The following is a 67,524-nucleotide window of genomic DNA, read 5'->3' on the forward strand; positions in this document are numbered from 1 at the left end:
ACACCAAATTGGCATACTTTTATACAATGTACATAATTGTATGTATGCACTAAATGCCGATTGATATACATATCCTAATATTGGAAAGAAAATATTTCTGTTAATAAATTTGTTTTAATATAAATATTCTGAACTGTTGAATCAAACAAAAGGAAGAAAAATCCTGAGAATACATTACTTTTACGTTCACTGATGCAAGCTTTGTATCATAATAATAACGATATTCATACCAAGTGAATTCTATAGGATGTCAAACATGATGACACAATTATTATTTCATTACCATTTTACGAAGGTTTATAAAAAGCCTCAGTCAGCAGTGAGGATGACAGCGCCTGAGGGGATTTGAACTCATAAACGAGTTGTCTTTGATACAATTTCTGTTCACAAGGAAATACAGTGTTTATTAATTTCTTATAAATAGAGGTAAATAATTGTTGTGGACATTAGGACATACTATCTCTTGTTAGATGATTGTCTGCATCATTCTAATCACAGCATATGTAGATGTTATCATAAAATAAAACAATTCATTATATAAACAAATGTTACTGGGAAATCACCAATGTTCTATAAATAGATATTTTGGAATTCACCACTGTTCTAAAAATAAACAAATTTTGAAAGTCACCACTATCACAAATACAGATATATGGTAAGTTACTAGTTTCAATTTTTGACGTCTACTCATTTAGTAAATTTTCAGTGAAAAACATTCAATGTGACTTTTTGACGTGATTTTGCATCTAACATTTATGATTTTTTTACAATGCCCAGTTCACAGAAATCCTTATTGTGGGACCTTTTCTTTAACAATTCTTAACTTAAACAATGTCCAAGTATATAGTGACTTATCAGCAATAGGATATACTTTTAAAATGTTGTCAATATATTCTATTGGGAATTTGCAGGCATCTCCATGTGACATTCATTGCCTGATAAATGCAAATGATCCTCTATCTTTACACACCTTATCGTGATCTACACCAGGATCAACTTTAGTCAAGACTTATCAAACTTAACACAATTTAACGTTGTAATGTACTGGAAACCAACCCAGACATGCAGGCCTTTGATATTGTTTATCCCATTGTTCTTGCGTTGACAATTAAATTTTATTTATTAAGAAGTTCAGGAGAAACTATGAAGCCCATTAAACAGTATGGAAGACATATTTTTATATTGGACAACATTCAATAGTGATGGCAATGTTGTACAATGTATTGCTTTTGAAAAACAGCTTAAATACAATAATTTCATATTCAAGGATAGAAAAATCATATCCAAGTATTGTTTTAACTGATTTCTTCTAATAGATAAGACTTTCATTATTAATAATAGGAAAGTAAAGCACAATAAACAGAGGTTTCAAAAGTTCTCAGGCAAATAAATCCAGACTTACCAAAAACAATAATTATTAGTAGTTTTTCTTTCAACCAAAAAGTCAGAATTTTTTTTTCAAATCTTGCCACTGTTGATGTAAGAGATAAGTTAATCATTTCCCATGATGCAAGGACTTAACGCTTGATATTAAAGTTATTGTCTTAACTCCAAGAGCATCATTTTCATGAAGAAAATAACTTCACAAAAATAAAGCTATTTATATACAGATATCAATAAAAATATTATGCATTTTTATGTGGAAAAGGATATTATAGATAATGCAGGGTATTGAATAATTGATTTTATTGTTTGAGTTTGTGATCGTTACACTTTTATTGGAATTTTTTAAATACAAATTGAATATCTTAACTACATTGGTTGATATTGAAAAATATGTTAGGAGAATTAAAATACATGAAATTTGAGAATTCATTCCCTCACAGTACAAAATAAAACGAAGTTGTGGGACAGTTTCAAATACTGCATATAGCATGTTCCTCATCTCTACCCGTAGAAATAATGACTTGTTCATTAGTGGTCGTCAAATCTTCCTGAAATGCTGTTTTCTTTGACATTGGTCATATGAAGCAAATGTGTTTTTATATTAAGTGTACATTATCAGGCAGTGTTTCGACAAGGATGGACGGCCAACTACCCAGTCCCCCCACTCCGCCCCTCTCCCGGTAGCTAAGATGGAATAAAATATAAGAACAGCTATCAATTCTTATTTAATCCATGTTTTTTCTGTTCAAGTAGCCATCATTGAAAAAAAAAATCATCTGTCCAAACAGCCAGCATTTAAAAAAAAAAAACAAAAAAAATTGGGCAATAATGGTTGAACTGAATTTTAGATTGACTAGAGAATTTCTTAACATGGATATATTGTCTGTAGATATTGTAAATATATATACTTACCATTGTGATAGCTGAAAATATCATATCTACCTATACTGTATTCAAATTTGAATGGTCTAGTTGATAAAGTTTATTGTTAAAAAGTAACTTAATGTCATTATCAGCATACATATTCAGGACAAATAAGGATTGTCTCAGGTGACCTAAAAATTTAAAGACGTAATTTGAAAGAAACAAATTTTGGTCACAGTTTTCCATTTTATCTTCCACTGAAAATATAAAGTAACAGCATCTTTCTACCTTCAAGTTGGTACAAACGTTTACTGAATCAAAATATCTCAGCCACTGAATTAAGCAGCAAAAGATACGAGCAACCTTTAACACTACCAAGTTTTCTTCCTTTAAATGTGATCTACTCAAAAACTGATTGTCAGAAAGAGAAGCAATTCTAAGCAACACACTACCTGAAAAGCCTTAAGAGTAAATAAGACTGAAGCACTTTAAAAAAAAAAATTACACAAATATTTTCCACACAGCATTAATTTGTGGTTTGAATTTAAATTGAATAATTTTCTAGAAAACAAATAATTTTGGAAATGATTATATTTCTACAACACTGCACTGGTATCGATTGATTTACAATCACAGACAATTATTATCACACAAAATGGAATGGTTTCTAATTCTCCTCTTCCTTACTCATTAAGTGACCACTCGCAACATTTCTTCGATGACCATTTAGAAAGTCATCTGAAAGTGACCATCTACATACAAAATCCTTAAGATCTGACCATTAGTGTGGTATAAAATTTTTAAGATCTGACCATTAGTGTGGTATAAAATTTTTAAGATCTGACCATTAGTGTGGTATAAAATCCTTAAGATATGACCATTGGTTTGGTATAAAACCTTAAGGTCTGACCATTAGTGTGGTATAAAATCCTTACGATTTGACCATTAGTGTTGTATAAAATCCTTAAGATCTGACCATTAGTGTGGTATGAAATTTTTAAGATCTGACCATTAGTGTGGTATAAAACCTACCTTAAGATCTGACCATTGGTTTGGTATAAAACCTTTTCATAGCAGATTAATGAAACCAGTAACCGATTTCAAACTTTACCTAGACCCTGACAATGTAATATTCACATTAACATTATATGTACTTAAATACTGTATAGAAAGTAATTTCCATTGATTTCTTTTAAAATGATCTTATTATATTTTAACATATTAAAATTTAATAGTTTGAACGTAAAATGACACACAATACATATGTCTCAATATTTCACAGATTAAATCTTCGTCGTGATCGTAAAAAAACGAAAAATATCCTTTCTGCATAAATAACTGTCTAGTTGGTATTAGAAGCATATGTGAAAACACCATTTCGATAAATTCTTTCCTCGATTGAAACAAACAGAACCTTCAGCCAATCCCAGGCTGTCCTAACACATCATGTGATCTGTGTTATTACACTGATAACAGGGAAATTATAGCCATTCTTCAAATTTCTGTTATGACCTTCATCTAAAAACAAATGACCAGCAATACATGTTTTTATAATTGTTCTAAATCTAACCTGTGTGTATTTTGAAAAGACTGCTAACAATTTATGCTTCTGTTTGTTCTTGATGGTATAGTTTTTTTCAGTTACAACATGGTTTAACCACTTCTCTGTAACTGTCTCTGGTCACACAGTATGGTTGTGTCAATAATTACTATGGTCTAAGAATGTCTGTTCAATCTGTAGTCAGTTCAGATGGTCATTCTCTGGGAATGGTCACTACATAATCAGTTGTGTCTTGAGATGGTCACTTTTGATCATTCAGAATGGACAGTTCAGATGGTCACCTCTGGTCACTCATTTACTGTGGACAGTTCAGATGTCACCTCTGGTCACTCTCTCACTGTGGACAGTTCAAATGTCACCTCTGGTCACTCTCTCACTGTGGACAGTCCAGATGGTCACCTTTGGTCACTCTCTCACTGTGGACAGTCTAGATGGTCACCTCTGGTCACTCATTATGGACAGTCCAGATGGTCACTCACACAGACAATAGAGGCTGAATAGATAATCTAAACTCACCCGTGGTCAGTCATTACCTCTGGCCCTAGAGGTGTGGTCACTCATTGAGATCAAACACTAACTACAACACCAGTTTCTGTAGATTGTTCCCTATGGTCATCTCACGGTCACTCACTGGTCAATCCCACTGACCAGTCTGATCATTCATCATACTCATTGGTGAGGAAGTGATACACAAATGCTGCTCTCTTCATGTCTTCTTCACCTTGACCAACAGGCGAATCTTCCCTAACTGATCTCTTCTTCTGTAACGTCGCTGGAGCAGGGGGTGGCCGCAGAAAAATCTTTCCAAAGGTTGTTGCTACAAAATATTGATAACGATAGAATGATAAGATCAATGATAAAACTTTATTAGATGAGAATCATTGAATACCAGTTAATAAAGTTGATTTTTCTTCACAAGAGGCATATAGGGCAGGATATACTCAATGGTTCCTTAGTTGGAAGTAGAAATGCTACAGATCTGCTATTTTCTGTAGACCACATTTAATTAAAATATTACAACATTTATAAGGTAATGACAGGAAAAAACTGAATATGACCAGTTTTAGGAAAAGCTAAGATTTTTCTTTAACTTTCAAGATCTAGAAAAAATGAAATATATAGAACAAGTAAGCATGTTGCAAACAGACAAAATCTATCTGTTTATGAATCAAGTGAAAATTACAGAAATGGAAGGGAATAAAAGGATTTTTGTTGAATTTTCTCACACGTTTACTGGGCTTCCATTTTTTTTCCTTTCATTTTTATTTTAAGTATTCATCTGGCAATATTAGCTAAGGGTATAATATCAAATCCATGAGGTGGTCTTACTACTGGACAGTTATGTAGATTTTGTTGACACTACAATAGATGCAGGCGGGCTTATTACCGGGCATGGGCTTATTGTTGGAACAGTATTATAAAAACTGTCTATACATAGGTATCTAAGGTGTTTTAGCTGTCTCTGAAATAGTACACCTTTGGTATGATTACCAAGAAAGACCACCACCACATATTTATTAACAGCACAGAAATCTGAGAGCAATTTAGGTAACTAAGCATTAACGACGACTTGGGGAGAAATGGTAAAATCTGTACAATCGCTGTGGATCCTGAGAGAGTTCTAGCAGTATGAGGGTTAACTAAATCTTGTACTTTCCCTAAGCTTTCATACAATTAGGATGTTCTTTGAACGACAATAATTCCTTCCTTTTCAAGAGTATTCTAGACTGCATCGCTTTCCTTCGGTACACGAACAATGTCAATATCGGATTAGGCATAGCTCACACTTTTTTAGTGAATTGTCAAATGCGGGTATAGCATATAGCTTTAGATTTACCACAAGTGTTAAAATAACATCTGAAATAAACAGAGCAATATAACTGATAAAGTGTAATTATCCTTTTTTGATCATTGTAATGTTAATTATGTTTAGTAAACTAGAATGTGTGGAGAACCACTTGACACAGAAATATTATATTGATGCTAGTAACGATTGAGATTTAAGAATCACAAACTTAATCTTTGATACATGAGCATGCAACCTTACACTGTAAGTGGCAATACCAACAAGCATACTTAGTATTACTGTGTCCTCTCATGGCCCATACAAGCAAGAGTGCTGACAGTGTTTTTCTAAAAAATAACTGCAGTGATCTTGACCTTAAACCAATAGCTCGCAAACTAGGTCATGTCTACGACAATCAGATTTATAAGCCTGTGAATTTTGAAGAGGACCTGTCAAGGAATGAAACTGCTGGAGTGCTGACAAAGTCACAAATGAAGGGACAGACGGACGTAGGGACAGACGGACCTATGGACCGAGAGGAAAATACAGTCCCCTCAATCTGGTTCGTTGCACAGGTAGAGGAGCAAATAAGTGCTTCAATAGCCTTCTTTTCTTAATCTAATCCGCAAAATAAGTCCATTGCTGATTCTGACACAGAAATTCGAACTCAAAGAGGAAATACAGGAAAGCGGAACAATATTTGTTTGATAGAAGTGGGCTTATTAATTAGCATGACCTAATTAGCTTTTAAAGCTACACAGTGAACTACAGTTTACAAGAAACATGCAAATTTCAAACCTTACAGTGAATCAGGGAATTTGTCTTCAAATTTATTTTTCAAAAAAAAAAAATGTTTCAAAGAGTTTTTAAAGTCAATTCAGACTGAAGCTCTTTTTAAATGGAGATACATTTGCTGTGATACCATAAATATATCATTAAACAGATTATATATATCAATAATTCTATAAAGACCCCGAGAAAGTGATGGGAATGTGACAGATAAGATAGGACTAAAGTAGCTCTGTGTTTATTTAAATATTTTTTCATCATGATCTCAAAAATCAAGCATTCTAGAACAGTTTCAAACAATTTAATTTCATTTGTTTCAACAACGCAACATTCACGGCCACAGAGCTTACCTCTCATCGCTGAGAAGATACACAAATGTGATTATGAAGTTAACTAATTAAATCAATTTCAAGGTTAAAAGTTTTTATTTTGAAAATTTATCTGATAACAAGGTTTCTTAAATTATGGGGGCATGCTGCTTTCCTAACAACAACCACAATGAGAATCACTGAAATCTAGTTAAACTGCTTTGATGCACAATGTGATTAACATGTAATTGGTCTGAAATGACAGCTGCTTATCATATAAGACATGAAAAATTACACAGAATTTAGTGGAATTGTAAAGACGGTGAGGACTATCAAAACATTTTTAATTATCAAAAATTTTGACAAGATTAATTCAATTTGACGCAAAATCTTCAGCTGGCGTGAAAATGTAACAGAGTGTAGAAGACCTTAACAGAGCGTAATGAAGGATGTCAGACCTTGATGTGTTATCATTCGGAAACTTGGTGAACATGGAAACATGATCCCTCAAGTTTCAATCTGATCCTGTTTAACACACTTTTATAATGCTTTATTACTCTCTAATATGATTTGTCACAGAACACGGGAGTAATATGAGCCAATTCTATCAAGGTGCGACATATTCTGCTACAATCGTACCGACTGGCTACCTATCATGCCCTGAATAAGCATCCACATAGTTCACACAAAGTAGGTCATTTTCAACACTCTACAAGAATATATCTCAGATTTAGTTTTCAGATGTCAGAAGATTGAAGATGCCCACCAAAAGAGAATGAGAGGATAGTCCCCGCCTTCTTTTTTTATCACGCTTCAAGGAAAACAAATTCCCTCCAATTAATCTTCACACATGACACTGTTTGCCAGTGTTTGTTTGTCAGGTTAATTATCCTGTGAACAAGCTGGGGGCCAATTGGAGGAGGATCTTCATGATAGCTGGTTCTTACCTTACTGAACAACATACTGGAGGCAGTCGCATGCCATCCACAGAGAAATGGGAACTAAGGGTAAGGTGTCTCACCAAAGGGTGCAACTATTTAAAAGAAAGCAAAGCCCCGTCTGCTTTTCTGCTTCTTGAAAACACAGAATCTATCAAATCTCATTGTAAATCAAGACAATAATCAATCTATCAATCTGCATTCTATTAATATTATAAGTCTATCTGCATTCTATTAATAGTATAAGTAAGTCTATCTGCATTCTATTAATAGTATAAGTAAGTCTATCTGCATTCTATTAATAGTATAAGTAAGTCTATCTGCATTCTATTAATAGTATAAGTAAGTCAATCTGTCTATCTGCATTCTATTAATAGTATAAGTAAGTCTATCTGCATTCTATTAATAGTATAAGTAAGTCTATCTGCATTCTATTAATAGTATAAGTAAGTCTATCTGCATTCTATTAATAGTATAAGTAAGTCTATCTGCATTCTATTAATAGCATAAGTAAGTCTATCTGCATTCTATTAATAGTATAAGTAAGTCTATCTGCATTCTATTAATAGTATAAGTAAGTCTATCTGCATTCTATTAATATCATAAGTCTATCTGCATTCTATTAATAGTATAAGTAAGTCTATCTGCAGTCTATTGATAGTATGAGTAAGTCTATCTGCATTCTATTAATAGTATGTATAAGTAAGTCTATCTGCAGTCTATTAATAGTATGTATAAGTAAGTCTATCTGCATTCTATCAATAGTATAAGTAAGTCTATCTGCATTCTATCAATAGTATAAGTAAGTCTATCTGCAGTCTAATGATAGTATAAGTAAGTCTATCTGCATTCTATCAATAGTATAAGTAAGTCTATCTGCAGTCTATTAATAGTATGTATAAGTAAGTCTATCTGCAGTCTATAAGTAAGTCTATCTGCAGTCTATTAATAGTATAAGTAAGTCTATCTGCAGTCTATTAATAGTATAAGTATGTCTATCTGCAGTCTAATGATAGTATGAGTAAGTCTATCTGCAGTCTATTAATAGTATGTATAAGTAAGTCTATCTGCAGTCTATTAATAGTATGTATAAGTAAGTCTATCTGCAGTCTATTAATATATGTATAAGTAAGTCTATCTGCAGTCTATTAAATAGTATAAGTAAGTCTATCTGCAGTCTATTAATAGTATGTATAAGTAAGTCTATCTGCAATCTATTAATAGTATAAGTAAGTCTATCTGCAGTCTATTAATAGTATAAGTAAGTCTATCTGTATAAGTAAGTCTATCTGCATTCTATCAATAGTATAAGTAAGTCTATCTGCAGTCTATTATATAAGTAAGTCTATCTGCAGTCTATTGATAGTATGAGTAAGTCTATCTGCATTCTATTAATAATATGTATAAGTAAGTCTATCTGCAGTCTATTAATAGTATAAGTAAGTCTATCTGCAGTCTATCAATAGTATAAGTAAGTCTATCTGCAGTCTATTAATAGTATAAGTAAGTCTATCTGCAGTCTAATGATAGTATGAGTAAGTCTATCTGCATTCTATTAATAGTATGTATAAGTAAGTCTATCTGCAGTCTATTGATAGTATAAGTAAGTCTATCTGCATTCTATCAATAGTATAAGTAAGTCTATCTGCAGTCTATTAATAGTATGTATAAGTAAGTCTATCTGCAGTCTATTGATAGTATGAGTAAGTCTATCTGCATTCTATTAATAGTATGTATAAGTAAGTCTATCTGCAGTCTATAAGTAAGTCTATCTGCAGTCTATTAATAGTATAAGTAAGTCTATCTGCATTCTATCAATAGTATAAGTAAGTCTATCTGCAGTCTATCAATAGTATAAGTAAGTCTATCTGCAGTCTATTAATAGTATGTATAAGTAAGTCTATCTGCATTCTATTAATATAGTATGCAAGTAAGTCTATCTGCAGTCTATTAATAGTATAAGTAAGTTTGCATCTAATAGTTCTATTAATATATGTATAAGTAAGTCTATCTGCAGTCTATTGAATAGTATAAGTAAGTCTATCTGCATTCTATAATAGTATAAGTAAGTCTATCTGCATCTCTATTAAGTCTATCTAGTAAATTAAGTCTATCTGCATTCTATTAATAGTATAAGTAAGTCTATCTGCTCTAAAGTAATAAGTAAGTCTATCTGCATTCTATTACAAGTAGTATAAGTAAGTCTATCTGCATTCAAAGTCTTAATAGTATAAGTAAGTCTATCTGCATTCTAGAGATAGTATAAGTAAGTCTATCTGCAGTCTATTAATAGCTGTATAAGTAAGTCTATCTGCAGTCAATATTAATAGTCTATCTGCATTCTATCAGTGAAAAGTCTATCTGCAGTCTATTAATATGAAAATCAACTGTAAGTCTATTTTTCATGGTTACATCTATCTGCAGTCTAATAGTATACATAAGTCTATCTGCAGTCTATTAATAGCCTATCTGCAGTCTATAATATAAGTCCGTCAGTCTATTAATATGTATAAGTATCTGCAGTCTATTAATAGTAGAATCTATCTGCAGTCTAAATAGTATGTATAAGTAAGTAAGTAAGTCTATCTGCAGTCTATTAATTATCTGCAGTCTATTAATAATAGTATAAGTAAGTCTATCTGCAGTCTATTAATAGTTTGTATAAGTAAGTCTAACCGAGGCTGAGTCGGAAATGCTATATGACAGCAACGGATCAATTATTTATCATAAAAGTTTATAATTTTTTTCACACATTCATAAGAATCAATCTTTTTCACACATTGATAAGAATCAATAGACAAGGGCATTGAATATAAACTTATTTATTTTACAACAACTGTGAAACCAGCTGTACATGGAAATGTATGAACTAATGATAGTTCATGGGGGTTGTACAAGTCCAGGGAAACAAGAGTACTTTAAGGATAAAACTTTGTGATCATGATATTGACCCAAGCCCATTTCACAAGCAAGCAGAGAATCAAACTATCGGTCGTCTCTGAAAATACAATATGTAAGTTGGCACTGGTATTTTCATTGCTTTTATCCTGTAAAATACCAAAAGGCCAACACATATTACTTACATTTTAGTGTATCGTTGTTTTATGTCCTATTAACAGTCTGGGCCATTTAAGTATGTGCCATGTTCGGGCAGTGTAGGAAAGCTGGAGTTCCAGGAGATATACCACCAGTTATCACAGCAGTGACATCGCATTAGGAAAATTCAGCAATATTACTCAGTGTTGTATACTTTTCATTTGCACATCTTATATAAACAATGTAAATTTAGCTCAAAGGTCAATATCAAGTTCACCAAAGGTCGTAGGTCAAGTATAAGACATCAATTGCAATCAGTTTCTGATACTACTGACATTACAAGATTGAACCATATTGTTCATTTCTCAATATACAATACCAAGTCAAGTTATAGATCTTCCAGTTAAGCTGACAATATGCAACACAAATATTTAATGTTCTGGTCTGAAAAGTTACATGCCTAGTATATTTAGAAAAGCTACAAATAGAGATGAATTTTCATTTGTGTAGCTCCTCACAGCTAATTCTGACATCGAACATTAATCCTTATCAACAGAATACCCCTTGTTATGGCCCCTTACAGCAAATCAATAGAGAGACAACGAGAGACCCAGAGGGCCTGTATGGCTTACCTGGATATTTAAGTCAATAATACAATCTTTGCATTTCTTTGAAAAGAAAGCATTCCCCCTGATGAGACTCGCCCTACAGGTACAGCTTTAGATTCCCTAGGGATGGGGACAGAGATCAGTTGTTTATCTCTTGATGACCAGCAATGTTATCAAGTTATGGGATGGTAATCTCAATGGCTTCAAACATATAATCTGTCCTAAGGTGGGACCAGACTCCAGGACAAATTGTGAGTTATAATTGTGTTTATCTCCTGGTACTCAGCAATACTATAGTTATTCAACGGGGATCACAACTGTTTCAAAGAACCAAAGATCCAAAAGAATTGTTGATGGTGCAAAGGAATGACATGAAAATGTACTTAATCTACCTGTGGGTTAGATTTTCCCTGTTGGGCCCCGTACCTCTGGCCCCAGTGGGCAGAAACCAATACTTTATACAAAACTAATTTCACTTCACCCAAGCTTGCTTCAAACCAAATATGGAGTATATCCTGTAATTCCTGAAGAAGAAGATACATTTTACAGAAATTGAGAGATTTTACCTATTAGGCACTTTCCCCAAGGATGTTTCAGACTAAATTTGATTAAATTCTGCTACGTTGTTCAGTATACTTGCAATATATAGTAGAAGTTGTCAGACAGCGGACAACAGACGCGGACGACAGACAACCAACAGGCGACAGATACCGCTGTATCCCTTTGGGCCAGGTGAGCTAAAAATTACTATTAAATCAATCAATATTCAACTGCTCATTATAATGTTCCTAAAGTTTATCTATCTCTATAATGTGAACATTCTGCCGAAAAATCAATGCCAAATGATTTTCTAGTCTCAAGTTATCTAGTACACAAACAGATATTGGACTGATAATTCACGACGCATTTAACTATCATTACTCTGGTGGCCATACTTTCCGTCTAATGAACATCAATATCATTCCAATTGTATTTGATTTATTAGAATAGAAACTAAAAATGGCGATAATGGTAGCCATCTTGAATTTCGTTTTCACTTCAAACATGATAAATATTAATCAGTACCCTTTACTGATCATTTTAATCAAATTTCATCAAAACCTGGCGAGGAAAGTTTACGGATAATTGACACCGTATGACATGGATCAGGTGAGCTAGTAGAAAGTACATTTATTTGTGTTATCGTGACTTCATGTTTATTGCCTTATAGGATTTCAAACATTTGAAAATGCCTTCTGTGGGCTATCTGATGAAGCAGGCAATCTGGCAAAATGTTTTCCAAGCGACAGGGAAACTGCGGGCTTACACAACTCTTGTCAAATCCTTTGTCACACTTGTTTCTCACAAGAATATCTAGAAATTAATTTATTAAAACTGTTCATGTGTCAAGATAATACAAGTAACTGTGAGATCTTTCTGGCATCCGACAACAGCAATGTAAAAAAAAAAAAAATAAATGAAAATATGGTAGGGGATTTCCCTGATGTGTCAATGTACTTGAAATTCATTACATTGCAGAAAGCCCACAGGCAATGTACAAAAGCAGGCTATCTGTGGATCTAAATTCATAAAACGACTATTTTTGCTTTTGCAGGCAATCTAAAGAAATGGGCAATATGCAGGATATTACAGTAATTATTGTGAACAGAATTAAATATGGACTTATTTCCAGATTAAAAAAAATATCAAAGAGATGAATTTTGATAATAAGAAATTGGCATATTCAAGATGATTTTAACATATCTGTCAATTCATTTCATTTTTGAGGAAGGTTTGCTCTAATGTTTTCACTAATACGTCATTCAAAAACTTGACTCCCTTTCTGGAACAAAATTGCAGTATTTGTATAAAATTTCAAATAATAATTATATTTGACTACAACCCTATTCTTAAATTAGGGACACTATATATAGGATGTTTTTTTTTTGCATGGTGTCAGATTCTTTCGCATTTCAATTTTGAAAAATTGACAGGTATATGAACAGATCCCTTCTAAGATAACTTGTAGAATCTCATTAAATAACATTTAAAAACTTTAAAACAATCAATTGTTTTTTGTATCAAGAGACATGTTTGTAATGATGGAAATTATAGAAGATGTATCTAAATATCTCAATCTCAAGGTCACTCAAGGTCTTTCAAGGTCATTTCGTTGTAATCGCTGCTAACTGTTATACAAATTTTTTAACCAAGATAATCCGTCACATTTGAAGATTTCAAGGAGACAGCCCTTAAACTGGCATAAATATAACACTTCTCTATCATGTGTTTCAGTCCAGAATTTATTTTAAACTTTTACTAAACAAGGTTTCATAGATACTCAAGTAATAGAGGCAAAATATTCATCATATTTGTTCAGTTATATAATTTGAAAGGTTGGCAATATACATTTAGCCTGTAACTGACATATAGTACTGACCTAGCAGTGATTGCTTTTGACAGAAAAGGTATTTGACCTTTAAGGAAATCTGATCCATGTGACCTTGAAATTGAAGCAATTCATTCCAGTTTTTTGCTTTTAACCCAAAATATCAGAACCTTATGGAATTTTAAAAGAAGATTCATCAATTTGAAATTTGAAAACAGGTGAAGGTCAAAATTGAACAAACTCAAACATCATTATCCTGAGTAATATAACACGTAAAATTCTTACAAATACAAGATTGAATCATATCTGAACATAAAAGACAGATCAAGGTCATTTATTTGCGGAAAATGAAATATCAGTATGCTAGCAAATGAACAGAACTAAAGGCGTTCTCGAACATTGGAACGACATTCTTAAAAGATGACTTAGTATATTTAAGCTCTATGATCTTGAATATAAAGTCAAGGTCATTTATCGTAATTCATAATACATACTGACCAAATAGCAGTTAGGCAGGACATATTAGATACAAATTCTAGATTGTCGACATATTTGTAAACTTGAAAATAGATCAATGTTTCTTATAAGAAAGAAAAATTCAGCACTACGTCCCTGGTCAAATATTAGCTTATTAGGTCTTATAGGAAACTTAAAAGAGACTTTTTAAAAAATTTAAACTTATTAGTCCCAAAAGTGGCCTTAATTCAACATCTTTTATATTAGCCAAATATCAGTATCCTAGATTTTCTAAAACTTAAGAAGAATTTTTTTGGAAGTTTTAAACAAATTTGATCCCTCTGACCTTGAAAATATACACAGAAAGGACAAATTTTGAAATTCTTCACAGCAATATCCAACAATTTATCAGAGTTTTGAAAAAGATCTCAGCCACTTAATCAGTGAGCAGAAAAAATTTGTACCGTCTTTTTCCTACTCGGGAGTAACTTGTTTAAAATCTTCAATGAAGTAAATTTTGTTTTGCTATCAAAAAACATCGGGAGGAAATTTTGTATTGTTAAGTCTGTCCAAGTATCTCCTAAGAACAATTTAATTCAACTGGAAAGACAGCAACATCCATCACGATATTACTTCTCCATTTGATCTTTCAATAGAAGCAAATTGATAATTTCATTTGGGAGATTTGATGCGTGTAGCATTCACTGAATCCTTTCCACTGCCATTAAATCTACAATGTCTTGATTAAAGCACTCTCTCCGACACTGATTGCAATTCACTTTTTAGAGACATTTCAGAGTAAAATTTAACAGGAAATCTCTGTGAGAAACTGAGGAAAAAATTCAGCAAATTAGATTCTTAAAATTCTTAATGTTATTTTTTCACTACAACAACATTTGTTCATCAATGTGTGACCTATTTTGTTCTATTTTTACTGAAGTTCTTTATAAAGCTGAACATTTTAAAAGCAACAATGAATTAAACCCAGATGAATCTATTCTTCTGCCCAGAAACAAGACCCAGAAAATTTATTAACATGCAAAAACTTTCTCAGGTAGAGAAACACAGTTTAAGATGACGGGGCATGATTTACTACTAAATCAATGTGATAACATGTTTACGGCAGAAACAGCAGCCTGACAAGACCTCGCCAAATTTGGTTAAATCAATTTGCACCAAGAAAATTACTCGTAAGATATTTGTGCTTCAGATCATGCAATGCATTCAGAATCATTCAAAGAAACAGCTGATGACTTTTTCTCTCAATATTTATCATTCATTTATGCCATTTTGACATTAATTGTATTTTTTTTTCTGTCTAAATTTTTCAATTCTCTAACTATGCATATCTGTCTTTCACTTGCGTGTTCAAATCTTTCAGTTGTCTGTCCAAATCATTCACTTGTCTGTCCATATCTTTCAGTTGTCTGTCCAAATATTGCATTTGTCTGTCTACATATTTCAGATGCCTGTCTATATAATTATCAGTCTTTTCACATTTTTCAGATGATTATTATTTCCGTTGTCTGTCCACATCTTTCAGTTGTCTGTCTTTTCCATTGTCTGTCCACATCTTTCAGTTGTCTGTCTTTTCCATTGTCTGTCCACATCTTTCAGTTGTCTGTCTTTTCCATTGTCTGTCCACATCTTTCAGTTGTCTGTCTTTTCCATTGTCTGTCCACATCTTTCAGTTGTCTGTCTTTTCCATTGTCTGTCCACATCTTTCAGTTGTCTGTCTTTTCCATTGTCTGTCCATATATTTAAAGTGTTTAATTGTTGACATCTTTCAGTCTACCTTTATCTCTTGGGTTCAATAACTGAATATAATAAGCCATAAAAACTTCAGCAATGTAATCTCATATGAGGCAAACCTCTATACATTTGAAATCTAATCATTCTTCTTGACTGCAAAAACATACAGTAAAAAATTTCAATAGTCAATTGATTTTGTAAAAAAGATTAAAAAAAACATGCAACCTCAAAATTCAATTCTGAAGTACCACTGTATGTCACCTTTATGGTTAACTGTATGGGCAAGTTAATTACTTTCAAATCTGAATTTAAGTTTTAGTTGCAGCAGAGTGCTAAATGAAATATTACACAAAAGGACCAGTTCCATCCTGTTTTTCAGGCTCTTTCTAAATAGTATGGTTCACATGTGAAGTTAAAATGTCATAGATGATTTAGATTTCAGCTCCAACTGAGGTATAATAAAGGGTTTAAATAAAGTCTAGAAGACAAGTTTTGGAATAGGGAATATTATTATGTGAAATATTTAATACATGAAGCTGACTCCTGTTCTCCCACATGATGGCCCCATGACCTCATATAAATACAAATTCTAACCATAACTTCATTCAGCCAGTGGGAAAATAAAATTCCAACAAGTCAGAAGGTTGAAATTATCAAAAATCTTTTCACGGAATTTCCTTTTCAGTTTCTTTGACCCAAAAGGATACTCTGCCTAAATCATAAATCAAAGTTGACAATTACATCCAACAAAAAGACTTGAAATTTTAAGGAAATGTATTTTAGTATTTTTTGACAGATTTGAGTTGATCAGATCTGACAACTGTATAGTTAGGACTTTGTTATATAATAAAAAGTATCTTCATTTCATATGAGATTTTAAGAAACTTGTCGCCAACTTTTGCTCAACAAGGCTTGAAAAAACAACTGAGCAAAGAAATTTTGAAGACTTTAACGAACAAGAGGCCTAGAGGACCTGTATTGTCAACCTGCCCTTTTTTAACAGCTGAAATTGCTTGATCAAAACTAAAGAAAAAGGAATTCTAAAGGCTTGTATAATTCTAAAGGCTTGTATATAGTTCCCCCTTCTGCTGCAAGGGCATCAATCAAACCATTTATGAAGAGAAAAAGCCTAATTCAAAATATGGACAGAATCCTGCCATTCTTATAAATGAAGAATGATATTAATGAATTGGCTCTGTTTTGCCTTGTGGGCTCTGCCATCCTATCCCAGAGGGGTTTATACCATATTCATTTCCCTTCAACCTAGTCCATAGACATAATCCACACATTCCTATATAAAATGTAGGATTTTATATAATTTATTCTCTTTCTACTATTGGGCCTCGCCCCCTCTCGCCCCAGGGGGGTCAGACCCATCACCCATATCAAATTGAATCCTCCATCACCAAAGAATATAAATAGGACAGAACCCACTCCCATTCTAACACAGAAAGAAGGATTTCAAGGAATTTACCCTATTTCCTCTATTGGGCTTTGCCCTTCCTTCCCCAGGAGGCCGAGTCCCAACATTTGTACAAAACTTTATTCTTCTTTACACAGGAATTCTTCAAACAAAATATGGATAAAATCTAAATATTCCTACAAAGGAAGAAATATTTCAAACATTTAGCTCTGTTTCTCCTATTGGGCCCATTGAGGCAAAGGGTGGGGGTATTTAGGCTCTTCACTGAAAAATGCTATACACCAAAATGACCCCTTTTAGACCCAACCACTTGGCCTCCTCTGCGGTCATACCCACCATTTCATTCATACGAAATTGAGTCTCCTTCCTCTAAGAAGGATGGACAGAGGTCGCACGATGTCATAGGTAATTTTTCTCCCTGGGCAAGGTGAGTTACAAATCTCGCATGAAAAAAAACTTCTTTATGATTCTAGATTCAATTATATTGATACAAACTAATTAATGTTCGAGGTTAATTAGGTACTCATTTATGATGGAGAAAAGACCTGGTCACACTGGTAAAACCATAAATTTAAAACTTTTTCATAAACAGTATCCATGCCATATTATACTTGATTTAGATGCAGCAACTCAATTCTTTTCTGTGAACATATGTATTGCAGTGGCAGTCCTACCAGCAGGTGAGGACATTATACAAAGCGAGCCGTTCTACCAGAGTACTACCCAGATCAGTTAAATATCATTAAATGCGTTTAAAAGAAATATCTGCAGTATTTGTAGTGTACTTTTGTAGCAGAGTACTTCAGATTTTCAAGCTTTTGGGATATAATTACGTAAATCTCCATGTATAAATGATTGTATCAGCGTGTTTCTCTTTCGTATATATATGGCAATAAAACGAGTGTAATGAAAAATATGGAAGTGAACTTTCACCCGATTTTAATTGGAAGCCCGTCCTGGAAAATCTAATGTATCTTGGTAATATTTTGTGATATATGGAGACTTTAGCACTGATTTATAGGTGGTAATTTGGGCCCAGCATGACAGAGAATTGCTTCTCAAATTCAATTTGTTTCATGTTCTGTTGGTGCATAAATCAATGATTCCGTAGAATCAGTTTAGTGATGTGTGTGGACGGCCCCGGACCTGACACTATATATACTGGAGAGTAAATTAATGGACAGAAACCAACGTCCTAAAGACAAGCACATCCACCAGATACACAAATATATCTACTGGCCACAAGAAATTGGAGAAAATTTCAATTAGCATATACATTGTCACATTTAGCTTGACGTCTGCGGTCAAATTATGACCATCGTAGCCTGATGAAAGTGACAACAAATATTTCTTCACACAGCGGAAGCATTAATGTTCTGATATTCTGATGTTTGATATAATGGAGATTGAGAAAGCGATAGAGTTTAAAAAAAGAGGAAAAAACACTTGTCATATAAGCAAAACTTATTTTAAAGAAGAATGACCTATCCTTAGATGTAATACTCAGGATGCCTGAACTTGCAAAGAATCATTGCCAGAGATTTACTGCTGACATGACAAGAAAAAATCATCAGTTCTGGTTTTTGCTCAGTCGACATTTACAAATGATTAAGACAGTGTATCGGTGATGAAGACACTCTCAATACACCTGGGAAAACCTGGGGTTTATGTGTGGTTATAACATATTGCCTGTAAAGCAACACTGAAACAAGAGGCCCATAGAGCCTGTAACTGGCTTTGGCTGAAATTGTTTCATCCAAACTACAGGGATGCTCAATATCCAAGCACACAACACACACTTATATATCTTCTTCCCATGGGGCTCATCCCTCTGTCCTTAGGGGATCAGCCAAACTATTCTTGCGTTAGACCAAATTTAGACAGAATCCTGCCATACCTAAGAAAATTTTAAGATTTTATATACTTTTCCAATAATGGGTCTTGTCCCTCCCATCCCATAGGGCCAAGACCTACAATTTATACTAAATTTATTTCTCTTCACCCAAGGATGCTTTATGCCAAATTGGGACAGAATCCAGACAATTATACAGAAGAAGTAGGGTTGCAAATAATTTGCTCTATTTCCCCTATTGAATCCACTGTGGGGGCCAGACCCACCATTCATACAAAATTGCAACCCTTTCACACTCAGATGCTTGAGACCAGATTGGGAGGGAATCCTGAAATTTCTTTAGTGGAAGTATGATTTTTTCCCAAAAGGCCCCTCAAGAAGGGGCCCGAGACCCACCATTTATACATAACTCACACCTAAGGATACTTAAGACCAAATTTGGACAAAATCCAATCATTCCAGGAGAAGTAGGATTTAAAAGAAATTATTCTATTCCCCTATAAGGCCTTGCCCCTCTGCCTCAGGGTTCTCTATACAAAATGGAATTTTCTTTCCCCTTAAAGCTTCACACCAGATTTTGGCAAAATTCAATCATTCCTTCAAGAGAAGTTGGGTTTAAAGAATATGTGCTATTTGGTCAAAATTCACACAGTTGTTCATGACTAATAACACTTTGTAGAAAAAAGTTGATGAACAGATAGATGGAAGAAAACACTCTTTCATGTTGAGGTTTTCAAGCCAAACAAGTTTCAAACAAATTTGAACAACATAGAAAATGTTGAAAAGACCAAAGGGCAATAACCCTTCATAGAATAGCAAAATCACAATCCGTTGAGGAATAAACAACTTTATGTAATGCTTATAATGTCTACAAATTTACAGAGAAATTGGTAAAAACTGAGAAAGGAGATCACCTTAAAAAAATTTCGATCAAATGGCTGTGTAGGAAAACACAACTTCATGTCTTGGTGATATTGCTGACAAAGTTTGAAGGAAATTGGCTGAAAACTTAAGGAGATCTTCAGACAAAATTAATATTAGGAACACAACAAAGGGCAGTAACTCTTCCAAATATTGTCAAATCAACCTGTCATTCAGGAAAAAATAATTTCATGTCATGATGAGTAAGCCAACCAAGTCTGAATAAAGAATTCAACAGTATATGTACACAATGCCCATATCTGACAATAAAAGGGGCATAACTCTAGAAATACTGAGTCACATGAGCATGAAAAAACCTGTAACATTTCCCCAATTCCTTCACTTCTTTTATCACCCTATCAAATTTGAAAGGAATTGAACAAAGAATTAATAAGATTCTTGCAGTTTAAAAACTGTGCCTATATTTGCCAAAAAAAGGGACAAAACTCTGCTAAAAAAATAATCACAAAATTCTGTAATGTGAACTTATTTGACCTTTTTTGTGTAACCCTGGTAAAATACTAGCCGCAATATACCACTCAGCTAGAGAGAACTTCTGATTTTAGCTCTATTCGTTGAGCATCAGACTAGTAAGCCAGGAGTCTCGTGTTCGATTCCTAGCAGAGGCATTAAAATAAATAATGACCTTTGTTGCATTGGCGCCCATGTAGGGACCTGGGAAAAGTACTGAGCCATGCCCCACCAGCATCGTTGTAAACCCTGGAAACTCAAGGACGAGTTATTTCCTGGAGGGGAAGTATGTAACCCTGGTAAAATACTAGCCGCAATATACCACTCTGCTAGAGAGAACTTCTGGTTTTGGGCTCGAACTGGAAAGACATGTTTTTTTCTCATCTTACATTACTTTGATGTTCGTCGTGCCATACACGGGGGATTTCGAAAGCTACGAGTGTACGATGAATAAATATGGAATGACACCGTCTCGTTCGGTTGGTTATTGAAGAAAAGAAACCCCTAAATTCCGACTATGCTACATTTGTATGGAATATTTGCAGTAAGATTCATTAAAATCAGTCTATATATAAAGGTAAGGGAGTGCTAATACAGAAAAGGAAGGATGAAAAGACAGATAGCCCAGGGTATATTACATCACTGTTGTTGACATGCATGTGAAAAATACATACTCATGAAAGTGTTCTTATCAGCTGATATGTGATTCGTCTATAAATATGATATATGATTAGTTGCCTATGAGCTTTAACAGTCATCTGACTATAAAGTCATGTTTATGATAATAGTCCATTAGCCATGTGAAGATTTTAGTATGTAAGACCACTGTGACCTTCAAAGATGGCCAAGGTGATTCATTTGAACAAATTCAGTAGCATTCTATCCCAGCACACTGCAGGCCAAATATCAGTGGTCTCTAGGTTATTAAGAACAAGTTGTTTAAAGATTTTAACACATCGTAATAATATGACCTTGAAAGTCAGGCCAAGGTCATTCATTTTTAAGATTCGGTAGCCCTTCATCATGCTACCAGTCCTATGTAACATCCATATATAGGCCTTTCAGTTATTGAAGAAGTCATTCTAATGGAAAGTTCAAGTATGGCAGACAGCAGATGGAGGACAGAGGATAGCAGACAGTTCACAGTGTAAGATGACAGAGAAAACACAATGGCTGTAAGTGACCCTGATTCCTTCGGTCAGTTAGATGACCAAAAAATACAAAGTCAGCAAAAATTCTTTACCATTGGCATTTTTACATCATAAAAAAAAAAGATTGACAACCCCTGCATGGGTTAAGAAGAGCACTTCAATATCATTAACAGTAAAATCCAATGTAAATTTTAGATGTAAGAATATGATTTATTGAATTTCTTTGTCCCAAGTGTGAAACATTTGATGTTGGACAAACTTAAAAACAACATAAACTTGTTTGAGTGTATCAGAAACAGATCTCCCAAGTGTGGCATATATACAGGCATTTTATTAATGACTTGATGTATTGTTAATGGACTCGGGCTGCAAAGTTTTATGACGACTTTTCAAATATTGATATCTACTAAACTGTTCTAATAGTAAGCATTCTTGTTGATATTTACCTAACAACACACACAAATATTACTGAAGGGATCATACCAGCTTTCAAAAATTCTGACATCAAAAATTTCACCAAACTTGAAACTTTTTGTCAAATTATAAATTTGGGAGCCAAATGAAGTGTTGGAAAGAATTAAATACAAAATTCCTATATAGTGATATGTGTATCATTTTCCAAATAACTGTCCCTTTCATAATGAGCTTATCGAATGATTGAGACCGTATTGCACATACAAAAAAATGTACACAAACAAACATTACATAACAAAAATTATTTATGGTTTTACAGGATCATGAATGGACATATTTCTTATTTGTGAAAGCATAAATGTGGAAAGTGTGACAATGCATGATAAACAGTTGGAATATCTTAATTAGTGTAATGAGTGACAGCTGCCCCGAATGCCAATACCACAATTTTCATACATGGGCATCAAGCTGTAACCAAAGCTCTGTTGCTTTTACTTGGTAAATTTGTTGGGAATTTTTTGGTAAAGTTTTCAGAACCAGTGCAACATAAATCTGCCGAGCTGTTTTAACAAAAGGCAATTTCAACAAAATCATTTTTTTTTTTTTTTGCTTTTAATTTATAACCAACTTCAATTAAAACTATTATATACTGGGCAACTTTTGTCTGTTTGAACACCCATTCATCAGTAGGACAAAAATAAAAGATTGAAAAAAAGGTTGAAATTTAAGTCTTGAAGGTACAAACAATTAGGGAAAAAAATTGGAAAATGAACAGGTATATGAGTATATTTTCCAAAAGAAAAGTCATAATGTTCGGAAAAATGGAACATATTTATAAAAAAATTTTATGCCATGTTTATAATTTAATTCTACAATTTCCATAATTTCTGTTAACAACATATCATGTTTATCTTGCAATAAGTTGATAGCTGGTAATAGGCAAACATTTATCTGTCATTATTTCAAATTTCCAAACAATACTATTTTTATGTCCTATAATAAGCCCACCTCCTGACTTAGAGTCAGATGTTATGAATTCGCCCCCAAATATCACTGTCAAATAATAAATCCATCCCATGACTTTCAGATGGATTTAATATGTATTGCCAGCCCCCCCCCCCCCCCCATCCCCTGATTTTGAGTCAGATGTTATGTGTTGGCCCCTCAAATAACATTGTCCTGTAATAAGCCCAGTCCCTGATATTGAGTCAGATGTTATATGTTTTGGCCCCTTGATATCAATGTCCTGTAATAAGCCCACCCCCTGACTTTGAGTTAGATATAATATGTGTTGTCCCCTTGATATCAATGATCGGTAATATGCCTGACTTGGACAGAGGTAATATAAAATTAGTCCCTAATGGGTTTTATTCAATATAAATACTGTAAGTTATCCAAATCATAACAATGTCAAACAAACAAATTTCATTCCTAATATGTAGATTGATTTTATATCAAATAACAGACCAACAAAATAACCCGGAAAGACAATAAAAATTCCAATAAGAAGGCAAAACTGACACTTGGTGTGTTAGCATATTGATCTCAATTGAGCCTCTCGGACTCTGACAGCATTGACCGCTGGAATGACCATTAAAATGACCGCTGACCAGTTGCAGCAGTTTGGTGACCAGTAGGGGGTGCTGACGATGACAAAGTTGATTGATCCGCAGGATTAAGTGAGATCGTATGGAAATTCTGACCGACAGCCCAGCATGACAGCTCTCAGTGTTATTATGATGGGAGCAAAAAAACACAACACTTGATTAATTCCCAATCAACAAATGTTCACTACCGCGCATATAAAACGACAGTCAAACACGTATCCTACATCATCAAAACAAATAAGGTCGTAACAAATGATTGTCTACTGGACAAAGAAAAACAATAAGTCTGTGTAATTTGCAATCAATTTTTGCTGCAATAGTATCTATTGGTGTTTTATGGAAACTAATACACACACTCTAGATCTACCCCCGTCTTTTCCTCATTAAACCCTATGTAGTTGAAAAATGAGATTTTTTTTTTAAATATATAAAGACATGTTAAAACATGTTTAACAACATCTCCCTGTAGATTTTGTCCCCAATTAAATGCTTTTAGAGACGGGTTATGTTTCCCCAATGGGACAAAATCAAAGTATGAAAAATAACAAAGGGGAATAACACCTTAAATAACAAAGGAGAGTTACACTGCACTTCTCCTTATCAAGATCTATCTACCTATGAACGTTTATGTTGACACCTTTTATAGTTGTTGTTCTGAGATACAGACAAAATCTGTGTATGAAAAATAACAAAGGGCAATAACTCCTAAATCATGAAGAAGAGAGTTATTGTACTTTTATACTGCACGTCTCCTTATAAAGATCTTTTAAAGAAATTTTTGCAATGCTCCGTAGAAAATTATGATGAACGGACAAAATTATAATGAACGGACAAACAATTGAACAAACAGATGGACAGGCGGGTAAAGGGACATAAAAATCCAATGCAATTTTAAGTCTGATAAAGTGAATGACAATGTGTAGTGAGTTTTATATACTTAACAGTTGCCAAAGATTTTATGACTTTTATTTACATATTTTGGGCATAAAACATGTTAATCAGAATGTAAAATGATGCAGTTAAACAATTTAAGATGGGAGATAACTCTCATAAAAAATATTTTAATCATAAAAAAATGAGAGGCAATTACTGTGATTTATATCAAATTTAAGAACGTATACCGATGTAGATTATTTCACAGAAATTTTACAACATTTGAATTAAACCTGAAATTATAAGTTTTAAACTTTAAATTAGAAACAGCATAACGCAGGGAAAAACAATTTACACTGTTACCATGCAGATTAGGGATTTATGAATTTGAAATGCAAATATATATTGCTTACAAAAATGCCCATGGGAAAACATGATTTCATATCTTTTATAAGTAAACCTACCTAGAAGGAAAAAGACAGCTAAAACATGTCAAATAGTGCTATGTGATGAATGAAAAAAAACATGCATTTTTAAAGAGAAAGGACAAATATTGATTGAATAATCTCTGTTCAAGATTAAAATGTTTTAAAAAAGTAACAAAACAACAAAAAAACCTTAAAACTTAATAAGCTGCTGAATCCTAATGTTGTTACGGAAATTATAACTTCTTGTCATGATGATTAAGTGAAAAACAAGAGTAATCTGAGACAGGACAATATACGCCATTACCATGCCAAAGAGAAATGATTTAAGGCATCAAAATACAAATAAATATTGCTCAATTAAAATGCATAATTTCCTGTTTGAATGAAATCTGTTTATGACAGCCAAACGTAATTATGTACAACGTCATACCGTACCATGTCCTGTCAAAATTATTGACAAAATAAAGTGTGAAATAGATTGTGTAGAAGTTTTGCGTAAAAGGTAATTAGTAATTATGGAGAATTTAAGCAATCTGTAGTGTAATAAGGAATCCGATGTCATTTATGTGGGTTGATGACAAACAGTCTAGGCTGTACCAGTGAGCTTAGTTCCAAGTAATATCAGGATGTACATATGAAATAACTATATTTGATCTAACATAATAAAGTAATCAAATTGGTCACCTAGCCAAATGTATTTCAACATCGACAATTTTTTCCCATATTTATTAAATTGTCTTAGACCAAGACATTATTTTTAATTCATTATATTTTCTATTACATTAGGGTGTGATCTGTCAGTAGACGAGACATGAAGGTCATTCCCTGAGCCCAGATGTAACATAGCATCATAATTTAAGCTACCGGCACTTGTAGGTGTTTCACTAACACAATTCCCATCTGATGACAACCCCTGTGACAATGATGGACCATTGCCTGGTCGTACAGACAATGTCCGAGAAAGAAAACAGACCAAACATGACCTTTTATTTCCTATCTGTACAGAAGAAATACAAGGAAGGTATCTTCCCGCTGCGACTCTGTGAGGCGATCAATTCAAAATCGCCACAACTATTGACATAGAAATTACTAATATATAAACAAAACTGACAACTATTTATATGCTGACTATGATTAAGTTAGCCAAAAAGGATGTATGCCAGCGTTAATTGTGGGTTAGTCCATGGCTGTCAGTACCAGCCATTTACTGGCTACATTCCTTGTCAAAGAGATATGCTGTCAGGAATAATTTATCATATGACAGAAAGGGCCCTGCAGAGTCTCCTTAACAGATCACTATATACCATACACTCTGGGCTGTGCAAGGAACTTTCTGAAAGAACTCTAGCATTTTAAAAGTTGTAAAAAAATATAAAAACAATTACCGACCATTAATTTGTCATAAAAACTCAACCTATTCAAATTTTCATTTCATTTTCACAACATTTTCATTTGGAGTTTTTCTTTCTGAAAAGCAAATTTGAACTAGCAGAAAAATTAATTTCAAATAGCATTAATGTGAACTTCCAACTGATTTCAGTGTATGTGCCACATTCCTTCTATTCTGTATGTTCTTTTCTCCGAGAATATTTATTTGAGACCATTAACATATATCTTTTATGTAGCATAACAAAAGGCACAAATGGCCTATTTAGCATACCTAGATATTTCAGTTATCTCAGCGAAATAAAAAAATCAAACAGCGGTTCTGTTTACATCACTGATTTCCAATTCTTCTGTCTCTGTGTTGCAGAACCATAGCATAATTTACACAGCAAACTTGACCCAATTAATCTGAGCAATTTCCAAGGAATACCAGAGAGTATTTTGACAAGAATACTACAGATCATATTTGTTCAAAATAAATTTTCCAAACATAATTTACTACAACCGTTTTAGTCAATGAAGGACTATAAAAAATTTAACTCGAGGCCTCTGCACTGAGAGCTGCTCCTGGCTAAATTTACAAAGTATTCCAAAGTTTTACCTCTACTTCATTTAACGGACACAACCCCCTTTTTTTTTCTAATCAAAAGTTACCTCTGCTCCTTGGTGTGTTTTTTTTAATGGTCTATGTTGGTGCAAAATAAAGTCCTTTTCGAGGCAAAGAATGCCTTGTTACAAAATACAACCAAAATCCCTTCATCAGAACATAATGCAAGGTTTTTAAATACTTATATTTATCTATACCAACACTCCTGCCTAAATTTGGTTAAGATCTGTGCAGTCAGTTCTGAAGAGTAGCAATTTCAAGAAAAAAAGGTTGACAGATCACATGTTTAGATACATAAGCTCAAATTTCCTCCGTACTAGGTGAGCTGAAAATCAATATTTCCCTTCAAAACAGATAAATCGAATACAATAAAAAAATGTCTTCTCAAAGTCAGCAAGGGAAATATTGAAAGTCCACAAAATTACATGCTTAATGTTCCAGCAAAGACACGATGATGTATACTTTTCTTAGTTTCCAATAATAGCCTTAGTTCTCATTCAGGGATTTTTATAATTACTTTCAAAATCTATAGTTTTCTCTCAAAGTCTTCCCTAGAGTCATAATACATTTCCTCTCCAAAATCTGATAATATCTTTGCTTTACTGAGTACAATAAATAAATCTAAACGCAAATCTTGGAATATCATTGTATAATTTTAATCCTCATCGGAATTCTGTGGAATATAGCTAGGTTTCTCTTGACAGTATACCTTGTTCAAGTTCTGTCACTTTTTTTCTTCCCGACTATAAAATGATTGCTAAATCTTTACGACAGTCAAGAACCTATCATACATACCAAGAAGCTTCACATCTAAACTGTTATGGCTGGAGTGGGAGAGCAGCTCTCGTAGAAATGCACATAAATACCGAAACACATTTCTGTGGCACTCTGGGATTTGTGCTATCACCTAAAACACAGAAAACGAGGTAGAGACATTTTAACACATTGGATATGATAAACCTCGGCCATAATCGGCAAGGACATGTGGCCTTTACGATCGGAGACAAATGGCAGCACAAACACTGACAGGTGTTAGATGTCTCCAAGACTCGACCAGATAAACAGGACTAAAGAAATTTGTTACAGCATGCAAGAATATCGACAAATGTCTTCAAAGCTAATACTGATATTACCATGTGACCATGTTAGACTGCATGTGTGCACCAAAAAAATGTTTTTGCTTTTGAATGTTTCATTGGTTTAATTTTCTCTGACAGATAATTATAAAAACAAAATGTTTGCTTTATGGTCCCATTTGCTTGAAAAATAAACATAAAAATCTTTATCATATAATAAATGAGATATCCAGTTAATTTGCCCATGTTATATTTTTACATAAATATGTCTCTAGAGTGATATACACAAGAGTATTTTTCATTGGCTGTGCCAGTTTGAAATTTATTGAAATGTCGTAAGATAGACAATGAACTGAAATGGTGCAACAAAATGGCTGCCTTTGTTTGATTTCGTCCTACAAATTTTCTCTTTAAAACCTGTCAAATTGTAAAAAGTATATTAAATTTGTTTTTATTTCCTATGAGACTTCATGAATACAAGGGCCATTAGCGACAGATTGTGCTTCCCGAATGGGACAAAATTCAACTATGAAAAATAACAAAGGGCAATAGAAAAGTTATTAATCTTGTACACTGCCCTCCTTCTTGTTGAGATCTATCTACCTATGAAGTTTCATGTTGATACCTCTTCTAGTTTTAGTGTAATTCTCTAGACAAAATTTAAGTAAATAACAAAGGGCAATAACTCCTAAATCCTGCAAAAGAGAAAGATGGTTCTTGTACACTGTACTTCTTCTTGCTGAGATCTATCTACCTATAAAGTTTGATGTTGATACTCTTATAGCTTTTCTGTTATGCCCAGGACAAATTTACGACAGAATGACGGACAAACAGATGGATGGACAGACAAAACAGAGATTACATCCTCACCATTTGGGGAGCATAAAAATCTCGTATGAACTAAAATGGAAAGTAACATAAAAGATGTTGTATTTGAACACACAAAACCATAAAGCACACATTTTGCTTTTAGCCCTTTGAGAAGAAAAAACTAAAGAAATATTTACAGCAATATTGCTATGTCGTAGCCTTACCAAAGCCAGTTTTATTTTACCAGAACATAAACTGTTAACGCTGCAGGAATATTGCAAGTAATGGAAACATATTTAAGAGTTGTCTTCCCTCAGAACATAATATAAATAAACATGATCAATACAAGAGGCCACCATGGCCTGTATCACTCATCACCTTCAGCTGACTCATAGACAAAATAATAATCATGTATCTCTGTGTTTTCTTGTTAGAAAAAACTCTAGAAAATGACATTTAAATGAATTAAAACATCTGCTATATTTATCAGTTTGATAATATAAGAAAAATACTTTGACATTATCATATTAGTTTTTTGATAACTGCTACTAATGTAGGAGTAGAGAAGAAGATTTTTAAAAATGACTCCATTTTTTACCGCCTTGGCCCCACTCCCCAGGCCCCACTCCCCAGGCCCCACTCTCCAGGCCCCACTCTCCAGGCCCCACTCCCCAGGCCCCACTCTCCAGGCCCCATTCTTCAGGCCCCTGGGGGCAAAACAACAAACATTTCATATTCAAGACCCCTTAATAAATTCCTACATCATGATTGTGCTTATCTTGTGATGCCTTACAATGCTAGATATTGCTATGAGGTAGGGATGTCAACTGTTTCAAAGATATGACCCAGAAACTAAGTCCCTCTGGGTGGGGAAAGACCTATAGGACTACTTTAATATCATGACTGTCTTAATTTCATGATGACTAGCAGTTCTTTATCTGGTTATGGGGTGGGAATCGCAACTGTTTTGAAGACATAATCCATTATTTACGTCCCTGGGGGTGGGGTCAGGCCCAAGGGCCATTTAATACACCAAGATTATGTTAATTACTTGATGCCCAGCAATACTAATTATGGTTATGGGGTGTTTATCTAAAATAAGATTTAATGAATCACACTACATACAATATCGTCCTTGTCCTACCTAATGACCTCTTGACCCCAAGTCTATAAATTACATAAATCCAAAAGAGGCCTTGTTGATGATTATAATTAAATGTGGTATAAATCTGTCTACTTGTAGGATTAGAGAGGATTTTTAAAGATGATTCTGTTTCTACAACACAGATAGGTATGTTTCCTAGCTTCATGAGAAACACAAACTGCCCACCACAAATTTTCACCTTGTTTTGTCTGAGTTGCTCTATCAACTGAGCTAACAAGGCCCCAATATTGAATTAAATTAAAATGTTTAACAAACCCTGAGATGACCAAGTGTCATTTGAAATTATTAGACACAAATGTAAGATTCTATTTAATACATAATCATATATATATATAAGGCTATAATGACCTATATCAAATAGAACAGATGTGGCACTAGTAAGGATTGTATTTAGATGATAGAAGAGCAGTTTACCGGTAAAAATAATAACAATTATAAATAAACAAATAAAACAAAATATTCTTCGTATCAGTTTCACAACATTTTTATAAAATGCTACCTCAACGACACCATTGGAACTTAATGAAAGATATTTCATTAAGATTTGTTTTCGAAGATGGGGGTCATTACGACAATAAAATGTTTCAGAACGACCCAAATAACATTTGATCAGGAACATCTCAGGATAATTTCCGAAATATCAAAACTAAACACACAGTCGAAACTTGAGAAGTTTAGAGAAAAAAACCATGATACACAACTCATATTCATCAGCAAATAATTGAAAAAATTAATCCACCAATCCTAGATACATGATACACATGTACTTGAAGTGCCTTCAATTTTTTCTGCATTCCTGAAAAACATTTTCTCAAATATAAATTTATCTACAGCCTTTCTGGTATGCTTAAAGATTTTCAAAACATTTCAGACCCAAGATCAATACCTGTTGATGTCTTTCTCATTAATCATTCAGACACAATTTACTTGTAACAGGCATCAAATATACACAAGACATTGAGGGAAATGTCGGCATTGAGTTTGAGCTCAGCTGTGTTCTCATATCTCATCCTTCAATGTCTTAGCTTTATGGCTATCCTTGGGTTAAAAGTTCAATATATAATTACATAAATGATATTTTTTCACTTCTCTATGTCTGAAAAATGAAATCTTAATCAAATGTTTATCAATCTTTCTGAAAGGGAAAATGAAATCAATATGAAAATACATTGACCAGTTTTAAGATTAAATAGATTTCTCAACTGAAAGCATAGTACTGGTAACTGAAGGGCAAGCAAGTTAACAATCATAGATCTGAAAAGTCATTTCCTATCAACAATAGAGCTAGTCAACAAAGTATAGAATTCATAACTATGGCCCAAGACAACAGTGTGATGAATGTTTGTATATATCAAGTAAGAGTTTTGTTCCTTCCCAAGATGCTAGCTAGTATCCATCTCCATGAAACGTGGTCAACACTTAGCTTTTACACAGTTTTGTCCTTTTTGACACTTTTATACAAATGTTTTGTCTTTTTTTTCCCCGACAATTTTTGAAGCCAATAAATCCGTAGCCCTAGCAACTTTCTATAATTTTTCTTATAACTGTTATTTGTCTTTGAATGATGTCATTCAGTTGGTGGATGACTTCCTATAAATAGCGATAGTGGCTTTGACCTTTGACCTTTGAAATGTGACTTCCTCAGAGATACTTCTTTGCTTCAGGACATAAACAATATTATCAAAATCAATTCTTTTATTTCAAAATCGTAAGAAACCAAATAAGGTTACTTGTCTGGTAACATATATGCTTGAAAATTACTCAAAAAAAATAATAGAAAACAATGATTAACCTTATCTTGAGAATGGCATCTCTTTGTTTCTACTGGAAACAGACTTAAAGAACTGTGGGTGGTGATGTAGTGTGATGATATTAATGTCACCTTGGTAGACACTAGCCACAATTTGCCCCTTGGCTAGAGAGAACATCTGTTTAGCCTGATCAGTTTAGTGTAAGACTATAGAGCCAGATGTCAGGTGTTTGATTTGTAGCAGAAATAATGATCACTGTTACATCACTGCCGATGTTTAACATAGAAACTAAAGAATAACACTTAGCACTGCCTTACAGATATCATTGTAACCCTCGAAAACTTGAGGAAGAGCTATTTTTTGCAATATATTGTATGGCCCGAGAGATGTATCACTTAACTTGATCAGTTGTGATTAAGACTACAACCAGAGGTCTATAGTACCATCTCTTGCAGAGGCGATAAAAGATATGATGACCCCTGCTACACTGATCAAAACAAGTTTAAGTACCCGGTACATCAAATTACCGTCACTTTATGACATTCCTTCACCAGTGACAAACAGAAACATCATTACAACAAGACTTTCCCTCAAGCAGCTGGTAAATAATTGACCAAAGGCTGACTATTCTAGAGAGATAAAAAGAAGACACTAATGTTTTCCTATAAGAAGTATAACAAAGCCCACCCTACCCCACCCCTTCCCCCAAACCACCCCCCTCCCATTCCCCTTTGGCTTTGTTTACATATATTATATTATTTATGCATTGATATCTTCTTTCAATAGATAAAATCCTCTGCAAAATCTAAAATCCATATGAACAAACAAACATAACTGCCATTGAGGTCACAGAAACTGCAGTTGTCTTTCTTACAACATCATAGTTTTCCCTGGTAAAAATATTTCTAATCCGTCAGACTTCTCTCCCCTTAATCCACTGTCTGCAATTGACACAGAACAACTCAATACTTGTAGTCTATTTTACAACTTTAACAAGTGCTTGTCAATATTGGACATATTTTTATAGAAAAATTCATCTGAAATGGACACTCGTTTTTGAAGAGTATCTAATGAAAAAATCTGCCATTTTGGTTGAGCTCAAATTAAGTGGTTTTACAAACGTATCCCGTTGATTTCCTGAATAAATCTGGGTCACAAAATCCTCTGGTACTTTAATCAATAACAATTTTCATTTCTTTATCATTTCTTGAGCATACCAATTAGCGGATTGAGAGAAACCGTGAACTTAATAAAAATACAAACACCACAAAAATTAATGATCTAACAGTAGCAGCTATTCAAGGAAATATTTTTTGACGTCTAACAAAACTAGAATTATCTGTTTGAATAATGATACCAACAGACAACACCCACAGATACATAGCAATAAGTAGTGTTGTTTATCAGTGAAAGCTTGGATGATCAGCTTTTGGCTTTGTGTTGTGTAACAGGAAAGAATTACATTGTCTGTACCAAGGATCAAACGAGCAACCCTTAGCTGCCGCTCTGCTGATCAAGCTAAAGAGAAAATCCCATCAGTGCAAAGCTAGAAAGCAACCACATCTTTGTACAATTAAAAAATGCAACATTACTCTTCCTACTAACATTTTCATAATCAAACACAATATCAACCCAGGTTCTCAGTCTCCTCTGGCTTGCACTTGGAGTAGTGTATAGTTAAAGTGTAACAAGAAAGGAGCAGTGTTTCCACTGGGGATCATAACTGTGACAACCAGTTAAACAAGACTGCTGCTCTACAGATTAATCCTAACAGTGACTTCCTCTCGTGTGAATCGAGGTGATTGTATTCCAAGATAAAAAACCTGTGTAAACAAAACATGTGAATACTGACCTGTTTACATAACATGTAGTTTCGGGAACACTCGAGACAGCGTTGGTACACACTACATGGTATAACTGGGTCTGGGAGGCACTTGAGAAACAATAACAAAGTAGCAGCCACGGAGTGGATACTGCCCGCTAATCAAAGGTCAAGGTCAAATTTTGTTGAAATTAAAGAGCCGTTTCCTATTTTGAGTTTAAATTACATTATGCTTAGCCAAGATTACAATTTGTATTAGATTACTGTCGTATGTTTACATATGTAGTTTCAAAGGGTAGTTAGTTACAGGCAGTAAGCCCATAACAGATATGTCTACCCATATCTATCATTGTGTATATTTTAAACAACTACTATTTCGCTGTCCAGTATTTAGCTAACCCTTTGACCCTGGGTCATAGGTAATTCATTATCAGCACTAGGCTTATTAAATGATATAAGCTTTAAACTTTCAACGTTTTTTTCTCAAAAGGCACACAGAACAATAACCAGTTGTACAAGGATACGTATGCTGTCTGGAACTCCAGTATCCAGACAATCTCGAATTTTGGAAACTTCAGTCTGTAAACCAGACCTCTCAAATAGTCCCGTCTGAAGAAATCAAAACAAAGTAATGTTAATTGACAATAACAGCCTGCAAATAACAGTATTAAGATGTTGTTGTAACCAACCATATTTTACAATAAAATTCTTTTAGTTTTTTTCTTTATTCAGAATTCATTCTGCCTTTATGGCAATTGGAAAAGACTTTCCATAAAGACAGAAGAAGGCTATGATTAAAGTTGTACTGTATGTGTAGGACTTGACTATGCCATTTATCATTGAGGAAATGCTCTACAGAATTCTAAACGTGTTGAATATTCAAAGGAAATACCAACATATCAAAAACTGTGAATTTGAAAAAAAAAATATTAAAATTTTGGACATATGTATCTCCTCATCTTCATTATATCATCCATTTTGGTGAATTTTTCTGAACTCATCATAGGGCATTAAAACACCTCTTAACATGTTCCAGAGGGACAAAACATCATGGATGTGTTCCAGAAGGAAAAAACAGCTTTGACGCAGTTCCTACACTGTTGAACTCTTTGTCCCGTCAAAGCCAGTCACCTTGAGGTAGGATTTACCTTGATACTGAACTGCAGGAGGCCTACCACATGCATATTCAATATGTATTGTAACTATTTCTAGATACGTATTGAAAAGTGCTGTTTCTCTCGCGTCTTTTTTTTACAATCTATTGACACATTTATTGACACATAATGTGACATACTGACCTCCAGTTTACCAACTTTCCATATATGATCTACCAGTCTCCATATTTCTTTTGGAATGGCATACAACCTTCCCCCTGATGATGTAAGGTCACGTTTCTCTAAACTTCCAGGCTGTTCCTGAAAAAAGTGCAAACAAACAATAAATAACAATCATACGAAAAACACAATAAATAGTCTGAATTAATTGACAAATCCCAGTTTTGTTGATGTTCCTAAATTTCACATACATCAAAGCACACTACCCCCACCCCTCCCCTCCCCCTCCACTTTATTCCAATAATAATCCTATGGCCAAATTGAAATTGAGCAGTTTAGGAATATCCATGAAAATGGAGTAAGGCTAATTCAACAACACCCATACCTAAATTGTAGGAGTAGGACAGGTTGACATATTGAACTGTTGCATTTTACTTACAATTTCTATAAGCTGAGCGACAGACACCTCCCTTACACCTGAATTGTGGGAGCAGGACAGGTTGACATATTGAACTGTTGCATTTTACTTACAATTTCTATAAGCTGAGCGACAGGCACCTCCATTTTACTTACTATTTCTATAAGCTGAGTGACAGGCACCTCCATTTTACTTACTATTTCTATAAGCTGAGTGACAAGCACCTCCATTTTACTTACTATTTCTATAAGCTGAGCGACAGGCACCTCCATTTTACTTACTATTTCTATAAGCTGAGCGACAGGCACCTCCATTTTACTTACTATTTCTATAAGCTGAGCGACAGGCACCTCCATTTTACTTACAATTTCTATAAGCTGAGCGACAGGCACCTCCCTTATTGGTCCGTGCATCTGTATGAGTGCCTGGATGGATGAGCCAAATGAACTCGGAATGTAGCTACCTCCAACAGTTATGTAGATAGTGTTAAGGATATAAAATGATCAGGGGTGTTTATCTCTACAAACCACCGCATGAAGATTTGTCCCTTCAGTTAGAAAAAAATTTGAAGTGTCCAACATACAAATGTGCATAGACAGAAAAATAAAAAACCTTTTTGTCCTTTAAAGACAAAATATTACATCTTTTTTTGTTTTGTTTTTTTTTCCCTTTGGAAAGTTAGTTAAGATAAATATCCCTGTAGAACAGCGCCCTCTACAGTCAGATAAAAAGGATATGAAGAAGTCCTTGCCGCCATGGAGATGAAGGACAAGGATATCCTCTACCTTATCCTCACCACTGCTCAGCTTTCCAACAGAGTTTTCATCTACGTATGCCTTCAATTGGATCTCACATCCCTCGCCTTCAATGAGATAATCACACCATAATATCATCCAATAGATATATTTTTTGAGCTCATCTTTTCTAGACAGATGTAGCAGAAAATCTCTTTTTCAAAAGTATCTCCAAAATTAAATTTCAAATATTATTATAATTCATGTTAAGACACTATAAGCAAATTTTATCTTTCTTTTATAGTATAGAATATCATTCAAAATCAATCAGAAAATTTGTCAGACCCAAATTTAAACAATTTTTTAAGTCTTCTTTTTCAACATGACTTTAACATATAAAAGAACACTTTTACTTAGCTGTAAAATACATGTATATGGGGACATATTCATTGCAGTTAAACTTCAACCCATTTTGCCCTTCAGCTTAGGTGAAAATGAAATTAAATGCTAAGCTAAAATAGATAATTTTAGGATGTTGGAGTTAATTTAAAACTAGAATGAAGAGTTTTAAGTGAGGATGTTGTGAGGTGTTATAGTCATGATTATTTGTAAAATATAAATAACGAAATAAACGTTCCAACTGTAATAAGCTTAGGGAGGCAGAATACAATCTCTGGTAGCCAGCAGGTTGATTACAATTCGACAAAACACTAACTGTGCGATAGATATGGATGATTATTATCAGACATGGGTTTGATGCTGAAAATAAAGACAGAAAAAAGTATACCTGGAACAACAACAGACTGTGAAGGTGTGACCTCCATCCAATTCCTACAGTGACTTGTTTCATCCAGCTTCTTGATAAACTCAAAAGTCACAGGTACCTAAAATATGTAATAGACAGGAAAGGAATGATCACAGATGTAATATGTATAGATATAGTCAACACAGAATGAAGGGATTGGCCCGTCTAGTGGCAGATAACTTCATCACTTGTTAATAATCATGAGAAACCCTGAAAGTTTACAACCTGTTATCAATACACATATAGTGAACCTTATCAATCTACTTTAAATTCACTACAGACAATGCAACCATTCATATACCAGGTACATAGTATAACATTATTGTGTTATTGTATGGCATTGTATTGTATCATATTGTATAGAACTACATCATATCGTATAGAACTACATCAAATCATATTGTATCACATTGTATTGTATCACATTGTATTGTATCATATGGTATAGAATTACATCAAATCATATTGTATCACATTGTATTGTATCACATTGTATTGTATTGTATCACATTGTATTGTATATGGTATAGAACTACATCAAATCGTATTGTATCACATTGTATTGTATTGTATCAAAAATATATAATATATTGTATCATGTCATATCATATCATATGGACTACTTCTTACATCAATAATGTATCTATTCAACCCAATAGAAGTATGTTACTTTATATGTCACTGCAGAGTTCAGACAATAACAGAAATCTAATCTTGATGATCTTAAAACTTGACAGCATATCTTAATACCTTTAATGTATTGATTCTGAATATTTTTGTCATCTTGAAATCACAGCACTGTTTTTCCGCCGTTACATGTTAACCTCACAGAATGCATTTTATTGGATATAAACACAAAATCGTACCTGTCCCGTATTCTCTACTATCAAACTCTGTACTTGAGGTTCCATGAACTTCAAATCTGAGAAGTTAAACTGAAATATAGAGGAATGATCTTAGTTAAAACAATTTACTTCATGTTATGAGTAGTGATCAGTTTCACTTTCATCATGTGATGGATTATCATTACACTGAATGCCAAACTGGAGTTACTTAATAATAACCAAGTTCAACATCATCAGATGTTATTTGGTATTTAAGTTGCATATGGATTCATTATATATTTATATATGTATTTGATACGTTCATATCAACAGGGCTGTGAAATTCTATTTATCCCCGAAATATCTCAAATTCATTTCACAAACAGACTGAAATTTTATCTTTTGAAATTAACTTCTGAATCAATCTTAATCAAATATTTATACAAAGCCACAAATGTATGGAGGGGATCTACTGGGTGGTCAGTGCAATGGAATAAAGATTAAGTTTAAGTTTAATTTATTTTTTCATCAAAATGTCTGGGTTTGAGTGGACACTAAATTAAAGACTCAAAATTTCTTTCTCTACAATATCACTACTCCTGCATATTTACTCATTTGCACTTCTCATATTTAAAAACTTTCTATCGTGAAAAAACATTTCACAGTTAAACTCACATCTGTTTTGCTCAATTTCACTTGGGGCAGGTACTCATTTTCAAGTCGATCTAACTGTTTCATAATGTCCTCGTAAACCCTCTTTGATTTCTCGTCATCAATGACTTTAATCTGAAAAGAACATCAACATATTAGTATATCTCTTGTCAAAGTCTGTGAAACATTATCTTATCCACAACTTAGAGGGAATTGCACATGAGAATGTTGAAGAAAAAGAGTTTAGAATTTGTACGAGATCAAGACTTCAAGGACTGGTTATAAACGTAGACTTTACTGCTTTGTTAAGTGTTTAAACATCCAATCAAAAATCAATTAAAGTTCCCTTTAACAATGTAGTGACATGCATTTTGATACCATCTTAGGTCTAATAATAAAATGATGAAATACGGTCACTCTGATATAAATATGTGTAGTATACGTACATCCACGTCAAATAGAGCAGAGACGGGTTTGTGATCACTGACTTTCAACGACTGATGACAGCGATAAGCTTTCAGTCTGATATCTGGACCCTTGAACAGGACCCTGTCACACCAGGCTGGGGCTCGTCCTTTCTCACTGAATTAAATCACATTGTAGTACAGTAGAGGACACCAATGTGGCACCTGACACTGCTCAATGAATAAAACTAGAATGCAAGTCAATGGCTGACTAATACCCCCCTCTCTCCCTGTCATTTGTCCTGACAAAATTTTCAAACAAAATCCAATTTATATTGACTAGGGGTTAGATTTATATATTGTCATGTAGAAAAAAAAATTTAGACTGGCATATGACACTTTTGAAACAGATATCACTTATTATCAAATCTTTGAAAGGGAACACTTTTGTGAAATCAAATTATCATTATATATCTTGTAATAAGTCTCAGAAACCAGCACATCACTTCCGACTCCGAGTAGACTAGTGGGCTTATTACAGAACAATGTTAGTATTCTTTGGCATTTCTTCTAAAACTCCTATCAATATGGATGGGCTTATCAACCAATAAACACCATAACCTACATGTAGTCCATTGTTCTTACACTAACACCAGTAAATAAAACTTTCAATACAATACACTTTTGTCATAAGGACTGATATGATACGTCCACATTATATATTCAGATGAAAACAGTAAACATCATTAATTTTGCACCTTGTGTCCCAGGTGTCTGTACCGGGGTCATATTTATAGGTAGGCTGGAAATCTAAATCTCCCTCCTGGTACCCCTCAAAAACATCCGTCCTCCCCAACTGTCGGTGAAGCTGTAACATACACAAACACCATAAAGGTTTATGTTATTTCTGAGGGAGGTGTTCAATCATGAAACAAAATTATGAAAAACAGACATCTTGACAATAAAAATTGATAAAAAAAAAATTTGAGAAAAAAATTATATACCGTTTGATCTTTAGATTCCAACTTTTGATTGAGACTGCCAAATGTTGAATAACCTTTAAGGTAACTGTAATATCATTATCAGTCCCATCTTCAGATAATAAATGTATATTATCTTCATTCATATATTCATTATGTTAATGAAAGTGCCCATAATACAATAACCACATGAGAGTAAAATCATTAGTCTTCCATCTGTTTTTTAAATTTTTGGGGGGAACTTGGCGGAGGTTACAGGATATTTATTTGTTTGAGAACAAGGAAACATATTCAATATTACATTTGATACATTTTAAACTAATTCAGTACTAAAATACTTGTAGTTTGCACAAATTGCAAAACATGTGAATTCATAAGATACTGAAACTACAAAATTCAATTCAAGATTTAGGTTCAAGCAAAAATAAAAGGGTTTTTACCTTCTGGAGAAATATTGCCCTACCTGATCATAGGATCAGGAATATTGCCTTACCTGATCATAGGATCAGAAATATTGCCTTACCTGATCATAGGATCAGGAATATTGCCTTACCTGATCATAGGATCAGGAATATTGCCTTACCTGATCAAAGGATCAGAAATATTGCCTTACCTGATCATAGGATCAGGAATATTGCCTTACCTGATCAAAGGATCAGAAATATTGCCTTACCTGATAATAGGATCAGGAATACTGCCTTACCTGGTCATAGGATCAGGAATATTGCCTTACCTGGTCATAGGATCAGGAATATTGCCTTACCTGATCATAGGATCAGGAATATTGCCTTACCTGATCATAGGATCAGGAATATTGCCTTACCTGATCAAAGGATCAGGAATATTGCCTTACCTGATCATTGGATCAAGAATATTGCCTTACCTGATCAAAGGATCAGAAATATTGCCTTACCTGATCATAGGATCAGGAATATTGCCTTACCTGATCATAGGATCAGGAATATTGCCTTACCTGATCATAGGATCAGGAACATTGCCTTACCTGATCGTAGGATCAAGAATATTGCCTTACCTGATCATAGGCTCGAAGGTCCCTAAGTTGTTTTTGTTCTGTAAGGGTTTTCACCTTCTGAGGGAATATCGCCTTACCTGATCATAGGATCAGGAATATTGCCTTACCTGATCATAGGCTCGAAGGTCCCTAAGTTGTTTTTGTTCTATAAGGGTTTTCACCATTCCAATATCTAGATCAGTTATTCTGTAGTTTAAATCTCCGATCCAAAATATGACACTACAATGATTAAACAATACATAGCACATTTCATTAACTGTGAAACAAATTCACTAGAATTCAAATTTCTGCAAAGTACATTGTGATTACAAAAAAAGGAAAATGAAACCCATTAAAAAATTTGTAATTTTTTCAAAATTCATATAAAACTAGAAAATATCTATTTTAATGAATAATCTTGCTTAAGTATCAAAGTTTGACAAATTTCTAAAAATAGTAACGGTGACCTTGATCATAGTTTTACATGAGGTTTCGTGAAATATCAACTATCCTTAAGCTATCCATCAATTATCCTTCAGACATACATCAAACATACTTACTCATGCTCTCTAATATTTAGGGGTGGAACAAACTGTTTAAATTTCATCTTGGAGCTGATATCTCGGTAGTCCTGTAACAACACATCAATGTTACATCTCAATAATCATGCTGAAAGCATTAGACAAGGCATATTCCATATTTCAACCTATCTTGTACACAGAGAACAATCTATCTTGTAGTTCAGTCAACATTTTCACAAGGATAAGAGTCTTTTATAGAGGAATATGTCATCCGAGATCAATCCTTACATTAGCAAAGTAGAAAAAAAATTGTGAGATCTCCTTTTCCGGAATGTGCTGAGAGAGCTACTCAATTTTTTTTTTTTTTTTTGAAATTTTCTTAGAGACCATCTCATCAATCAGAAAAAACTTTGAGATGTTTTTGCGCTGCCAAATACATTTAATACATTAAAATTTTTATATATTTTACCTGATTTCTTCTTTCAAACTCTTCTTGGTGTGCTGCTAAATGTGAATTGATAAAACAAATGGATGTGCCTTGAATGGTGAACCTTACTCCAACTCCTCCTTTATTTCCCTGTAACAAGTTACAGTTACCATGGAAACTTGTCAAACAAATCTTGTTTTCTTATGCAATAGTAGCACACTCACATTGCACTGTAGCAACTAGGAATTCACTCTCTGATAGGACATGAAGAGTTAAAAGGCCATATGTCTAAAAACTTAATTTTTCATAGTTGAGGAAAACTTTTGAGTATCAACATTGTTAATATAAAACTTTTTAATAAGGATCATGCTCAGAATTAGGAAATGTATTGTATGAGTCAACTGAAGTTGCACACTAGAGATAAAAAAAAACCTATGCCTGAATCACTTTTTTAAAATGGCACCAATTGTATGGAGGTCGAATATTGGTTTGTTTTATTTCCTTAATATGTTCGGGTCTTTCAATGAGTAAGATTGTACAAACAAAAAAGTCATCGAAAATGATGACAAAAGAAAGAAAGGAATAGAAATGGGGATTAACAAAAGCATATTGATAAGTGTGTTTTTTAAACATTTTCTTCAGGTTGGTATGTCAATAGAATAAAAAATTTTATAACACAACCAGTACAAGATTAGAGTGTGACATTCTGATGACTACATGGTAACGTCACACTCAAATCTTCTACTGGTTGTGTTATAAGCAAATTGGAAAGACTTGAGATACAAAGAAGAGACAGAGATATAAATATAGTTTAGCAGTTTTCAATTTTGAGGGATGAAACAAGCTAAAGAGAATCTGGTCCCAATAGGCAGTGTACCTCTGGTAACAGTATTGGAGAATTCTTCGGAAATAGCAGAGAGGTGGATCAAGTTTAAACAAAGTTGGGATAAAATGGTGTGTTACAAGGAATCATACATACCATAATACCCATAATTCCAGTGGCAACGTAGTCTGCTTCACCTGAAAGTATAAGGTGACTAAGTACACCAGTAAGTATAGGGTGACTAACTACACCTGAAAGTATAGGGTGACTAAGGACCTCAGTAAGTATAGGGTGACTAAGTACACCTGTAAGTATAGGGTGACTAAGTACACCTGAAAGTATAGCGTGACTAAGTACAACTGAAAGTATAGGGTGACTAACTACACCTGAAAGTATAGGGTGACTAAGTACACCTGAACGTTTAGGGTGACTAAGTACACCAGTAAGTATAGGGTGACTAACTACACCTGAAAGTATAGGGTGACTAAGTACACCAGTAAGTATAGGGTGACTAAGTACACCAGTAAGTATAGGGTGACTAACTACACCTGAAAGTATAGGGTGACTAAGTACATCAGTAAGTATAGGGTGACTAAGTACATAAGTAAGTATAGGGTGACTAAGTACACCTGTAAATATAGGGTGACTAAGTACACCTAAAAGTATAGGGTGACTAACTACACCTGAAAGTATAACTACACCTGAAAGTATAGGGTGACTAACTACACCTGAAAGTATATTGTGACTAAGTACATCAGTAAGTATAGGGTGACTAAGTACATAAGTAAGTATAGGGTGACTAAGTACACCTGTAAATATAGGGTGACTAAGTACACCTAAAAGTATAGGGTGACTAACTACACCTGAAAGTACAGGGTGACTAACTACACCTGAAAGTACCGGGTGACTAACTACACCTGAAAGTACAGGGTGACTAACTACACCTGAAAGTACAGGGTGACTAACTACACCTGAAAGTACAAGGTGACTAACTACATCTGAAAGTACAGGGTGACTAACTACACCTGAAAGTATAGGGTGACTAAGTACACCAGTAAGTATAGGGTGACTAACTACACCTGAAAGTATAGGGTGACTAAGTACCTCAGTAAGTATAGGGTGACTAAGTACATCAGTAAGTATAGGGTGACTAAGTACACCTAAAAGTATAGGGTGACTAAGTACACCTGAAAGTACAGAGTGACTAACTACACCTGAAAGTACAGGGTGACTAACTACACCTTAAAGTACAGGGTGACTAACTACACCTGAAAGTACAGGGTGACTAACTACACCTGAAAGTACAGGGTGACTAACTACACCTGAAAGTACAGGGTGACTAACTACACCTGAAAGTATAGGGTGACTAAGTACACCTAAAAGTATAGGGTGACTAAGTACACCAGTAAGTATAGGTTGACTAACTACACTTGAAAGTATAGGGTGACTAAGTACATTAGTAAGTATAGGGTGACTAAGTACATTAGTAAGTATAGGGTGACTGAGTACACTAAAAGTATAGGGTGACTGTACACCTGAAAGTATAGGGTGACTAACTACACCTGAAAGTATAGGGTGACTAACTAACTACACCTGAAAGTATAGGGTGACTAAGTACACCTGAAAGTATAGGGTGACTAAGTACACCAGTAAGTATAGGGTGACTAACTACACCTGAAAGTATATTGTGACTAACTACACCTGAAAGTATGGGGCAACTAAGTACATCTGAAAGTATAGGGTGACTAAGTACACCTAAAAGTATAGGGTGACTAAGTACACCAGTAAGTATAGGGTGACTAACTACACCTGAAAGTATAGGGTGACTAAGTACCTCAGTAAGTATAGGGTGACTAAGTACATCTGTAAGTATAGGGTGACTAAGTACAGTATAGGGTGACTAAGTACACACTACACCTGTAAGTATAGGGTGACTAAGTACATAAGTAAGTACAGGGTGACTAACTACACCTGTAAATATAGGGTGACTAAGTACACCTAAGTATATGTTGACTATCTACACCTGAAATTATAGGGTGTCTAAGTACATCAGTAAGTATAGGGTGACTAACTACACCTGAAAGTATAGGGTACAGGGTGACTAAGTACACCTGAAAGTATAGGGTGACTAACTACACCTGAAAGTATAGGGTGACTAACTACACCTGAAAGTATAGGGTGACTAACTACACCTGAAAGTATAGGGTGACTAAGTACACTAAGTATAGGGAAAGTACACCTGAAAGACTGAAAGTAAGTACACCTGAAAGTACAGGGTGACTAACTACACCTTAAAGTACAGGGTGACTAACTACACCTGAAAGTACAGGGTGACTAACTACACCTGAAAGTATACAGTGACTAAGTACACCTGAATGTACAGGGTGACTAAGTACACCTGAAAGTATAGGGTGACTAACTACACCTGAAAGTATACGGTGACTAAGTACACCTGAAAGTATAGGGTGACTAACTACACCTGAAAGTACAGGGTGACTAACTACACCTGAAAGTACAGGGTGACTAACTACACCTGAAAGTACAGGGTGACTAAGTACACCTGAAAGTATAGGGTGACTAAGTACACCTGAAAGTATAGGGTGACTAAGTACACCTAAAAGTATAGGGTGACTAAGTACACCTGAAAGTATAGGGTGACTAAGTACACCCTGAAAGTATAGGGTGACTAAGTACACCTGTAAATATAGGGTGACTAAGTACACCCGAAAGTATAGGGTGACTAAGTACACCTGTAAAGTATAGGGTGACTAGTACACCTGAAAGTACACCTGAAAGTATAGGGTGACTAACTACACCTGAAAGTATAGGGTGACTAACTACACCTGAAAGTACAGGGTGACTAACTACACCTGAACGTACAGGGCGACTAACTACACCTGAAAGTATAGGGTGACTATCTACAACTAAAGTGTAGGGTGACTAACTACACCTGAAAGTACAGGGTGAATAACTACACCTGAAAGTACAGGGTGACTAACTACACCTGAACGTACAGGGCGACTAACTACACCTAAAAGTATAGGGTGACTAAGTACACCAGTAAGTATAGGGTGACTAACTACACCTGAAAGTATAGGGTGACTAAGTACCTCAGTAAGTATAGGGTGACTAAGTACATCAGTAAGTATAGGGTGACTATGTACACCTGAAAGTATTGGGTGACTAACTACACCTGAAAGTATAGGGTGACTAAGTACACCTAAAAGTATAGGGTGACTAACTACACCTGAAAGTACAGGGTGACTAACTACACCTGAAAGTACAGGGTGACTAACTACACCTGAAAGTACAGGGTGACTAACTACACCTGAACGTACAGGGCGACTAACTACACCTGAAAGTATAGGGTGACTATCTACAACTAAAGTGTAGGGTGACTAACTACACCTGAAAGTACAGTGTGACTTAGTACACATGAATGTACAGGGTGACTAAGTACACCTGAAAGTATAGGGTGACTAACTACACCTGAAAGTATAGGGTGACTAAGTACACCTGAAAGTACAGTGTGACTAACTACACCTGAAAGTATAGGGTGACTATGTACACCTGAAAGTATTGGGTGACTAAGTACACCTGAAAGTACAGTGTGACTAACTACACCTGAATGTACAGGGTGACTAAGTACACCTGAAAGTATAGGGTGACTAACTACACCTGAAAGTATAGGGTGACTAAATAAACCTGAAAGTATAGGGTGACTAAGTACACCTGAAAGTATAGGGTGACTATGTACACCTGAAAGTATTGGGTGACTAACTAACTTCTGCTGTTCTGAACTATATGAAAAAGCAAATAGCTATTTTTACTAGAATCAGAACAGAAACTCTAAATTACAAAATAAGAAAATCTGCTATAAAGGCCACAGGTCGAACCTCATTAACTCAAAGACCCCATTTAATTTGAAGTATTTCCTCAGTTCCATGCCTAACTTTACACGAAAACATTCCAACCCACATAAATTGAATATTTTATCTTGAAGTTTTTCCATGGTCCCAAAGAGTTTGGGATAACGAGGTTCGACTGTATATAAAAAGTTCCTGCTTAAACAACACTGTTACATAAGTTATACCTGTATCTGAGGGTCAAATGAACATAGGACACACAGAGACCACTGGCATATAACTAAAAACCTACTTACAAGACCAGTGTATGTTTGAAAATATCCTTATCTGTTCTCTTAAGGCATGCGGTTATAGAAATTTAATGATAATGTTTTGTGACATCCTCTTCTTGAAATTTTATTTCTAGGTGTGCGTAAACCTATGAAAATCAACAATTGCTACAACGTGACAATCTTACAATTTCCTTTGATATTAATGACTCTTTGTTTAATGATTTCCTTGTTCATCTTACCTTTTTGTACAGAGTTTTTGCTGGTAAACTTTTTCGTACCGCAGTTAGCCATTCTGTCTCTTTGGCAGAATCACTGAATATATATGCTTGGTTACTCAGGTCCAATTCTTGAAAACTAGGAAACAAGGTATATTTATCAAAATAAAAAATGGAAAAGTTCATAAATCAAAACTAAATTGTGTTACACAAACTTTATTACTCTATAAGCGGAGGGGGTATAACACATTCCTACTTACTTAATATCAGGGGATGGGCTTATCAATGGACATACCATTAAGATGAGTAATAAGTTTACAATATATAGCACCATTAAAAGCTGGTCTTAATACCAGGCCCAGGCTTATTGCCAGATAAGGTTGTTCACAAATACTTATTCATCAAATATCATACAAGATTATTCGAGGTGACATCAGATGTTGCAAAATTCATATTTTCATCTCACACAATAAATTACCCAATAGCAAATATATCTGGACATTCCTTGTCCACATCAAGCCATTTTCTCAGTGATGGACCGGTGACAGGTGACTGACCATTCACATTCCATGTCCCACAAAACACTCTGTAAATTAATGAAACCTTCTCTTAATATCAAGTAATATCTTATGGGAAGAACTTTATTCAGCTGCCTAAACAAGTATTTCAATTTTCTCTGAGAAAAAAAAAGGAAAAACCCTTAAAACATTCACTTGAACAATAGATATTTTAACCAAGGACCATCTGGACATTTTTTTTTCTCAAATTTTCGCAATAGTCAAATATCAACATCCTTATTAAGCCTACATTTGTAAAATGACCATTAATCATCCACCGTAAACAACAAATTGAAATAAAAGTACTGTAAAAATTGTAATTTTTTGCTACTGTTTGATAATGGAATAAAACTGTGACAAGAAGAGGCCCATAGGGCCTGTAAAATTGTAAAAAGATTTTAACTAAAGGAAAAGTACCTAAAACACTTGACCTAATTTGCCCTGCCCCTCCTCCCAAAGAGAGGATTAGATGCACTGTTTGTACAAAACTAAGTTTTCTTCACCAAAAATGCTTCAGATCAATTCTGGACAAAACTGAAGCATTACAACAGCAGAAGGATTTTAAAGAATTTGCTCTATTTCCACTATTAGGCCCCATCCCATCACGTCCTTCCCAGAGGGCCAAATCTATTGTTCTTACAAAGATCCCCTTCACTCAAGCATGTTGTTTACCATATTGAGACAGAATCAAAGTACTCCTACATAAGAAGAAGAATTTTTTAAAATTTGTCCTAATTTCTCTCCTGGACCCCGCCCCTCTATCTGAGAAAGATGAGACCAAACGTTTATACAAAACTGATTCCACTTCATCAAAAATGCTTCACACCAAATATGGGCAAAACTCAATCATCCTACAGAAGGAGTAGGATTTGAAAGAATTTCCTCAATTTCTTCTATTAAGTCCCACCCCTCCAGCCCCAGGGGCTGAGATCCACTGTTTACATAAAACTGATTTAATTTCATCAAAGCATGCTTCATATAAAATTAGGACCATAGCCTGCAATTCCTGAAGAACAAGATAGAATTAACAGAAATTGATAGATTTTTTCCATTGGGCCCCATCCCTCAGTAAATAGCTTCTGAATATGGCATGACAGATAAACGACAATAAGCAAATCTCCAGGATATTTTTTGACAATCTTTTTCTTTGTTATTACTTGAGAGTTTCCTTGTGGGTAAATTCTTCCTCTCGTTGGTTCATCAAGTGTCGCACAATGTTCTCTCGTCCAGTGGCTGGTTTGATTCCCTCCACCAGTTCTACTCCTGACCCGCCCAGGCCTAGCTGGTTAGTGATCCTCGACAAAGAGTCTGTCATGTCAGATCTGTTACAATACAAAACAAAACAAAACACAATTATCTACACTGCAACTTCTAAACTCTAGATTAGCACCGTCAACTGAGAGACAGATCATTTGTAATGATCACAGGAAATGAAAATAAGCTTTTCTTTCACAATATAGAATTATTTGATAATATTTCTTATCCAGAACAATACATACATTCCTACATTCCAACCAGTTTTTGAGGAGGGTACATATATGCCAACAGTTCAGTTACTTTCAAATTAAAGCAGTATACTCAGTTACTATATCTATTCTCCAGAAGACAAATGCTGAAATCATTCACCATTTTGTTCATTTTTGTCCAAGTACAAGATCTTTGTTACATGTTTTTTCCTTCTTTTTATTTTCTATATTTTGAGTTTATTTTTAATGAGTTATTGGAAAGAAATCCGATTTTTCAGTTCCTTTGACTTACTGATCTAGATTGTCGAGTGAATCTTTGCTGAGAGATTTTCTTAGATTACTTGGAGTGTCATCCACTACAATCGAGTCTGTGAAGTTGTTGTCAAAACCAAATGGAGTTGTCTCCCCTGAAGTAGTTCCCTCCCCAGAGCTTCCAGAATCTCTATCTGCATTAAAGGTAGGTGCCTCAATTTTCTTGGCTGAAATACAAATTCACAACTTATATATCAGAAAATGATTCAGACAGAAGCAAAAGAAGATCACTTATGTAATATGGTAATAAATAATCAGAGAACCAAATCTTTTATATAATCATGACTCCCCCCACCCCACCCCACCAAATCCTTACACCAATCTGTAAAAGTAAAAATCAGTATCCTTTTATGACTATCTACAATTACTTATTAAATGAATTTAACCCTAGCGTGAACAAAATGACCACAAGTTATTTTTAACCCCCATATACTAGTTTACTATAAATTTTCTTTCAATGAAATACATTACCCAATTTCACGATCTCATCTAAAATGTATGTATAATGAAATTGTAACATGTAAAATATAGAATTTGTCTTTTTTATTATAATAATTAATCTATGGATGGTAGAAAACTACTTACCATCAAAATATACACATGAACTCAAAGATGACAAAACATCTGATGTATAGTAATGGTTAAATTTGGATGTACATTTATATCATTTGCTGTCACGTACGCAAAATCACAGATATTAAACTAATAATTTCTGGTTGAAATTTTATAAAGAAATAGTGTTTACTATTTATTGACTTTATTCATTGTCTTTTGCTACAACAATCAATGGTGCTCTTATCACATCAACATTAAAACAACAGGATACCGTACAGTGGGTTATTTTCGCGGGGATAATATTTTATGCTATTTTGTGATGTGTTGACGAGATAGCAAAAATTGAATTTGTGAAATGATGAGACACATTTCACCTCCATATTGTGAAATTCTCATTTCTCAAAAGATAATTTGATAATTTTTTAATGATCAGCTCCAGATCGAAATATTCTAATTCCTTATACAATGATTTAATCATTTTTGAAAGAATTCATGAAAATGTTGACCCTTGAAAATGACCAGCAGTACGGTATTTAGGTGTAATGCACTCATCATGCTAATCACAACAAGTTTAAACATAACTCAATTGAGGAAAGAATATAGAATATGATTTATTTACTGGAATTCAAATTATTTTGCATTTTGTCTAAGATTCATTAAACCTTCCAACACAAATTATCATATATTCTAGACATTAAGTCGATAATTATTTGCTGATTTATCATTTTTTTCTTTATTTTATGTTTTCAAGATGATAGCATACTGAACAATACTATTAAACATAAAAGTCTCCAGACATGTAGAAATGTGGTTATGCAAAAAAATACATTTCAGTGCATGGTCTATTTGTATATTTGCAAACTAGCCTTGTAGCTACAATATATATAGGTCTCTTTGTGTCACACTCGCACTTCTCATTTTTCATGTGTACTTTCAAAACAGTCTATTCTAAATATTAGAGTGTGTAAAGTAAGACTAGTTTTTTTAAAGGGTTCCTACACAATTCACGCAAAACAAAACTGACAATACAAGGGAGGTCACTCTCATATGTTAAAAATACACACACACAAAAAAAACATGCCTGGGAAATATGATATATAAGTTATACATTAAACAGTCCAAGGTTCAACATAAACAATGCTACAGAATAGATATTAATTATTGACCAAACAAAACAAACCAATTCCATAAAACTGTCTAATCATAACCATTCTGATTGGACATAATGTCAGGACATGCAAGTATCATTTGGTAGATTTAAAAAAAAAAAAAACAGTCAAAGCATTATAATAGTAATTTTGGTTTTCGAAGAGCATGGAGCAAGTTATATCCAACATATTTTGTCAACAATAATTTCAATTAATCAATAATAATACTTTTCAAATCATGTCTCTGATTCAAGGAAATTGGAATATTCAGGAGTCACATATAGACAAATATTAATCCAGTCAATGACCTTGTTAATGTTTAAGATTCAAGAAAACATATTTAAAATTTGTTTCTCTCACGCATATTTGTATACTGAAATATCCATTAGATTTCAGAGTGAAAGTATTCATTCTAATTTTATTAAAAAAAGGAATTGAAATTTTCAAATATTTTTGTCTTGAAATTCTTCATTTTTCTCAAACTGAAACATATTCTGCTAAGATTATAAGCAAATTTTAATGGAGATACACTCATAAGTAGATTAGTGTTCTGACTTCTGTCTATGTAAGTGAATATTCTGTTAATTCCATTTCTGATTAAACTTCAAAGAAGAAATCTTAGTAAATTTGCATGCATAATATTTTCATGATTCATTACAAAGAGTGAAAAAAGGAATACTAGTAATTAGATAAATAAATAATATGAAAAAATTCATATCTATTTTTGGAAATGTATTTATGAAAATACAGAGGTCTCCACAACAGTTACAAAAGAAGACACAAGATTGATCAGCACCTATATTTCAAATAATTATGGAAAAAACTTCCTTCAAAACCCGAATTCTTCGCTTTTGCAAAATTATGGCTTTGTTAAAACAAAAAAACTACAACATTCAAATTTAAAGAATTCACACAAGGAAGGATACAGAATTGAGGTAAAGAGATGTATTACATAGTTACTGAGGAGAAGGTCTCACAAAGCATGCAGGGCTACACAGAGATACACAAAGCCACACCATGAAAGATCTTTTTGTGTGTGCACCAACCTGGCACGGCTTCAGGGGGAGCCGGGTCAACATTCATGTATCTTAAGGGGTCAAACACATCATTAGCAAAAGGGTTATCATTTGGTTGAGGGGATGGAGGTGACCCTTGTATAAGGGTTTGGTATTTCTCTAGCCAGCTGAAGGAAGATGGGAGTCCCATGGATGACGTCACTGAATACGCTGAAATAGGTTTTTTTTTTTAATTATATGACAAGATCTGTATGTGTATTATATATCAACAAAATTTCTCTTTAGTGTCCTCAAAATCCGTATCATATATAAAATTTCTCACTAAAAATCAATTTTATGCTTTCATTACTTGTAAATAAGACGTGATATTAAATTTTGCCTGTAAGGTTCTCAGCTGCATCAAAAGAATTATTGAAATCAAAATAAGGATATGTATATAACATAACATTAAGCAGAAAAAAAAACCTACAGGGTTAAGCTTTAAATTATTAAATCGTTTTGGTTGGTTCAGAGACTGGCAACAGAAAACAACAAAAACACTTTTTAAAATGCTTGCTTCAAACTTATACCATTTTACATCCTCACCTGTGCAAACCATGTGATTTTTGTAAATGTGGATATATAATGTAATAAGTACACCAATAAATCTATGTATAATTGCCATGCAAAGTGGGGTACCAGAGAGGGACAGAGAAAAAGAGAGACACAAAAAGATAGAACCTTGGAACATCAATCTTTATATAATTATCTTTATATGTATACATTTCATAACATAACTGTTAAATACATAGTATAAACATACAGATAGACATCGCAATTCTTGTGTTATTTCAATAAAGAAATCAAGCATCATTGGAGAATTTTATCTGTTTTTATTGCTTCTTTAACCTTTATTCATGAGTGAGCAAAAAAAAAAAAAAAACACTAAAATTTACCCTTCCTTTCAAATATATAGTTTTAATTTTATTAAAATTAATCCCAATTCTTGATTATATATATGAAGAATATTGCCAAAAAAGGATGGTAAATTCCCTAACCATGATTTTTTTTCATTATATGTAGTGTAATCTTAATAAAAAAAATTTATTTTGGCCTTAAAAGTGAATTTAAATAAAACATCACACAACTACCAGTCTATGAAATATTTTGAAGCCTTTCTTGGTCATCTTTTCCAGTTACCTCCCTTTTCAGACAGGTGTATATATAAACAGTACAATATATAGACATACCACTTGATGTTCTTTTTAATTCTAAGAACAATTTCTGGCTTGATCCATCATTGTTCAGTTCTATATGAATGTTTTTGTCAACAGTTCGCAGTCCAAGTAGGCATTTCACTGAAAATTAATCAATATGTCTTAGTGTTGATGAGGTTCATTTGCCTATAAGATGTTGATAAAATCTCAATGTTCAAAGAAATAAAATTGAAGTCAAATATTTTTATCAAACATAATTTCTAAGAATTTAATTGAATGAGGTATAGATAATTCTAGGGCTTTTTCGCAAACAAAGAAAACTGCTTATGAATTTCAATACCTTGCTAATACTTTTTCATACATATTCGGAGTTAAAGCAATACTGAAAACATCATTTCAATCCCAATGAAGTGTTCTTAATATGATGTTATCTTAAAAATTAAAACCAACATAAACATCTAGAACACTCTCATAGAAAAAACAAGTAAACCAACAAACCGGTAAAAAGTATCCATATACAAATAGCGAAGTCAGAAATTACTATTTGAATTTCAAGTTTGATAATCATCCAATGTAAGATTTTCGATTGATGATCATGTTGAGAGCGACAGAGTTTATTACGTAGTACTAGAACTGTAGAAAAATCCAATCTTACCTCCTTGTCCTTTCTTCGGCACATCTGAAAATAAAATCATTCAAAATCAAATAAAATTTTCAAGCTTCTATAATTCACAATATCAATTCTAAATTTCTAAATAAATCAATCCTCATTGTTTTGAAAACATTTTTTTCCTTGATAGAAGCAATTGAAAACATAATCAATTATTTTTCATTATTGTGCTACAATCTTGTACAGGACGAGAAAGGTTTGTGGGTGACTCAACAGTATAAGATATGGGGTGGGCTTATTACAGGACAATGAGATAGGTTTGTGGGTGACTCAACAGTATAAGATATGGGGTGGGCTTGTTACAGGACAATGAGATAGGTTTGTGGGTGACTCAACAGTATAAGATATGGGGTGGGCTTGTTACAGGACAATGAGATAGGTTTGTGGGTGACTCAACAGTATAAGATATGGGGTGGGCTTATTACAGGACAATGAGATAGGTTTGTTGGTGATTCTATTGAACAGTATAAGATATGGGGTGGGCTTGTTACAGGACAAAGAAATAGTCTCTTTTAGATTGTGCTCTACAGCAATTGATATGGATTGGCTTATTATCATCCATTAGCTACTGGATAGATATGATAGTACAGGGTAACCGGCCAGAGTCACAATAAAGTTCTGATTCACTAAGGCCATCTGAACTCATTGACAGGAAGATGATGTACCAGTATGCTAATGTTGATGTCATTTCATGAAATCTTTGCCAGGACTTGATGCAGAAATCTAGACTTTACACACTTTGACAAGTATCAAAGTGAAAGGTCAAACAGAGGTCACAGTGACCCACATGACACACCACCTGATCAGGATGTTCTTCTAACCAAATCTGATGCACAAGTATGAAACAACTGTTGAAAATTCAAACTTGAAAACCTGTCTTCCATTGCCTAATGAGGGAATGTAAGGGAAACCTGCTCTTTGATATAACTTTGGTCTGGGAAATTCTCAACACTACCTGGTAAGGGCATTACCTGTTGTATACTGTAGGTTATTGTCGACAGGGAAAACAGCCTCCAGACAAAGATCATCTGCGATCAGACACGGAACTCGTGAGGAGGAGTATATAAATATACTGAAATGTAATAAATAATGAACATTTACAAAAATCATAGAAACACTGAAATTAACACCACATAATTTTGATTTATTTCTCTTGTGACGACAAAATGTTTGATTTTGTTATATACACTAGGAACAACGGCTGATACAAACCATTTACATCCTATGCAATCTGCAAAGGGACCGACGGTCAAACTCAGGAAGTGGGCTTATTAGAGGAATATGAAGTAGAAATTCTTTGTAAATCTTCAGACCAAAAGTTGTTTATGAGTTGTCCTATTAAGCATGAACTTATTGTTGGATATAGCATACATTTTTACTGACTAATACATACAGGTAAAATGGACACATATTACTCTTGTAAAACACAATAGTGGTTTGGAACACTCCTCCTACGAAGTTGAGCCAAAAACTGATCATATGACACATCTTATATACCGTACAGCTTGATAAATTTTTTAGAGAGAGAGAGAAAGAGAAAGGGAAGTGGGGGGGGGGATATTTTGGAGGATGTCATAAAACCTGGAAAATAAAAATCAACAAAAAAAATGAATACACTAGCCAAATTTTATGAATTCCCTGCAAAATACACCCCTTTTAACTTCATTTTTGATGAAACCACATAATTTGAACCATTTGGGAAAAAAAAAAGAAACAAAAGATAATAAAAAAAAAAACAAAAGAAAAAAACTTTGTAACTGAGAAGATCACTGTAACTCTGATTATTTTTGTGATGAAGCTGTTTTCAAGATTAAATAGAGTTTATTTTGAAAATATAAAAGAAACAATTTTACTTATGCAGTGACAGGCTTGAATTTGGTAGAACTAGCACATGAAAAACTGCTTTGATGGTTCCCTAATAAAAAAATATTACAAAGTTACGAGATATACCATAATATTCATAAACAAATCTTAAAGCATTAGTTTACCAGGAAGTGTAAACATGTTTTTCTATCACAATAAAGATTGGTTTTACTAACTTTATAAAGCTTTGTCCTTCATACATAATTTTTGTTCTACATGATAACATATAGGTCATACAATCAAAAGTAGTAAATGTCATAAATGATTAGAAACTATAACACAGAGAGAGGATGAGAAAACAAACCATGTATCAGATTGGGATTTCCTGTCATCATTTTAAATTAACACTGGTAAACACAAAGTGATCACAACACTTAACTAACAGTGTATTTTTCCATGTAGGCAGGAAGGATATACTTATATAGGAGTCGTCACAGTCAACTACCAGAAAACAGCATCTTTTTCCCTCTAAAATAGGCTCTGTTCAATATCTTATATTTTCAACTGTTCATTCTTATAAAAATTATCTGTTTGTTTAAAAATGCACTCGACCACTTCAATAAAATTTTGTCCATCACATCTTATAGCATCACTTATTGAATGGTATAATTTATATGTTTAACTTTACTTTTTAAGTATCACACTTAGATGCCAATGTTGATCTGTTTTAATAGGAAATCTTGTATTATTAAAGGCAAACAAGGGTCAATAGATAATTTGAGAAAATACTCACATACTCACAGTCTTCTTATTGTTTCAGTAAAAGATTAAATACGACTGTGGCTCTATCCTTTTCATATGGTGGTGGGTAGAGGAGAAATGATAATACGCAACAGTAATGCACAGACATACTTACACATGATCTCCCTTCCGTGAAATCAAACAAATATAACGGTCTAATTTGCCTTCGGAATTTCCAAGAAGCATCTTCCCTCTCAGACAGTGAGTAAGTTAAGGAATAACAATTAACAAATATGCAGACATCTTTTATCTAAAAGTAGTAAATAATCAGGCAAAAAAAAACGACAACAATTCATAGCTAAGACTGAGTAATCCATCATTGATCTTTGGTAAAGTGTTTTAAATTTTACACAGAGGACCTATCAGCTGAGTTTTACATATATCATTACAATGGCCTTTGGGCATCTAATATGCAGCTCTCAAAACGCAAAAAGTGTGCACCTAAAATCAGAAACTGGAAAGAATTTGTGCCTGTATTATATGTGAAACATTTTTGAAAACAAGTTTAACTCCTTTATGGAATAATGAAACAAAAACAAAAACAACAAAAAGATAACTACAAACAAGTTGAGTCATATCTCTTTTCTCATCTGGCAAAAGTGTGTGACAATGTGGCTTAATTTACTATAAGCGTTATCACTGACTGTAGAATATATCCAAGTTCATTATGCTATTTCCTCTTTATTAATGCTCAATAATCACTGTTTGCTTTAAACCCATTCATTTAAAACATAACATTTTTTAATAACTGATTGGACCACACTCAATGATTCCAGAATATATTTTCATTTATTTAAAGAGAATAATTTTTGTTACAATTGTATGTTATACAAGTTAAATTGATTTTGTTTCTGTTACAGTTAATCATACTCAGTTAGCAATAAATGTTCAAAGCAAATTGTAATCTTTTGGTTACAGGGTATTGAAAAGTTTAGGAATTTCTCAAACACACTGTACTTCATATTGTGTTGTTTTTAGTCTTTAACGACATTGTCTTTTATTAATCATATTCAAATTTTACTTTTTTTTCTCCTATTTATTTGTTTTGCAGTAGGTTTGATCATCTTCATTAGACTTGAAAAATTGCTACATAATATAAATTATCTTGATACTGACATTCATCTGGCCTTATTAATCCATTGCTGAAGTCATCTCGGTAAAGTGTTAAAAGTCAGTCAACACATGTGCACAAGTATATTTTCAAAAGGATATTATAACACATTTTTCACTCGTGTCTAGTTTCTTTTGAACCAGAGGTAGCGCTGCATCTGATGACATCGTTAGTTTTTGTTGTATCACAAGCCTCTTCTTATGTCTTAGTTCTTATGTAACTTTGTTGACATGGTGATGAAGCAGTACAATCAAACGGAATACACACTGTAGACTGAATCAAGTCATCCAAAAGAAGAACAGCTGTCACTTCAGCAACACATTCTTTTAGATTCGGCTTGTATTAAAAAGTTTGAAGATGACTTTTAAACACCACTTCATGAAATGTTCTGTTGGCCGATGAGTTCCTGCTACAAAATATATCTATTTTTAAATGTGATGGGTGATAGTAAATATTTTCAAACGCCGGAAGACGTGAAGAACTAAATATAGAAATTCGATTTTATTGGAGGAATTTTCACTTTTTATCACTTGTGTTTATCAACACAGCTCGCTACATTTTTAGTGTGATGATATCGATGATGCAGAGACGCATTAATTATCGACAATTACAACAATTTGGGTAAAAACTTTCAACTGCCTTATTAAGAGGAAGATTTGTAACATTAAGATAGCTGTCACACTTTTGCTTTGACGGGCAGTTACTTGAAGAAATATGTGTCCCTCCTCCGCAACCATACCAAAACCGTCTGCACCAGAACGGAAACAGGAAGTGGATATATTTTCAATAGATACGGTCGGGGTGTTTGTTTTCGAAAATTCTTTGGGTAAATCCCCTTTATTTCATTTGGGTGTTCTAACTCAGTTCTTTAATTATAATTCGGTCTATGTTATATCTTTAACACATATATTATTCTATTTTTAAAAAGTCACCGTAAAATTTGAAAAATACGAAAACAAAAAATACTAGCTCCGTCTATATTGTCTAATGCGTCCAAGGCGACAGACTCTGGCGGATTTTCAGATGACATGTGCCGGGATTTGTACTTCCTTCAGGACATTTCGATAAGACGGTAAGAAAGGTATTTGAAACTTGATTAGAGAATACGAATTTGGTAAACATGTCCTTAAAATTGTGATGTTTTTGGGAAATTATGAAAGTTCGAAAACTTTTTTAATTGGTAAACTAAACTTTGACAGGACAAAGACATTTGGCTGTTATCCAAGCGATTAAGCCCACTTGTATCAAAGCGGTACAATACCCAAAGTGAGGAGACAAAGGGAATGGTAATCTTTGTATACTGGATAGGATACATTATTTATTCCTTACACTCGAGAGATAAATTAGGTGTTGTAAATTTACTTCGTCTACTAAACAGTCTAGTGCAGTCTGTAACATTTATATCAATCTAAGTGTGCAATGGTCATTTTTTTTTGTTTCCATCAACTAACCTTTACTTCAGTAAATATTTTAGATAAAACCAAAGTAGATGACCCCTCTACTTACAATATACTGACTTCTGATTAAATCTATGATGATTAGGATTTTAATGACCAACAGGCATTGTCAAATATGAAATGATTTTACCATATTTGTATTAATGATTATTGATACAAAACGTGGGACAAGTTAGTGACTGTAAGGGACAGAAGTTGTTGGAGGAGAACTCCATTTCTTCATGGTTTGTCTGATTTTGTAAAAGGACTGGACTGGATAATCAAGCTTGGGTTTGATTCCAAGTTGGGTCAATCAGCTAGAGAATGTATTTTCCCTGTTCTTTCACACTGGCGCACGGAATTCCAAAGGTTGTGGCATTGGGAATCTTAAGTTAACATGACCTACCTGTCAGTCTTTCAACAGGTATTCTTCAGAGTGAAATTTCTCATGGTTGAATCAAATTACAGGTGTTTCAAAATATGTTTACTGTATAAAACATAGATTTTTTCTAAACAAACCTTGTGACACATTCTTTTCAAATAGAATCTCACAAACCATGTGTTTAATGTATAGTCATGTGACTGCTTTGTTTCGAAATCTGTTATAATTATTATAGGTACTATATATTTAGAGGACTTTGCTGTGCAAAGAGTGGTCAAATTTGGCAAAATAAAAAATCATGAAAGTGCTACAAATTCTACTTTGAAAAACATAATTTTCATACTTTTGAGTAACTTTCATAATGCTTCAGTCTGAATATAAACAATCATTCTATGAAAGTTTCCCCCAAAAAAATCCCTACGACATGAGGACTACAATAAATGTTGTTTTAAAAATCCAGTATTCTACAGAATTTCATTCTCTTTTCCAGTGAACAGTCTTTCCATAAAACCCAAGTGGCCATTAGCACTTAGCGTGCTACCTGCCTGGTTCAAAACATTGTTCATTGCCATAGATTTGTATCAAATTTCACATTAAGATGGCAACAGAAACAGCAAGTTCTCGGGAACAGGCCAAACGTTATTTGTCCACACACAAAATCCCACAGATGTTTGAGAGCCTTCTGAGCTGCCTAATGCTGGAAAGACCAGATGATCCAGTTATTTATATCGAAAAAAAGATGGCCGAGATTAAGGAAGTTGGACTTGAAAACGTCAACTGGGAAACATTTGTATACCACCTTCATCCCTATAGGGACATTGTAAGGCGTAGACATGTTCATGATGGAAGTAAATTCGATAAAGAACGTGAGCTTGAAGAAGCATCAAAATTGGAAATTGATAGATCAAAAGCTATTAGTCGAGGCAGTGACTACAAGCCCGAAGTTTTTCAACTTACAGAGTCGGCTCAATAACCATGTATACTTGTTAAGTTACAACATATGTGCTTTTTAAACTGTGTAATTATGAGAAAATGAGTTGATCTTTTAAATTGAACAAGTTCAAGTTGGTCTGTTTTCATCTCAGGCTTTTGTTTATGATATCAAAACCTTTGGGGAGGATAGGTTTTAAGTGACAGATAGTTTTTATTACACCGTTTTTTAAGATTAGATGGCCTCTAATATAACCAGTTTATGAGAATCTATGTTATAAAATGGTAAATATTCAAATATATGTTTGGATTTGTTTTTTCATTCTTTTATTTTTGTCACTACACTGGTTTAAAATGTTTTTCTCATGAAATCACATTCTTTCACTTTAACAACTCCATGATTTTCATTCTGCTATCTTTTCTTATGATTTAACAAGTATTTGTTAATTTTAACTGTCGAAACTGTGCAAAAAATCAGTGAGGATTTCTTTAAAAGACTTGTGTCACTGATGTCAAGATATATAACATTCAGAATTCATTTTAAATTTAGGTTTTTTTTTATTAGTATCAAAGTATACACATGGATTGGCTTGATGCAATATCTTTCAATTTGAAAAATTCTTTTTAGATAGAATGTATTATTCTTAGATCAAAAATCCTGTAACATAGTTAAGTCAGTAGTTCAGTTGGACACTTCTTCAGGTGATAACAAAATTTCAAATTTAACAAAGTTGCTAAATATGCATTTAATGAAGAGTTTCAACGATAAATGAAACAATTAGTCAAAGTTTATATATTTATATATATATATGTATATAATGTATTATTTTGTGTATCATGGTGGTATAGGTTATGGTATATATGTATATGAATCAATGGGGATATATGCATTTTAGTTTCAAGTACTAGCTATAGTTATGTTAGAACCACAACAGTCAAACAGAATTTAAAGTTATTTAATATTTTGGTCATCTTACATTCTGCAGTAATTTTTTTTACTTAATACAGATATTTTTTGGAAATGTGATAAAGCAAAACTTGATCAGTCTTTTATTGAGAAAATTTGATTAAATACTTCACATTCATGCAGAACAACAATTTTTGTTTATCTCTAGAATTACATAATGGTATATTTTTTATTTAAAAAAATATATACTGGTAGTATTTTAAAATGAAAAAAAAAAGTCAAAACTTTTGAGAGTTATATACTCAATATTACTGTTGTCTACTTTTTCTCAATCAATTGTTAGTAAAGTTTGTTATAATGTCCAAGCCATATAAACAGACATATACGTGTATTGAGTAAGTAGTAAAACATGTTAGATTTTAGAATTTGAATGTAGTGTAAGTGACTGGAAAAAAAAAGAAAAAAAAAACCTGATTTTAAAGAAAAGGAATCGTATCATAAGATGATATATTGTAGTTTGGAGTGATAGGTATTATTGTCAAATATTTTATTTCATTTTTTGACAATCTTTGTAAATCTTTAGAAATGAACTAGTCTTTCATTATTGATTTTTTTTTTAAATTCATCAATTAAATCTTAAATTGATTATAACAGCATTGTTTCTTGCCTAGAGAACAAGATTGATTTATGTCAGCGTAAACAGCTCATACAGCTGTTTTAGAAACGACTTATATACCGGTAAATGTAGATTCATCTTACAACTCGTAAAAACTGCATAGATATAGATATTGGGGGGGGGGGGGGGCTTATTACCAGGCATGGGTTTATTGCCAAATAGCTATAGAAAGGTAGAAGAATAAACAAAGAACAAATAAATAAAGATATAAATTTCTTAGATAAATCTTACAGAGAGCACAAGCAAAATTTATACCATGTTGACATACTTTGAAAATGGCTTCATTTGCCGTCATCTTAATTAATTTTGATTAAAGAGTTGGAACTAGGAGCACAGATCTTTGTGAGTGGAAAACTTAAAAGAGGAAATGAATAAGATTATCTAATCATGTTGATATTGAAGTTTATTTAGAAGTATCAAATTGCAGGCAATTTTCAAAAGCAAATGCTTTCACTTAACTGAAGAATGGAAACAGTCACAAAGAGGGATAACTCAGGAGTGTTTTCTTGTATTTGAAATGATTGGAACTAATGCCAAAACATTAGGCTTCAGACTGCTTCAATGACATGTGATATCAGTGTTTTTTTACAAGCTATATGTATTGTTGTCTTTATTGTTGATACTGCAGGGAACCTTAAGGTCATGTAGCAGTCATTTATTCAGCACACTGGACTGAAATATTGGAAAAAACCAATATATATCTGAAAAGATATCATTGCCATTTGTTTATGATTTGGCTAGTGTTAGCATATTTTTTAGTATTAGATGAAAATGTCTTGTTGTTATCATAAAGTTTAGATAACAGATTTTAAATGATAATTTTTGGCGATTTGTTTTTTAAAAGCAAGATATATTTTAAATGCATTTGACCATCCAACTTTGATTGGTTTGGAAACAATTATCCAATATGGGGGGGAAATCAAATTATTTTTCTCTTTTGATTATGATATCGTTAATTGTTAACCGTTTGTAATTTTTTTTATATATATATAAACTTTTGACATTTCTGTGATAAGGCAAAGGGAAATAATTTATTACTATTATATATTGCCAAGAGAATCACCTTATTTTTTACTTAAATTTGTGTTTGAACTTTGATTAAGGGGTGTAATTCTTTACTGTCATAAACCAAGGGAGATAATTATTTCAAAGCTTTGTCTTTTTATACAATTCAAGTTTCTTTCTTCAACATTGCCACTTAATTATGATAATAAGAGTGTGCAATACACATTTGTCATCAACACTTCATAAGATTTATTTTCAGATCAGGAGATCCTGCAACTTTTCATTTTATTCTTTAAATGCTTTATCAAAATCAACAATGGCTCTGTCAGAAACCTATTTTTGATTTATTTTTGTATTCTGTGTCTCTTTTCTTCTGCAATATTTGTAATTGATTTTTTGCATCAATTTTGCTAAGTCTGTATGCATTTTTTATATGTACGTGTTGACTTAATATATTTTCCTAAAACAGTGAATCAATATGTTTCCTGATTTATAAAATAAATATTTGTCAAAAAAAAGGAACGTTTTGTTTTTCTTTCAAACACATGTACAGCTTCATACATTTGAAATATGATGCATGTAAATGTTAGTCCATGATTTCAAATTAAACAAAAACGTCAACTTATCATGGCAACCCCCACTGACACGATCATTGCTCTTCCTCCCATTTCTTTCCGTTTTAAATACTAACGAATGATGTCCATTTGCTAAAGAACATTCCCCTGAAACATCAGCTCCCAACCGCTATTAATGAGTTTGTGAAGGACAGACAAATTGAATAGAGGTTCTTGTGTAAGGATGGACACACCTTCAAACCACCCCCACATTTGATAATCGTTGAGTTTGAATCATATACTCTTAAACAAACAAATAATAAATAGATAAACTTTTACAAGAATGTTAAATGAAAAGATGTGCTGTGTAAGAATTCCAAGGAATGGCTCCTTAAGATTGTCAGATTCCTTTTTATTCAACACTTGTCTAAAAACATGGATGACATTTAAATGTTTTCTCTTTCAGATATAGTGTTTGTAATTATATTTAGCGCATACTGTAAAACCTTTTATTTTTGGTGAGGCACAAATTTTGTGGTTTTATAGAAACATTTTTGTTTGTACATTATCTAAATATCACTGACTATATATTCTTGTACCAAAGCTTTTGTTGATAATGTTTATCTGATTTTCATTTTCGTGGATATATAAATTTGTGGATTTAGAGTAACCATGAATTTAACGAAAAATAAAACCTCACAAAAATTTATGACTTTACAGTAGATGACATGTTGGTTTTTGCTGGGGTTAGTTCGTCCTAACAGCCAGGGTCATTTTGAGGTGGGGGTCTTCTTATACTTCACTGAACAATATATGCTCTAACAACTGAGCTGTTGCAATAACCTGTGTGTATGACCAATAAAGATGAGTACTTGTGCAGGTATCACACAAGTTGATAACCTATTTGTAATACAGAGAAATCAAAGGATTGAGTTCTCATTTCTAAAGAAAAAAATAAAATAAAAACCAAAACAAAAAAATTGACAAATTTCTTTGTGAAATATTTTAATTTCATAATCATCATACATGTATCTAAATTTTGTACTAATATTTGTGTAAATTCAGCAGTATAATTGAACTGTAACAGTTACCCAGGATTCTTGTGACAGTTTTCAAATGTATGTATATAGACAGTGTAAATATTTATATGTAATTAATTTTTTCTTTCATGGCAAAAGTTCTTTTAATGTCAAAAATTGTAGCCATTTCATAGAAAATTTAAAAACAGAAAAATTTTCAAAAAGCAATTTATTCATTACAATTTGAAAGAAAAACAAATTGTAGATTTTGTTTTAAAGTAAAATTTGATATAGACTATAATATAATTACAAACAGCGTTTATTGAAATACTCAATAAACACAATAAAGACAAGTCCATACATTACAAAAAACAATGAATTCAGCAGTACCAGGTAGCTTTAAATATTCAAAAATTTATAATTAGACTTGTAATTGTTGTACTAAAATACATATTGTAAAACTTCTATAACAGCGGCTTTACTTGGTTTAATTTAAAAACCTAATAAGAAATTAAATTCATATGTATTCAAGTCTCTTATGTTAAAGGGTAAATCATAAGTTTCAACGATTCATTAATCAGCAGTTTTTAGGCTAAACACCTGCTATTGAATAAGTCGTTAAAATTGACTCATATTTCTTAAAAATATCACTTTTGAAATTTTACATTATAAGCATTCCATACAGCAGTGTAAGTAAACTTCAATGTGTTTGAGAATTCAAACTTTTTAATTTTTATAATCACGATATTCAATAATTACTTCAAAACATCACATAACATACTAAATATCAGGATTTCATTAATAGTACATCATTCACATTTAAAATGATTTTAATGAAGTGAAAGCTAGTAAGCTTTTGAACAAATTTTATTTTCCTTCCCTCTTTTGTCATTGTATCTTTGGGGAAAATGTCTCAAAAATATCATTAAAATCAAATAAGTTCAATAATCTGTTTATCAACAAAATCTATATGACAAAAAAAAAATTCATAAAAATGTCAGTGTTTGAATTCTATTTTATTTCTTGGTGATTACATGTCGATATGATGCTAGTGTCAAGATGTCATGTTTGCCTCCCTCTATATCATGACATAACACATGACATCACTGCACCATTATGTCATTCAGTTATATCTGTTGACTTCATTTTGATATCACAACTTAATCATGACAAAACATGAAAAAAAAAAACAAAAACAAAAATACAAACAGCTATTATTTCATTGCAAAATAAAGTAAGTCGTATGATATCAATACTTCTGTCAATAAAAAATGTACCCTCTTAAGTGAATCATTTAATGTCATCCAAACTATGTATACAACACACACTTCAAAAGACTTACTGGTAAGTAAAAATTTGTTACAAAAAAAAAAGAGAGAGATTATGAGCTAGGTATTTTGGTAATATTGCGATTCAAGTACTTTATTTGTTTCCCCCTTAGAGCAAGAGACTAAAAAATATGAAAGCAAGTGGTCATTGATAACAGAAAAATCACTTCAAACAATTAAAAATCTTGTTCAAACAATTAATTATCACACAAAACATGAAATCATCAATTTTTTTATATGAATTGTTTGATTTAATTTGAAATTCAAATTTCATTTCTGTTATCATGCATTTAATGTAAAAATGAATCGTTTGTGTTTTTGTGTATTTTTTTTCAAATGTTGCATTCTTAGATAGATAACAATGCATATGGGAACGGTGCTAAAATATTCCAAAATCAAACAAAATTTATGGGTTAAAGCATGCAATATCTTTGATTTTAAGTATACACATTGCTAAAGTCTATTTTGAAATCCAATATTGCTTACATTTCATTAGCTGGTGTACAAATATTTGAAATAACATACCTAAGCACAGACAGAAAAATTGAATTCTTAATTGAAATATTTACCAATGATTTGAAAAAATAAGAACCTACGTCAACCCCTAAAGTTATTTTAATAGTGAGCTGACAGCATTGAGTGCAGGAAGCAAAATTTCATATAGACCTGAAAGTGTTGCAAACTTTGTAAAAACTTGGACAGAAACTGCAAATATTTCACAAAGTACAGCAATATGTGTGTTGACATGTACTACAAAGTGTTAAATTGATATAAACTTTTGTAAAATTTTCAGATTTTTACAACAATCTAGCAACTCTTTTCTGTAAGGAAAGTTGAAAAAAAAAATCACACTACTTTTCTGAACATATAAAACTTCAGTTGAAATGTTGTAGATTTTTGCCCATATCTAGACAAAATGATTTATTTCAAGATACAATTTGACATGCAACAAAAGCACAAAAATTCTGTTTAAAAACAGATAACTTTGAAAGACATCACACTCGGTACGTAAAAGAAGCAATGTATTGAAGCAGAAGAATGAAAAAAAAAGCATGAAAAGCACACAAATTACATTCTGTAAAATCCAGAATAAATATTTTTCCTGACATTCTTTAAAAACTCAAAGTTGATTAAACAATAGTGGGAAAAAAATAAATCTTCAAAAATTTAATTTTTTCTCATCTCTGAGACTGAACTATATTTGTAAAAAATTTTGAAAAACTTAAAATTTCATTGCCTTCTATACTTATAAAGCACATGAGACAACATATTATCACAGATAACAGATTTGTATATTGTAAATATTTAAAATGTAAATATGGTTGTAAACTTAGAACTCTGTAAACATACATAATACAAATATACATGTATTTAAACAAATCAAGATTTTTTACTAACACACAAAAATCCTGACAAATTTTACATAATTTATAATAAAAGGAAAAAGTGATTTTATGTATAGAGTGGACAGGTAAAACTGATTATCACCAGCACTGTGGTTAATTTTAAATACTGTATGTGCTTTCATATAATAAAAACTAGACATAAAACAGCCTTTCAAAAATAATCTGTTAAAATATCATCATTAGACTAATTCCTATTCAAAACTTCCTCTTTTTTATGTGTTAACTAATCTTTATATCACAACAGATAAGAGGGCTTATTACAGGACATATGTAGGCATTTCTTCTGGAACTGTAATAGTTATGGGTGGACCTGTTACCAGGTATAAGCATAATGCTGGACTGATAAAGGATTACATTACAGATGTAAAACTAAGAATTCGAGGTAAGCATTGCTGTTTGTATAACATTTTC

The 67,524-nt window shown here is 33.1% G+C and overlaps 1 protein-coding gene across 1 annotated transcript; it reads right to left on the minus strand.

Annotated features, from left to right (window-relative positions):
• Positions 1-4,427: 4,427 nt before the first annotated feature.
• LOC132543807 (inositol polyphosphate 5-phosphatase OCRL-like) lies at positions 4,428-56,545 on the minus strand. The gene is made up of 26 exons (XM_060207326.1): positions 56,475-56,545; positions 54,727-54,827; positions 53,741-53,764; positions 53,119-53,226; positions 51,920-52,099; positions 49,151-49,337; positions 48,550-48,714; positions 47,314-47,421; positions 46,860-46,974; positions 46,268-46,331; positions 42,639-42,679; positions 41,702-41,809; positions 41,272-41,342; positions 40,840-40,951; positions 39,478-39,587; positions 38,762-38,897; positions 38,340-38,450; positions 37,707-37,775; positions 36,823-36,919; positions 36,039-36,163; positions 35,667-35,777; positions 34,908-35,024; positions 34,134-34,218; positions 33,640-33,767; positions 27,781-27,892; positions 4,428-4,628 (listed from the first exon to the last, which is right to left on the minus strand). The coding sequence occupies exons 1-26, from the start codon at positions 56,543-56,545 to the stop codon at positions 4,468-4,470; spliced, it is 2,817 nt and encodes a 938-aa protein (XP_060063309.1). The 3' UTR covers positions 4,428-4,467.
• Between the last annotated feature and the right edge of the window lie 10,979 nt (positions 56,546-67,524).

Source organism: Ylistrum balloti, unplaced genomic scaffold (assembly GCF_031769215.1).
Source record: "Ylistrum balloti isolate Yb309-2 unplaced genomic scaffold, AGI_CSIRO_Ybal_v1 Utg369766, whole genome shotgun sequence".
Classification (NCBI taxonomy): domain Eukaryota; kingdom Metazoa; phylum Mollusca; class Bivalvia; order Pectinida; family Pectinidae; genus Ylistrum; species Ylistrum balloti.

What these genes read in the sequence shown, in the direction of transcription:
- LOC132543807 (XM_060207326.1), bottom strand. Translation starts at nt 56,545, where the DNA reads ATGCTTCTTGGAAATTCCGAAGGCAAATTAGACCGTTATATTTGTTTG. An exon ending in TCCCCCTGAAGCCGTGCCAG is followed by an intron (nt 49,338 to 51,919) that starts GTTGGTGCACAC and finishes TTTGTATTTCAG; the next exon opens with CCAAGAAAATTGAGGCACCT. An exon ending in ACAGTCTGTTGTTGTTCCAG is followed by an intron (nt 36,164 to 36,822) that starts GTATACTTTTTT and finishes ATCTCATTGAAG; the next exon opens with GCGAGGGATGTGAGATCCAA.